The 71697-nt window shown below is 47.5% G+C and overlaps 1 protein-coding gene across 1 annotated transcript; it reads left to right on the forward strand.

Moving 5' to 3' along the window:
* The first annotated feature begins 5361 nt into the window (after window positions 1–5361).
* NALF2 (NALCN channel auxiliary factor 2) lies at window positions 5362–33566 on the forward strand. Its single transcript, XM_015127614.3, has 3 exons — window positions 5362–7205; window positions 30055–30226; window positions 30633–33566. Exons 1-3 carry the CDS (start codon window positions 6321–6323, stop codon window positions 31016–31018), a joined length of 1443 nt encoding a protein of 480 aa, XP_014983100.2. The 5' UTR covers window positions 5362–6320; the 3' UTR covers window positions 31019–33566.
* Window positions 33567–71697: the final 38131 nt, after the last annotated feature.

A 71697-nucleotide genomic window follows, 5' to 3' on the forward strand; every position in this document is an offset into this window, starting at 1 on the left:
TAGTCATGAACTCCGGAACCAGACTGCATGTACTCAAATTCTGCCTTCGCCACTTGCCAACTGCATGACCTCAGACAAGTGACTTAACCTGTCTGTACCTCAGTTTCTAGAAAATAGAGACAATGGTAGCTCTACCCCACATAATTGTTGTCATAGAGGGTTAAGTGGCTTAAAATATGTAAATACTTAGAACAGTACCTGGTGCATGTTCATTTTTATTGTTATTGACTCTCTCCCAATTCACTCAATCTCTCTCTCATTCACTCAATCACTTGATACTACCCTGCTTGTTGGAATCTCCCTGGCTCTGAACCCTAACCCGAATAACTACTTTTGATCCTTCCCCTATGCAGGTTCTTTCCCAGATCTGTTTATCTCTAGACCAAATAAGCTTGGGGCCTTCAAATGTTCCTCGTATGATGTGACCGCTAGTGCACTAGCCCAGTGACTCACCTTTGGGCATCTTGCATCTTGTCATTGTATCCTAGCTTAAATGGGTTGTCCAGAATGGAGCACAGTGCTCCAGGTAGGACATGACAAGTGTAGGGAAGGGCAGAACCATCTCTTCTCTTGTTCTGGTTCTCTACTTCCATTAATGCAGCCTAAAATCTAATTACCTCTGTTGGCAGCACCATCACTCTGTTGGCTCACATTGACTTCACAGTCAAATCAAGGACTTTTTCACATGTGCTGTTGTTAAACCAGGCAGGGCTCTTCTATCCTGTGCTAGAGGAATAAACCCAGCTGTAGTTGCTAGGAGAAAGTCAAGTCTAGTAGCCAAAAGCCCAGTGTCTTAGGGATTTAGTTCAGGCAAGCAATTGGTGGTTAGGGTTCGTGGCAGATGCTACTCATTGCCTGCCTAATAATGATTTTTCTCTTCTTCCTTACTTATAGAATCCCAATTTTGTTCAGGGCAGCAGTGTGCCCAGCTAAAAGTACTGGATTTCCCAGCTTCCTTTGCAGCTAGGAATGTCCATATGACATGGCTCTAGTCAGACATGTAGGTGGATGTCACTGGAGTGGATGTTGCATTTGGAATAAAAATGTAGAAGATCCTTTGTCCTTAGCCTTCTTGCCCTCTAGCTCTTTCCCTTCTTCTTGTCTAGAATGCAGACATGAGGCTTAGAGCTGCAGCAGCCATGTTGTGACCACGAGGCAAAAAGCAAGTGGATGAAAGCCTACCTTAAGATGGTGGAGATGAAAAACCAGGGTCTTGATGGCATCATTGAACTGCCACATCAGTCCTATCTGGGCCATCTGTCAAGGAAATTTTTTGTTGAATGAGACAAATAAACCTCTGTCTGTTTAAGCCACTATTGTAGAGTTGTCTGGTATTTGCAGCCAAAAAATATTCCTAATTAACATAGTAACCCTACATAACAGAAAAACTGGGGTTCCAAATGGAGGACAAACATGACTATAGGAATCCAGAAGGGGAAGATATGTAGAAATATAAGCGGGCAGTCAGGATTAGAGGAGTCTGTCAGTGGGCCACCAGACCTCTCAGCCACTGGGTTAGGGCTCAGGGTCAGGACTTCCTTCCTGGATGGTGGACTGAAAGAGCATGACTGGGTCTAGGCCTTGACAGGGCACTGGTAGAGGTAGGTAGGCAGGGTTTCTGACTGAGAGACTCAGATAAAGGACATGAGACAGGTTAGGGATCAGAAGTGGGGAATGAGGTAGAGACTCAATGGAAACTTGAGATCGGACTCAGATCAGTGGTGAAGGGACAACTTGACGCTGAGTTTCAGTGTGCATGCCCAGGTTACTTCAATCCTTCCTGTCTTAGGACAGGGATAGCCTGCAAATAGGAGAGAAATTACTCCAACTATGAAGGGAGGATCCAGGCAGAGCCTGACAAGCATCATCTCAAGCTGCGCTTTAGCCATCCTGACACTCTTCTTACAGATTCACCCTTAATTACATGCCCTTCTTTCCACCTTTTTTTCCCATGACCTTTTAAGATCTGAGCTTAACAGAAAGCTCCTGATGCAACCACATTGGTCGCTTTAAACAGCTCCCACTTTGTCTTCTTCCTAATTGTCAGCATTTCACTGCAAGAAACCTTCCCCTTCTCCCTCTCCTTCAAGTTGTCTTCCCCTCTGCCTGGTTTGAGGGCACTCTATTGCTCTTCTTGTGCAGTCTGGGCCCCCTCAGGAGTGACCCGCCTCCATCCCCTGGTTTTAGCCTCCACTAACCCGGAAGCAGGTGGAAAGAAAGAGCTGAGAAGAAGGACTGGCCAGGGCCCACCAGCTCTGGGGGAGCAGTAAGCCACTCCAGTCCCCCTCCCCACCTTGGCTATTCTGCTCCAGGGGACGATTAAGGCCAATGCCTTCCCTTCCCCCATCCCAATTTCTTGGGTCATCTGGAGTGAGAGAATGAGAGCCTCTTCTGACTGTTGGTGTGCTAGCACTTCTTCTTTGTGTGCAGCGGGTACTGTGTGGGTAAGTTATTGTTATATTGTGCTTCTGTGATAAATGGACCGTTGTGAGATACTTTTCGCCCTGTGTGTGCTTGGGGAGAGAGAGGGAGTCTTGCCTGAGTGATTTCTCACAGAAAGCTCCAGAGGTGCTCAGAGCTGATAGCCTAGACCTGGCAGGCTGCTCTTTCATTGGCATTCAAGGGTGTCAATCACTGTGGCCCTGCCAATCAGCTCCGAACTAGGTATCTGTAAGCGATTAGCTTTCTTTGTTAAACAGAACACTGAACCCTCCAAGGACTAAACAAAGAATGGCTTAGGAAAGACAGTTCCTAGGTGGGCAGGGGCAGTCCTGCCAGTGTCACTAACTGGAACTCTTCGATTTCATCCTCCTTTTGGCCCTGCCTCCTAGCTTCTTTCAATTCTACTTCTTTCATTTCCCTCCCATGTGTATTTCTTTTCTCTGTCTCCACTGCTGCTGTCTTTGTTCAGCCCTCAACACCTCTCACCTGACTACTAACCAGTCTCCCAACTAGTCTCCCCGCCTGCCGTCTCACTCCCTCCAATCCAGTCTCCATGCTGCAGTCAAATCCATCTTCTAAAAATACAAGTCTGATCGTGTCACCTCCTGCTGAAAACCTTTCAGCCTCTTCCATGGCTTCTAGTGCCCTTGGGATAAAGTCCAAACTACTTAGCATGGCACCCAGGGCCCTTCATGATTTGGCTCCTGCCAAATCCTCAGCCTCATTTTGGCAGTGCTCCCACTTCACACCTAGTCATGATAAACTACTTTGCAGGTTTCTGAACATACCATTCCTGGCGTTACTTCTGGTCCTTTACACATAACATTCCCACTGCCTGGGACATCCTTCACACACCACCTTCTTTGCTACCTGTCTAGCCAGTCCTTACTCATCCCTTAAGGTTTCACCTAACCTCCTTCAGCTCAAGACACATATTTTACTCATGTCTATACTGCTGATGCCTAATACAGCATCTAGGATGTAATAGAGCCTCAATAGATGTTTGACAGAGGAACGAATCAATGAATGAATGACTCAACTCCAGCGGCTGTGTGCAAAATCATCTCTGAGGGAATCTGGCAGAGTTGACTGGTCCCTCCCTCTATGGGAGGGACACCTACCATCCTTGTTGCACTAGGTTGCAATTTCTTCTTTAACATGCCTGCCTCTCTAATTCAACTGTGAGCACCTCAAGGGCAGGGCCATCTGATTCCCCTCAGTATCCCACTTAGCCCCCAGCACAGTGCTTGAAACATAGTGAAGAAATAGGCCTCCCAAATGCCTGAGAGTTTTGTCCCTTGTCTCATTTCCTGCCACTCCCTTCCCCACAAATTCTCACCATCAATGTAGCCAAACTGCCACACTTGTGGTTTCACAAACATACAAAGCTGCTCCCTACCCCTGAAACTTTTCATCTGCATTCCTTTTATTTGGAATGCCCTTCTCAACCACCCATCCAAATCCTGCTACTTAAGAAACTAGCTTCAATTGTCCCTCTTTCAGAAACCTTTTATGTACCCACCCCAGCCCACCTCTGAGTAGTGCTAACGATGCCCACCCATTTCATTTAACCCTTGGCATCCCTTCGTGTTACTCAGGGGAAAACCAAGACACAGAAAAGGAAAAGACTCTCAAGGGCACACGGCATTTCAGCAGTTGAGTTATTATCCAAGGCTCTAGTTCATGAATCCTCCCACTAGCCAATATACATGTCTTGCTTCCTTATATAGACTATAATTTCCTTTAAGGAAGGAATGCCTTAGCTCTTTTATCTTTCCAGGGCCTTACTGGAGTGTTAAGAGAATTCTAGAGTCAGACTGAGTTTCTTTCTTAGCTGCTCCGGTTACTTTAGGCAACAACCACAGTAAACCTCAGCTTCTTTGTATGCAAATGAAGATAACAGTAGTACCTATCTCACAACACTGTTGTGAAGACTGGATGACGAATGCATGCAAAATGTATAGAGCAGTACATAGCACATAGTACACGCTCAATTAAGGCTATTTTCTTTATTGTTATTATTCTTAATATTAACAAACGCTTGCCGGCAACGGTTGACAAAAAATTACAATGTGAGAGTTACTGGGAGTGAAAGGGAGGGAGGAAAGCAAGCCGACCACAGAGCCAATGGAGTCCAAACAAGGTTAGTGGCGCGGCAGGACGTTTGTACGTCTGAGTTCCTAGTGCCATGTGACTCTGTGAGGGCCCCAAGCACATGGTTCCATCCGGGCGGCGCAGCTTCCCTAACTCTCCGTCAGCTATTCTCAGCAGCCTGTAGGGGGAGCCAAAAAGCTAGGACGGGGGCTGATGCTGGCGTGGGGGGAGCGGGTAGGGGGTGGAGGCTGCTGGAAATATTCCTAAGGGCAAACACCGACACCCCACCACTACTATCTCAGCCCACTGCCTTGCCCCCTCCAGGACGCTCTCCAAACTCAGTCCTCCTCAGCAGCTAAGCTGGGAGCTGTCCTTCAGCACCAAGGGCCGCCTTGTCCCCGGGCAGGACAGTGAGGGCGACGGTGGAGTTAGGGACACTGGACTGGTCCGATCCGCAGCCGGCTCGAGCGTCTTCCAGTCACGGGGACGGCGGAGGCGACCCAGGGAGGCAGCAAGCAGCTACGAGATGCCTTCTGCCCCCTGCCTCCAAGAATCACCCTCAGAAGTCCCCTAGCCCTCGGGGGAGTGAGGGACGGCCTTGGGGAGGAAGGCGGGCGCCCGGGTTAGTGGGGGAGGGGAAGCGCCGGGGCCTGGGACTCAGCGTGTGGCGTGTGCACGCGGGCAGCGGGCGGATGAACGGAGGCGCTGAAGTGAATGGAGTTGGGGGTGGACTGGAAACATCCCCAAACAGCACCGGCTGAGGCCGGCGGGGGCTGGGGCGGGGTGGGGTGGGGGGAGTCCTGAGGCGCAGGCGCAGTCGGGGCACCAGTCCCGCTCCCTCCTCCTCTCAGTGCCTCTTTCTCCGCCCTGCTCCCCCCTAAACACACTTGCACACGGGCTCTCAAGGTGTTCTCCGCACAGCGGAAGATGGCGACAGACTGAGGGGGCATGGCCAGCGGGAGCCACGGGGCCGTGCCGCTCGGCTGCCGCCACAGCGGTGCGAACGAGAGGCGGAAGCGAGAGGCGCACTAAGTAAAACCCGGTGTCCGCGTCCGGCGCCTGTGGCGCTGCCGGGAGCCAGGTGGCCCGCCCGAGCCGGAACTCCAGGAGCAGCCGGTGCGGAGCCAGAGCGGAGCCGGCCCGGGACTGGCCCCGGCGAACACCCGGAGCGCGAACGAAGCCCGAAGGGCCCGGCAGCGGACCGGTCGGCTGGCCTAGGAAGGCGCGAGCGAGGCAGGGAGCGGCGCGGAGCGGGCAGCGGGCGGACGGGCGGGAGCGGAGCGGCGCGGGGCGAGGGGAGCGGAGCGGAGCGGAGCGCGGCGGGGCCCGCACGGCGGCGCTGAGGGGCGCAGAGCTGCGCCGAGCCGAGACGGCCGGTTTGGAGTGCGAGCCGGGCGGCCGCCGGCGCTGAGTGAAGTGGCGCGGAGCCGAGGGCAGCTGAGGGGCCCGACACTATGAGGAGTGCGGCGCCGCCGCCGCAGCCGCCACCGCCCCAGTGCCCCGCACCGCCCCCAACCGGGACGCCGGGCAGCGCCTAGCGGGCCGGGCGGCGGCGCCCGGGCTGAGAGCGACGGAGCGCGGGAGCGGCGCGGAGACGGCACCAGAGCGCCCCGCGACTCCGGCCTGAGCGGGGCACCGGGCCGGCCGGCCTGCCTCACCATGCAGCCCCCGAGGTAGAGCCTGGACGGCGCCGAGGAGCGCAGAGCGGCGCGCAGCCAGCCCGCCCGAGACGGCCGTCCGGCCTCGTGCCTGCCTACTCCCTCCAGCCCGGACCCCCCTGAAATATGTTCAGGGGCGCTTGGATGTGGCCCGGGAAAGACGCCGCCGCGCTGACAATCTGCTGCTGCTGCTGCTGCTGGGCTCCCAGGCCGAGCGACAAACCTTGCGCCGACTCCGAGCGGGCGCAGCGATGGCGACTGTCCCTGGCGTCCCTGCTCTTCTTCACCGTGCTGCTCGCTGACCATCTGTGGCTGTGCGCGGGGGCCCGGGCCCGGCCCCGGGCCAGGGAGCTGAGCAGCGCCATGCGGCCGCCCTGGGGGACCGGCCGGGAGCGGCCGCCGGTGCCTCCTCGCGCGGTGCTGCCGCTGCCGCTGCCGCTGCCGCTGCCGCCGCCGCAGCCCGGCGAGCCCAGCGCGCCCCCGGGCACCTGCGGCCCCAGATACAGCAACCTGACCAAAGCCGCCCCCGCCGCCGGCTCTCGGCCGGTCTGCGGCGGCGTCCCAGAGCCCACGGGGCTGGACGCAGCTTGCACCAAATTGCAATCTTTGCAGAGACTTTTCGAACCCACCACCCCGGCTCCCCCTCTGCGGCCCCCTGACTCCCCTTCCCGTGGCCCGGCCGAGTTCCCCTCCGCCAAAAAAAACTTGCTCAAAGGCCACTTTCGGAACTTCACTCTCTCCTTTTGCGATACCTACACGGTCTGGGACTTGCTGCTGGGCATGGACCGCCCCGACAGCCTGGACTGTAGCCTGGACACCCTGCTGGGGGACCTGCTAGCCGTGGTGGCCAGCCCGGGCTCCGGGGCCTGGGAGGCGTGTAGCAACTGTATCGAGGCATACCAGCGGCTGGACCGACACGCTCAGGAAAAATATGACGAGTTCGACCTCGTGCTGCATAAATACTTACAGGCGGAAGAGTACTCAATCCGGTCCTGCACGAAAGGCTGTAAGGTAAGGACTGGCTTCCGCAGCCACAACAGCCGCCCTGGGCAGCGGCAGCGGCAGCGGCAGCGGCAGCGGCAGCGGCAGCAGTGGGATGGGAAGAAAAAAGGAAGTCTCCCTTTCTACCCACCCCACCACTCCCACCGTGCCCAGTGAAGCACTAACCAGTGCCACCCTGGGACCCTCCCTAGTCAAGGGGCCTCAGGGATTCAGGTCAGGTAACCACCTGGCCAACTTCTATTAATTCCGGGTTTGGGCACCTTAGGCCTGGGGCTTCCTGGAGACCTGCCCCCTCATGAGTGGGGAGGGGCCACGGGGCCCTGGGCTGACAAGGAGGTGGCAAGAGGGATTGTGCTCCCCCCAGCCTCCATCCTCAGCCAGCCATGCCCCCCTCCTTTCCGAAGCTGGAATTGAACGTCCTGGGACTGGCTGGTACAGGGGGAAGGCCAAAGACGGGAGGAAGAATATTTGGCAACCAAACCCCCACCCTTTGGCTTCTGCCAGTGGCTGAGAGGAGGAGCACTCCTGGTGGTGGGACACACCAAACTCTTGACCTTACGTGACCTGAGGTGGCTGGCCAGAGCCGAGGCAGGTCAACCCCAGGGGGGTGCCTGTCTTCTCCCAAGGAAGTCACCTGCAGGCTCTACTCCCCTGACAAAGGAAGGAGCTGGGAACAGGGAACAGCGACTGGTGGGAAGGCCACTGAAGGTTGGTGCATTCTCATACAAAACTCCTAGTGCCTTCCCAGCACCCCAGGGTGACAGTGGAGGGAAAACTGGCTTTCTAGCTGCTGGGGATAGGTATCCAGAGGAGAGGCGAGGCAGCTGCAGAACAGGCCCGTCCAGGGAAGAGCCGAGTGTTAAACTTCTTGATCCTCGGCGGGGTTGCTCTGGACAGTTAGGTGGGTGAGGGCTGCAAACATTTGGGACTTGATGCTACTGCCCTGCTCACCCGGCCTGGCCAGGTGACCTGCCTTTGGGAGGAAAGAACAGCAAGGTCAAAGGGTCAAATGACAAGGAGACTGGGAGGGGTGGTGACCTCACACATCCTCGAGCTGGGGCCAAGAGCTGGAGAATGAGATAGTTGCTTTCTAGCCTAGCTCGTCTCCCTCCAAGACTTTGGGGAGGGGCAGAAAGTGCCCTTTTCCATCTAGCATGGCCCTTGTGGACTTCTGCAGGGCTTCCATGCTTTTGGCGGGTTCCCTAGGGATTGGGGGCAGAGGGTTGGGCAGGAAAGGGGTAGTTCCTCGCTCCTGACTTCACTTTCTCCTTCTCCTTTTTCCTGCTCTCGTAACCTAGCAGTCTCCCTCCCGCCTCCCTCAGCCTCAGCTGACTCACTGCCTCACTCACACTACCAAATGAGATATTCCACTTCTTAAAGGTGTACAAGCAGATAGACACACACACTGCCATACACCATCACCACCACCCTGGGCAAAGTCACATAGACATGCAGAGAGGTCATCACACCCACAAACAGTGTCACAGAAGCAGATGCCGTGTCACACACACGCACATCTCCCCATGGTGTCAGAGACACGCAGGCAGAAGTACTGTCACATGAAGAAGGACACATTTTGTCTTAATAGAGACACATACCCTTGATGTCAGCCACGGACACATACACTCAGTGGGAGCAGAGAGACAGGGTCCACAAGCAGATGGAATCGAGGATGTCTGTTTTTTGTGGCCCTCCCTTCAACCCCATGGCCCTGTTTTTTGTTTGTTTGTTTGTTTGTTTGTTTTGTTTTTTTCCTCAATCACCAGTATGGATGAGAGGCACACCACAACTTCCCCACGGGGTTTTCTCCATGTTGTAGTCGATTCCGATTTCTGTCTGGACCTGAACTAAATACAAATCTCTCATGTTGACTGTTTTACCAAGCAGTGTGACGTAGAAGAAATATATCTGATCTCTCTGATTCAGGAGGCCTTATCACCTCTACCTCTTGTAAGTGGTATGACCTTGGGCAAGTCACTTCACTTTTGTAAGCTTTCATTTCCTCATTTGTAAAACAGGGATCGTCATCCTTGCTCTGCCCACATCCTGGGTCTTTTGTGGGGAGAAGGTGCAGATGTATTTTGTAATAAGAATATAACATCTGACATTAATGTAATGCTTAGGGTTTTTCCGCCCCTCTCGTGTATGTTATGAGATCAAGGAGGCTGGTGATACTAACACCATTACTCCCGTTTTACAGATGAGGAAATTTAGGTGCAAGGGGATCAAACGGTTTGCCCTAAGGTCACTCAGATAATGAGCAGGAGTGCCAGGACTCCAGCCCACCTGTTTTGGTGCTAAGCTGGTGCTTTTGCCATGGCCTCACATCAAGTTCCTGATGGCCCTCCCTCCTCTCCTTTGTCTTCTTGTCTGTCTCTCTCCAGCAAACCCGCGAACTCCTCCTGCTCTCTTGCTGCCTGCTGTGCCGGCAGAAGGGCAGTGCCAGCTCCACAGCTCTCTTCCTGCCTTTCCCACCCCTTGTCCAATGCTCTCTCCCTCAACTGAGGCCAGACCCACCTAGCTCTCGAATCCAGCTGTATGATGGGTACTAAGGGAAAAGACAACCTTGCTACCCTTCTTGGACTGTAGGCTCCTCTCTCCTCAGCCCCTCACCCCACCTCCCTGGCAGGCCTTAGTTGCCATTCCCCAACCCTGTTCCTGGGCTCCAAGCCCTCCTGTCCAGTCCCCACTCCAAATGGGATCCCTGGGAGATGATGCCCCACCCTCAGAGCTTCTCCAGAGTGGAGAGCCCACAGCCCCAGGCCAGGATGAAGACGCTTTCTCTACTTCTGGAAACCAAGCTGGGAACCTCTGTTCCAGAGCCAGGTGACCCCCTGTCCCCAGGGCCCTGTCCTGAGTGCATCAGTTAGCTCTTCCCTGGGTGGCCCCCAAAACCCTGTTCTCTGCCTTTGCAATATCTGCCCCTGTTTCAGGCCACACAGGGCCCCACGAATCATACCTGTCCTCGCTGCTGCCAGTGACACCTCCCAATTTAGTACCAGCTGCAACATTTCCTTAATGTGTGACTGACTTCCTCTCACACAGCAGGGCAATGTTAACTTAAGCAGGCCGATGCCCTTCCCCGCCCTGGCCTCTCCCAGCTCCTAGGGTCATGCCTCATCTCTCTCTTATCTCCCTGTGCATCCCCCCAAGCCCTGTTTCCTCCAACCCCCACCCCACTCTCTTGGACCTAGCTAGGGTTACTGGACAACCACCTCACTCCCCCATGCCTCTCCAACCTCCCAGTTCTGCCACGCTTCTGCCTTTCTGATCGCCTCTTCCCCCACCTCTCTCTTTCCTCCTCTCTCTTCAGAACATTCAGACTAGGGGGAGTGATGGAGATGGGGGCGAAATCCTGACTTCTCTCAAAGCTATTGATCTGAGAGGGAATAGAGGCCCAAGGGAGGGACAGTTCTGAGCTCTCTCACCAGCCATAGGGTTGCATTAGTAAAGATGAGTACCGGGGAAAGATGTGATCGTTCTGCTCTACTCCAGACTGACCCAAGCACACCTGGCAGACAGTGTGTTTGATTTTGGGTCTCACACTGACTGGGCTGAGGAGGAGGCAGGAACCCATGTTCTTCTGGAGAGAGTAGAAGGAGGTGTCTCACTTGGAGAAGAGGCGACTCAGGCAGACATGCTGTCTGACGTCACACCTCAGAAGAGTTGACATGGTATACATGAAGAAGCATGACCTGCGTAGCCCCAAAGGGCTTTTGTAGTTAGAAAGTCCTAGGTTAAAACGTAGTTCTTTTATTTATTACCTGTGAAACCTTGAGCTAAGGACGTCAACTCTCTGAGCCTCACTTTTCTCACCTGTAAAATGGGGCTAATTCATTGTAACAGTCCTGCGAGGTCATTATTAATGAGAAGAGTCTTTACAGTACCTAGACCTGCCATAGCAGAGTTGCTCAGTTTCTTCCTTTCAAAAAAGGAACAGACTGCCTTAGGAGGAAGTGAGTTCCTCCTCCCAGGAAGTATCTGGCCCGGTACAGGTGGACCCCTGGGGAAAATGCCATGGAGGCAACTCTAACACCAGATTTTGAGCAGAGTTGGACCGGGTGACCTTTGAGGTCTATTTCTGCCTGGATTTTAGGCCTGTGAGCAAAGCTTGCTCCTTGAACAGCAGCACTGGATGGGGAGGGCTGGGGAAGGAGGTTGGTCCTAACACCCACACAAAGAGAGGGGGTGGGGGGCTGCCAGAGCCAGCGCCTTGCCTTCTGCCCGTACCCGCTGGGGCCCTGCTCTTCCTCCACTCCGGCTGGCAGCTGTTTCTGCCTCACTGCCTTCCTCTCTCCTCCCACCTGCCACAGCTTTCCTGCCAAGCAGGACTCCTTGCTAACACTGGGTATGAGGGGTGCTGAGAGCAGGGAGCTCAGGGCACTGGGTAAAGGGCAGGAGCCCCAAGTTGGCCAGTGGTCTCTGTTACCATCACACAGGCTTGCAGTCAGGGAGCAGTGCCCCACAGGCAGCCTCCCTGACCCAGGGCTCTTAGAGCCAGAGAGGTGCCCTGGTCCCTGTTTGGGGGTAGAGGAAGGGGCAGGCTGTCAATAAACAGCCTCTTGGGAGCCATGGCAAACCCTGCCCTGGGAGAGGGGCCTCCAGATCCACAGAAGCTCATCTCGTCACCAAGGAATGTGAGCATGGGGTTCTGGGAAGGAGCAGGAACCAGGAATCCTGGAGCAGGGACAGAGAGGAGGCAATGTTTATAGCTAGGACAAGGACACAGTGAATTAAGACTGGGAGTGGGAAAGTGGCCTTATGCTGCTCACACCTTTCCAGACCCTTCACGCCCACTCTGACCTGCCCCAACTCCAACCCCCATATTCTTCCCACATGTTAGCTCACACCCAACATGCCTATCCACTTTCCAATGACCCTACAACCTTCCCAATCTTCTACTTATCACCCTAGGCTTTTCCCAAGTCACACCCACGCCTTACTTCCTCTACCTATAGTCCTCCAACCCCTGCCCCTCCTGACAGTGACCTCTACCCCCTTTTACCCCAACTCTGGACCTCACTCCCCACCTCCTTCCTGTCAACAGTCAGCCCCTCACATTCCACCTTACTCCCCCTATTCCCATCTCCCACCTGACACCCCGCCCAAACCTTTACTCCAAGATCCCATACCCTCTTCTGGCCCGCATGCCCCTTGGGTGTTGCATCACTCACACTCCACTCACACTTTACCTCCCTTTTCCCCATCCCTTGTCTTGCTCCCTTTCATCTTCTGGTCCTGTCTTCTGCCCTCTTTCCTCCTGCCTCCCCCTCTCCCTGTCTACTCTCTTTCTCCCACTTCCCTTCTCTCCTTACCATTCAGGGTAGACATGTACATGTGTGCATGCACACACAGACACACATCCCCCAGTCTTCTTCATGGCTACTTCCCATCCTTCCCGCAGGCTGGTGCCTGACTACTACAGTCACCATAGCAACGGGAACCTCCAGGAAGGATACACTGGTATCTCCTGAAGGTGGGGGTTGGGGGAGTTAGGTGGAGAAAGGGAGCTAACAGCCTCCCACCCATTACCATGGTCTGGCAGGAAAAGTCTTCTGAACATGGTGAAGGTGGAAGTGAAGAGAGGGAAGACAGTGGGTGGGACCAAGATCAAAGGAGGGTCAAGAATCTCCCAACACATCGTAAGCATGAGAGGGTGCTTCGAAGCCATGCAGGTGCATGCTGGTCCCCTCTGGATATGTCAGTACCCTAAGGAAAGGGTATACCCACTTTTTTACATGTGGGGAGGGACATCGGCTAACACCTCAGACTCAGGGGTGGGAGTGTGTCCTAGAAAAACTTCTCCTTCGGGGCAGTTCTTCTGTGCCCCCACCCTCTGAGGCTGTTTACCTGCTGTGTGCCCGTGCAGACTGGGCATCAAACCTGCCCTTCCCAGCTCATTTCTCAACCACATGTGGATTCCAGCTGCTAGTGTTAGCTGAAAGCCAGGGGTGGCCCCTGCTTCTGGGGGTCTGGACAAATCTGGACCACTACAAGCACCATTCTCCAATGCTGCCCTGGTAGGTCTCTGGGGAATGGGTATGTTTGCATTTTGCGTGATTACAAGCACACAGACCAGAGTGTGTGCAAGAGGCCAGGGATGCTGGACCAGCCTTTTCTCCCTGGGCATAAAAGTGGGTTCAGTAAAGCCTGAATTTTTGATACTGTGAGCCAGATAGGTGCTTAGAGGGGAGAGCAAGGGCACCAGGCGAGCTGCAGCTGGCTCTGGAGAGGGAAGGAGTTACTACGGAGTGACAGGGACTGCCAGGGCCAAAGCTCCTGCTGGAACGCATTCTGGGGAAAGTAGCTGGAACCTGAGCCACAAGTCTATGGGCCAGAAGATGAGGCCAACTGGCTGCAAAGATGAAAGAGCTAAGAAAGGGGAAGGAAAGAAGAAAATTGTGAGCCTTTGAGTGCCTAGGAGATGCCAGGGGCTTTATATATGTTCATGAACTCATTTAATCCTGGCAGTCATCCTAGCAGGCAGGCACTATCATCATTCCCATTTTACACACGAGACAACTGAGGCTCTGAGGTGAAGTGACCTTCCCAGGCCACGTAGCAAAAGGACTGGCATACAAACCTAGGTCTGTCTGTTCTTTCTCCAGTGCACAGATGCATGAAGAAAATGCTAATAATCTCCTCCAGCTGTCAGAGGTAGTGCCCAGCTGGCTACTGAGAGGCTGGGCTGAGAAGCTGGACGGACTGAAAGGGAGGCCCAACAGAGCCTACTGGCAGCTTAGAGGTCCTCTGGAGTGGCCCAGATCCAAAATGAGGACCCACCAACATCCTCTTTGTTCAATATCCCAGTCTCTTGTCCTTGAATCCAGTGACAATCACTGTTACCTTCCTGGAATAGCAACAAGAGAATGGGCACAAGGAAGGAACTGTAAAGGAGACAGGAGGACCTGGGCTCCTCTCGCCTGGAGGGAAGGTATCTCTGTTATATTCTCAGCCGCAATCTGCTGGAGGGATCAAGCAGAGCAAGAGGGGAGAAGGTGCAGAATATTAACCTAAGTTAGTCCCTAAGCAGGTCTAATGCAGGCCTGAGACCCTGGCCTCCACATCCACTGCACCTCAACATGTGCAATTTCTCCATATCCTTGCCCATGCTGGTAGAGCTGGAAGGGAAAACGACTGCAGTAAGACTGTCGCCCCAGAGTCCGCTGAGGCCTGGCATGGGCTTTGGATGCCCAGTTCTCATGCAAGGGTTTTGGTGAGCCCCTAACCTTGAATACCTAGGCTTTTTTTGGGGATTGAAGGAAGTGCCAACCCACCAAATTCTGCCAGAAGAGGGGCATTTGGTGGCGGTGGGTGTTACCAATGTTCCCTGTCTTACTTGGTTTTAAGAAGATAGCATGGCTACCTGGCTGATCTGTGAAAGGTGAGCTTGTCTGTTTAGTGTTGAACTCATTAAAACTTCCAACCGAGTTAATCTCTTAGAATTATTATAGTCTCAGAATCTTACAATAATATCTTTTTTTTTTTTTCCAGTTAACCAAAAAGGTCTTGGAGAAATTTTGGAAAGTAGAATTATAAAAGGAAAAAAGTCCCAGAGCACTTAGTCTTTTTTTTTCCTGTGGTAAAATATACATAACATAAAAATGACCATTTCAACCATTTTTAAGTGTACAATTCAGTGGAATTAAGCACATTTGCAGTATTGTACAATCATCACCACTATCTGTTTCTGAAACGTTTCCATCCTCCCAAACAGAAACTCTGTGCCCATTAAACAGTAACTCCCAGCTGGGCACAGTAGCTCATGCCTGTAATCCCAGCACTTTTGGAGGTCGAGCTGAGCAGATCACCTGAGGTCAGGAGTTCGAGACCAGCCTGGCCAACATGGCAAAACCCCAGCTCTACTAAAAATACAAAACAGCCAGGCATGGTGGTGCACACCTGTAATCCCAGCTACTCAGGAGGCTGAGACAGGAGAGTCACTTGAACTCTGGAGGTGGAGGTTGCCATGAGCTGAGATTGCGTCGCTGCACTCCAGCCTGGGTGACGAAGTGAGACACTGTCTCAAAAAATAAAAAAAAATTAAAAAAAAATAACTCCCCATTCTTCCCCCCTTCCAACCCCTGGTAAGTGTTATTCTACTTTCTGTCTCTAGGAATTTGAGTAGGTACTTCATATAAGTGGAGTCATACACTATTTGTCCTTTTGTGTCCAGCTTACTTCATTTAGCATAATGTGTTCAAGGTTCATCCGTGTTGCAGTATGCACCAGTACTTCATTCCTTTTTATGGCTAATAGTCCATTGTATATCTATGACATATTTTGTTTATCCATTCATTTGTTGGTGGGCGTTTGGGTTATTTCCACTTTTTGGCTATTGTAAATAATGCTGCTATAAACATTGAACATTGGTGTACAGGTATCCTTTGCATCCCTGCTTTCATTTCTTTTGGGTTTATATTAATGCCTAGGAGTAGAATTGCCAGATCATATGGCAATTCTATGTTTAACTTTTTGAGGAACTGCCATCCTGTTTTCCACAATGGCTGTACCATTTTACATTATATTACATTTTATGTTATACATTCTGCACCATTTTATATACATAACAGCAATACACAAGAGTTCCAGTTTCTGCACATCCTTGTCAACACTTGTTATTTTTGAAGTGTTTTCGATAATAGCCATCTTGATACGTGTTACTGTATTTTTACATAGTTGAAATCATAGTGTTTTTTACCCTGCTCTTTTAAACTTGTTACACTATCTTTTTATATAATTAAATATTCATAAACATAATTCTTGATGAGTGTACAACATTCCATCATGTGAATGTAATGTATTTAACTAGTCCCCATTGACATCTATGTTACTTCCAACATTTTACTATTATAAATAATACTGTGATGATATTCTTTGTTCATAAATCTGTTTCAGAACTACGATTCTTTTTTACTAATAAATGCTATCTCAGTCATTTTTTCTTATTTCTCTACTTTGCTGAATTTTTAAAAATCACAAAATAGTGCATGCTCTTTGTACCAAATCTAACAGTACAGTGGTTTATAAAGAAAGCATTAATGATCCTCCTATTAGCTCCCCTCCCAATCCCACTGCCTGAGGTCCCTGATGTTAACAATATGGAGTGTGTTCTCCTACCCCTCTGTCCAGGCTTACATAAACGTCTACACACAAAATGACTTTTTCTTTCCTTTTGCATACAAATGGGAGCATAGACATTAATTCTGCAAGATGAAGTTTCAGAGCTAGACTTACAGAATCAAAGAGTATTAACCTTTTTGAGGCTCTTGACATACATTACCAACTTTCTTTCAAATTACTGGGTTATTCTAGTTTATACCCTCACCAAAAGTGTGAGACTAATGCAGCACACTTTTCCAGTATTGGCTATCACATCTTTAAAGCTTTACTAATTTGGTAGTTGAAAAATGGTACAGCATTGGCTTTTCATTTGCATTCCTTAGGTCAGATGTTTGTTTTTCTTGTTTATAGGCCATTTGTCTTGCCTGCTTTGTGAATTGTCTTTTTCATGTTTTCTGGTTCCCTTACTGATTTGTATGTGCTTTTTTGTATGTATTAATGATATTAACCTTTTTCTAATCACATTTGTGGCAGATTTTTTTCATTTGTTATTTGCACCATAGAGCTGAGAGGAGGCAATGGAAAGGAAGAGAACCATCCCACAAACTTTGTGTCCTTTATCTTACTTAATTCTTGCATCTGCCTTATGAAGTACATATATATTATTCCCATTTTACAGAGGAGAAGACAGGCTCAGAGAGGTTAAATGGCTAGCTTAAGGTCATCCAGCTAGTAAGAGTTGGAGCTGGGATTTGAACCCACGTCAAATCCAGGGATTTGAATGGCAGCAGACAATGGCACCACCCAGTCTTTGCTGGTGTAATTATACTATCGGTAAAGCTTTGTGTGGTAAAGCTTCGTGCTAGTTCCTTAACAGGCATCATTTACAGAAAAGTAAGGGTACGTAATTTTATTATCTCCATTTTACAGATGAGGAAAGTGTGGATCAGGGAAGTCCAGTAACTTGCCTGAGGTTTTATAAGCAGTATGAGCAGACCTAGGGTTTGGGTTTGGATGGCATGACTGAGTTTAAAGATGTTTGACCCTGTCTTCCCACTGTATTTGCTTACTCCCTAGGCATCAACTTCTTGGATCCAACTTGAGGCCCAGGAAGGAAAAATACCTTTCTCACAGTCACCAGAAAGTTAGTGGCTGAGTCCCTGTCTCCCTACAGGAGGTGACTTGTCCAAATTCACACAGTTGGTGGCAGAGCCAGAATCTGAAGCCAGCTCTAACTGCCTGTCTAACTGGAGCAGGGGCTTCTCAATGAAGAGAATTTGTGGAATATGCTGGGGAGAAGGAGTTGGGGAGAAAGTGGAGTGCATAGATACCCCGAGACTTTTCTGAAGGAATGGACCCTGGCATTGGAGTCTTCCAGGGTGAGGCTACTCTAGAAGCCCCCAGATGGTAGGACCTGGGACAGGAGAACTCACATTCTGAGGCAAGAAAATCTTTCTTCTGAAGACAGCTGCCTTCCCTTCACCAATTGTTAAGATTAAAACAGGAAAAGTGAGCCTTCGGCTCTGGGTAGGAAGCTGATGGGTGCAGAAGAAGCAAAGCAGTGTTTGCCTCTTTTTAACACCTCCATCTCCCAGGGTGTGTGCGTGTGTACGTGTATGTGTGCATATGTGTGTGTGTGTGTGTGTGTGTGTTGAGGAAAGAGAGAAAGGAATACTTTGATTGTGGAATGGAAATGATCATTCGTGGCACCTAATATCCAAATGCTATTCCACCCACATCTACTTACAAAGAAAACTTTACTCATATGGAGAATGGACTACACAGACTGATTTTTACAGAGTCGCCCCTCCCATCCAGACCTACAAATCTCTCCCTAATTTGATGTGAAATTATGTCAAAACAAGATTTGTTTGAGTCCACAGGCTTCAGCGGTTGTAATGAATTGAAGGGGACCATCCCAAGGGCAATATGAGTATAAAAGTTTGGACACCGAAGTCCAGATTAACCTGACTTCAACTTCCAGTTCAAAATCTGTCTTCTCTGTAGAATAGCTGTTGAGAACTTGAACATATTCTTTAATCTCTATTGGAATCTCACTTTCCTCACCTTTGGAACTAAAAAATAGGGTTATTATGAGGCTTAAATGCCATGAAGCATGCTAATCTCTTAAGAGCACAGTGCCTGTGAGATGGAAAGTGCTCAAGACAGGCTAGCCACATTGTTATTATTATTATTGACAGTGGACCTTGGACAAATTATTTAAACTCTTTGGTCCTCCCTGTCCTCATCTGTCAAGATGTGTCTCTACCTCAAGGGATGGTTGTGAGGTTTCAGTGAGTTAAGAAATGTCAGGGTCAGGTGATTAGAACAGAGCCTGGCATATAGTAAGCACTTAATAAATGGTAGCTATTATTATTCTCTCCTTAATTAGGTGTGTTTAATCCAAATGACTGCTTAATATCTAATTGAGATTGGCAACACTGGGGCGGGCTACTTAGGAGTAGGGAAAGGTAATTTGTGAGCAGGAGGTGAAGTATCTGGGGTGGGAGATGACGAGCCAGAGGATTCTAGTGAGGGAAAGCACAAGGATATGCTTAGATGGGGGAGTAAAGAGGCAGAGAGGGAGATGGAAAGACTCCAAAGCCCTTGATTTACCTCATCACTAAAGACCAAGCACAGCTCACAGTCATCTTTGATCACATCTCTGTTCTCTCCAGCCTCTCATCTTTCTGGCAAGGCACAGCATTTGGAGGAGGAGGTAAAGATCTGTCTTTAGTGATCCCTGGAGAAGGCTGGAGATTGCTGCCTGGGCCTGGGCCCGGGCCCAGGTATAGCTGTATGTGGCAAACAAGTGTGCCTGGGAAGGGGAAGTGTGTGCAGCTCAAGGGAACCTATGGCTGTCACTGTCACACTGGCACCATTCCCATGGTAATCTGCACAACCATTGTGCACAGAAGCTCCCAAAGATCCCCTCCTCTCATCTTAGTCCTCTGTGTGGCTGTGGGACCCCTCATTAGCTCCGTTGTCCTGATAAATTTACCGTGGTCCAGACAGTGATGATGGAGTAGATGATCCAGGGCAGGGCAGTGCAGGGCCTGGAGCTCTGCAGCAGGTTCAGTGTGGGCTGAGTCTGGCGAGGTTGGTCAGATCAGGTCTTGGAGATTTTGTTTTTTGTTTTTGAGGTTTGTGGCTGCAAAGCAGTTTGTTTTTATTTAAAATTCAGTTTATCAAAGTACTGTATCTTCATAATTTTAAATGGCATGTACAAGCTATATACATATACACACATATATATGTGTACACACACACACACCTCAAGCCTCACTCTTCAGAGTCAAACACTTGAGACACTCTTGACTGTTTCTTCTGATATTTACCTCAATATTTCTAAATGGTATGCTAATATTGCTATTTCTTGTTTTTTCTGTTTTAAATATTTGTGTATACACACACATATAGATAGATATTCACACATACACATATCTACACCTGTGTGTATATATCTCATTTATATGTATCCTTGTAGCTTATAAAGCTTTTAAATTCTATATATAAAATGTCTGTTAAATGACATATATAGATCTCAATGTTTATCATTAAAACAGTAGCCCTCTACTCCACCCCGAGCCTAAATCTTAAGAATTAAATACTTCCAACTCTCTTAGCTGTTTTCTTCTGATATTTACCTCCACATTTCTAAATGCCATGTCAATATTCTATTTCCCAATTTTTCTCTTTTAAATATCTGTTGACTTTTAAAATGTGATTAGAGGAAGATTTAGTTCTTTTACTCCCAGCAGCACTTAACATACACACATGCTTCCCCTCCCCTCATACATTCAGTATTGGCAAATCAAAATTTCTGGTTTTAACAATATTCCAGTTTATATTACTAGAATTACAAATATTGTTCACAGATGAGTTATGTAGAATACTGTGATTATGTTTCCTTCCTTGGTCATCTTGTTTGCATGGAGTTAATAATTGCCTCTTGTTTTTCGTTTGCTTAGTTTTCTCATTTTTTGCTGATACATTCCCAGTTTCTTTATCAGAACTATAAAATCTCACACAAACACTTTCATAACCCATTATTTTCACTTTTTTTCTTGGAGCTCTCCACCTTGCTCTAGTTGCTAGAGGTTTGGTTTTCAAGTACTTGTCAAGTACCTCCATGTGTATACCTCCTCCACTTATATACCCACCTCCATGTGAGGCCCTGAGGACAGGGGACAGATGAGTAAGATACAGTCTGTCCTTGGTGAATCTACAGTCTCATGAGTGTATAATTTATAGAAATGTCTTACCAGAAGGCTCTGTGTTAAGACTGATCTAGGCTGTCCCTTTGGTCCCACACTCAGGCAGCCCTCCTCTTCTTTGTTTCCCATGAGTTACCAGAATGTGATACAGTCCCCCAAAGAGCAAATGTGACCCTAGACGGCATTAACAAAAAGTTTCTAGGACAGGAGGGCTGATACCTCTACTTCACGTTGTGTTGATAAATCCTATCCGGGGATTGTGTGTAGTTGCAAAGGACATGGAAATACAGGGACTCATCTGAATGTGAACAACCAGGCTAAGAGAGGACTGGAAACCACATCTTTTGAAATAGTTGAAAAAAATATTGGGGATGTTTGGCTTCTTGAAAGAGTAGTCTACACATAGCTATCTTCGATTTTATTTCCTCACATTTCCTTTTCAATTTTCTACAGGCTGGTTTCTGCCCCCACTGCTCCACTGAAACTGCTCTCACCATAATGAGACTGCCTCTTAATTCCCCAAACCACTGTGTTCCCATCTAAATCCTTATCTGCTGGCCACTCCCTATTCTTTGAAATTCTCTCCTCCCTTAATTGGCAGAATGCCTCTCTTCTGTTTCTCCTCCGGTCTCTTGAGCCACTCCTCCATCTTCATCTGATTCTTTTCCTCCATCTGCCCCTTAAATGTTAGTTTTTCTAGGGATCTGTTGATCCCTTTCTCTATCTACTCTCCCTAGGCAACGCCATCCACTTTCTAGGCTTCCACAATTGCTTACGCAGCCAGGGTGATCTAGGTTATGCTCTGGTAACAAACAACCGCCAAATATCTGAGGTTTAGCACAACAAATGGTTACTTCTTTCTCATGATACATGTCTGAAACAGGTCATCAGGGAACATCGGCTCATGATAGTCACCAAAGACCCAGCATGGTAGAGAATCCAACATAACACTGCTTCCACAGTCAGCATCAGAGGGAGGAGAATGTGGCACATCATACATTTGCTCTTAAAACTTCTCCCCAGAAGTGACTCATGTCACCTCAACTCACACTTCATTGACCAAAGCAAGTCATATGGCCATGCCTAACTTCAGAGGATGTGGGAAAGTGTAGTCCTACTATGTTCCTGATGACTAAGTCCCTAGCCCCTGATAACTTCCAAGCCTTTATGCAGACCCTCCTTCTGAGCTGACTACTGTGTCCAGCTGCCTCCTCAGCATTTCCACCTGGCTGACTCACATATACCTCAAAGTCAACATGACCCCAAACTGAATTTATCGTCTTCACCCCCAACTCTGTGCCTCCTGTTTTCCCTGCCTTAATAAATGAAACTATTCATCCAGCTACCCAAGCCAGAAGCTTGGTCGTCATCCTGGATCTCTCCCTCTCTCTCATTCCCCACATCCTCAAGTAATCCTGGTGATTCTACCTCTTTAACATCTCTTCCCACATCCACCCCCTCCTCCCTATTTCTCAATTCTGCCGCTGTTGCCTTAGTCGGGGTCCTCATAACCTCTCACTCAGACTGTTGGAATTGTCTCGTAACTGGTCTCCATGCCTCCAGTCTTGATGCCTATACTCCATCATCCACACTTTCAGACAGAAGTCTGAAAAGTTAGTCATGTGAGGGGCAAGCGATCTTTAAGTAGGCAATTATTTGAAACCTATTAAAGGCTCTCCATTGCCTGTAGGATGAAGCCCAGCTCCTTGTCAGCTTCCAGAGCATATCATAACCATGGCCATGGCCTTCCTCTGCAACCTCATCTCCCATTGTGTCCCACTTTGCGCCCTCTAACTATGCTGAACTACCTACAGTCTCTAAACTCAACACTTCCAGGCCTTTATGCCTGCTCATTTCTTTGCTTGAAGTGTACTTACTCTTTCCATATTCCACCTAGTTACCTTCTACTCATTTTTTTTTTCAATTCCTAACTCAACCCTCTCCCACATGGAGATGTTTTCCTGTCCTTCAGCCCTCAAAACACAGTTGATCACTCCACCCTTAATGCTACTACTGTACCAAGGAGATACAATGCTTCTTGACTTACAGTGGGGTTACACCCTGGGAAACCCATTGTAAGTTGAGAATATCGTAAGTTGAAAATGCATTTAATACACTCAACCTACCAAACATCATAGCTTAGCCTAGCCTACCTCAGATGTGCTCAGAGCACTTACACTAGCCTACAATTAGGCAAAATAATCCAACACAAAGTGTATTTTATAATAAAGTGTTGAATGTATCATGTAATTTATTGAATACTGTACTGAAAGTGAAAAACAGAATGGTTGTATGGGTACTTGAAGTATCATTTCCACTGAATATATATTGCTTTCTCACTATGGTTAAAATTGAAAAAGTGTAAGTTTCCCCATCATAAGTTGGGAACTGTCTGTGCTACCTATCACAGTGACTTCAAATGATTGATTCATATAATTGTCTCCCCTGCTCCTTGAAGACAGGAATCTTGTCTTACTCATCTCTATTATCTGTAGTTCCCAGTACAGTGCCAGGCACTCAGAAGATGTTCATGAAATGTTCGCATGGACAAATAATGAGAAAACCAGACTCGGAGAAGTCTAAAAATACCTGCAGGGTTGGCACGGGGGACAGGAAGGTAGCTGTTCCATATGGCACCAGAAGAGTTAGTAAGAGCCGCGAGTGAAGCCACAAGGAGGAATTAGTTCAAAAGAAGGAAGAACTTCTGTAACTGCTAGAGTTATCTGAAGATATGGGCTGCCCTAGGACAGCATGACCCCCTGTGACAAGGCTTACAATCAGAAACTGGATAAGCACTTGGCAGTGATGTTGGAGTGGAAATTCCAACAGCAGATAGGGCAGTGTTGTGATGGTTCTCATGGTCCCTTCTATTCTGGAACAGTCATGAACCTGACTCCTCTACTCACCTGATTGACATGGATTATCTAGGCCCCTTCAGAGCTGCTCCTACATTAGGGACACTGTTTCTCCACTGGACCAACCGTGTCCAGGCTGGGCCCATCCAGCCGCTGGCCTTTGAGCAGATGGCCCAAGAGGCTTGATGGTGGGAGAGCTTTCTGGAAATGTGCTGGCTCTAGGTTCTCACCCTCTTCTCCAGCCATCTCCCCTGCCTTTCCTTCAGGCCAGGCCACTTTGACTCATGATTGCTTAGTCTGAGAAGCAGGACAGCTGTTGCTTATTTTTTAGAGCCACTTAAGTAGAGCCCTATCATCCACCTGGATTTGCCCTTTAATGCCTCTAATCCCAGTTTGATTCTACCAATCCCAACGAACTACTTTCCCCAGAGTTACGTCTATGATCTCCTTCCTCTGGTTGAGGAGACTGACTCTGACCTAACCCTGTTCTGATCCAATACTTTGAAAGCCCCGAGTCAGGACTTAGGAGCACTTGGCTCTTTTCAGACCCTGCCCGAGGGGGTCCCTCACACACTTCTCTGTGTGCTCATGGATGCGGTACAAAGAGGCATCGGGTTAGCAATCAGGTTGCCTCCCTTCGAATCATGGCTTATAGTTGATTGCTTCCATGCCTCTGACTTGGCTAAGTCGACCCTCTTCTTTGGGCCTCAGTTTCCCTATGGGTAAAATCTGGGAGCGGAGTTTACTGTGGTGTCTGTGCACAGTGGATATCATCCCCATATGTAGCTCACATTGCTGCTTTGCCTCCACAGGCTGTGCGGCTGCAGCTCCAGCTGCTGGTCAAGGGCCCCAGGGGTACATTAGGAAGACAAGCAGCCCTGGAGAGAAGGCCTATAGGGAGGATTTGGATGGGGAAACAGGCCCCAGGGAGGGAAGCAAGTTAGAATCCAAGAAGGAAACTGCTTAACTTCCTGGTTGGCAAGAACTAAAGCTCTCCTCCCCGGAGGGCTTTTCAGCCCCAGAACCAAGGAGCTTGGGATGGCCTCCACTTTCTAAACTTTCTGGTCCTGAGTCCTGGCTTTGGGATGTAAAAGTCTTCTTTCTAGAGGAGAGTAGGGATGAGGATGCCACGGCCAGGGCTGCAAGCCTCAGAGCCGGAGGGTAAGGCTCTCTGGATCCTCCTTAGACTGGCAACTGCAGAGCCCAGGACGGGTGGTGACCCCTCTCATCTTGGCCCTCCCATTTCAGGAGTGCTCTGCAGCCCAGCTGGGAGGAGGGATGGGACAGCCTTCGCAGCTTCCTTTTTGGGTTAATTGGTGTTCCCTCTAGTTATTCCCTGTTTCCTTCCCCTCCCAGTTCCCATAGCAACTGGGCTGTAGCAGCCAGAACTTGATTGAGCCCAGCAGTGGCCCAACTGAGGTGGGGAAAGGAGGGCACCGCCAGGTCAATGCTTCCCACCCCCCCCACCCCCCACCACTGCCATCTCAAGGGTTCAGGATGGTTAAGCTCAGAGGACGGGACATAATTGGAAAGCCTTTTATGCCAGGGCTAGAGTTTGAAGAGCCTAACACGCCAGAGCAGGTCTGGTTCTCCTCAGCTCTCCTCCCCTCCCCACGCCCTGTGTCCTGCCTCTCAAATTTTGGATTCACTGTTGCTGGTAGGATTGTTCAGTAGGAAGAACCCTGGAGTGGAGGTGGGAAGCCAGGTTTCCAGTTCCTCCCAAACCGATGGTTCTCAACTGTGGCTGCATACTAAAATTGCCTGAGGTATTTTGAAAAACTACAGATGTGTAGGCTCCACCCACAAGGATTCTGACTTAGTTGGTCTGGGTGTGATGTGAGCCAGACAGGAGTATTTGTGTGTGTGTGTGGTTTTTTAGACAGGGTCTCACTCTGTTGCCCAGGTTGGAGTGCAATGGTGTCATCTCGGCTCACTGCAATCTCCGCCTCCCGGGCAAAGGTGACCCTCCCACGTCAGCATCCTAAGTAGGTGGGATCCAAGGTGTGCACCACCACACCCAGCTATGTTTTTTTGCAGAGATAGGGTTTCACCATGTTGTCCAGGCTGGTCTAGAACTTCTGGACTCAAGCGATCCGCCAGCTTCAGCCTCCCAAATTGCTGGTATTACCAGCATAAGCCACCACACCCAGCCCAAGACAGGAGTATTTTTTTGGCAACTCTCTGAGTGATTGTGATATGCAGCCAGAGTTGAGATCCTGGAGAACAAAAGAGCTCCGTGGTTCACCCAAAACTGACTGTTGTCTTGTTCTGAAACATTTCTTTCCCTGCATCCCTTGCCTCCAGCAAGCCCCACAACTCTCCTAAGCCGTGCCCTCCTGGCTTTCCTCCATCCTTGTAGACAAGTGCCCAGGAAGCTGTGACTGCCCAAACAACCTCCCCCTGTCAACCCCTGGCTCAGTCCTAACACTAATGAGACAGGGCAAGCTACCTAGGTCCATCTAAGAAACAGAGCTGCAGAGTCTAAGGCAGGCTTGTTGCCCAAGCTGTAACAAACACTGAGAGCCAGATCTTTCACCTGAGAAGGACCCCAGCCTACCTCTGAGGCATGAGGGATAGCGATGGCCTCCGCTGGCCAGCTGTGGGGCTGAGGAATTGGATTACCTCTGAGCCCCGTGTCACTCTTCTTCCTCCATTCCCCTCATTAGCTCCTTGCCTGTTCCTGCTTCGCCACCCACAGGCCTGGTGTCCTCCCCAAGCAATCTGCTCACCCACTTGTTGTCATGGTGACTCTGGCTGGGGGTGTGGGGACTGAGTGGGGAGGTCGTCTAATTAAGGAGAAAGGCCACACTCCCAATGTCAGGCCACCCCTCCCCCTTCCCCAACCTACCCTTGGCTGGCTCCCTCCCTTCCTCCCTCCAGGAGCAGATGAGGGGAGCGCCCAGCCACCATAGCCTGTTACTGGGCTAATTGCAGTTGCCTGGGAGGAGGGCAGGAACTCCACTGGGGCCTTCTCACCTAGGAGCTGGAGCATTGAACTAGAAGAGCCCAGAAAGAATTCCACAGGGACCTCTGAGTTGCACTGATGGATGCAGGGTTGGGAGGGGGCCGATTGCACACATTTTGGGGTGAGGGTCAGGCAGGCTCTGGGTCCAGGCTACAGATATTGGGGCAGAGCCTGTGGACAGAGACTCATCTTGGCACTCAGGGGCTCAAAAGATGGAGGGAAGTCTCTAAGGTACTGGGACCCTTGGTTCTTGTAATTTCATGTTCTTTCCTGCCTTACTTCTGTTTCTTTCTCCTCCCCTTCTTGCACTCTCTTATCCCTCTTTCTTACCTTTGCTTTCTTACGCTCCCATCTTCCTTAGCCACTCTTATTCCATCTTATTCACCCCCTGCTTGTTCTTACCCGTCTTTCTTACTCCCTCTTTCTTACCGCTTCCTCTTAACAGCCCCGCTTACCCCTATCTCACCCTCTCTTTCAACTTATTTCACCCTCACCTCACTCTTAACTCTTCACCTCCCTTACACCCTCCACCTCTAATTCCCTGGCTGTTTCTCCCAACCCTGTTGTTTCCTACCCCCACTATTCCTACCATTCCTTACCCTCTCTTTCCCATACACCTCATGTCTTCCACCCCTTACCCCATCTGCCACTCTCTCAATCCCCTCAGGCCCCTCTCTTCCTGCCCTCTTTTAACCCTCCAGCTCTCTTACCCTGCCTCCTATTTCCACCTGTTTTTCTACCGCCCTTTCACTCCTTTCCCATTCCTTTTCATATACTCTTTTAGCCCAATAATTTCATATTTAGGAATTTATATAAATAAAATTTAACACAAGTGTGTGAGAGATGTGTGTATAAAGATAATCACTGGAGCGTTGTTCATAATAGTGAAAACGTGGAAATAAATGTCCATGAACAAGAGATCCCCAGTGCCCTTTTCATTCCATTCATATAAAACCATTCTCTGTTCTCTTAACACACCATGAATTTGTTTGCCGACATATCTTTGCTTAAGCTATTGTCTCAGCCTGGAATGCTTGTTTATGTCATCTCTACCCACCCCATCTAAAATCCTGATTTGAGTCCAAGCTCAACTGTTTTCCCATCACTGAAATCTTCCCCTGCTTCTCTACTTGCTTCCCTCCATTGGTCCGTGGTTTGAACTCTCTTGTGGTATAGATCATATGCCATAGATTCAAGTTAGATGTGTCTACCCATGAAACTGGAATTTTCATGAGCATAGGGACATGTCCTCATTTAGTTGTCCTGTTCATTCATTCAACAGATTTTTGAAAGTGTATATTGTGCCGAGTACACAATGGTTAATAAAGCAAACCCATGTCTGCTTACGTGCAACTCACATTTTAGTGGAGCTGACAGGAACCAAACAAGAGTGCAGAGAAAGTAATACTTGTGGTGAAGAAGCAAGGAAAAGAGAATAATGAGGGTAGCATCCTTTGGTGAGAGGGGTAAGGGAGACCCTCTCTGAGGAGAGGACATTTAAACTGAAAAATGAAAATGACCCAGACATGTCAAGAGTAGGGGGAAGAGCATTCCAGGCCAAAAGAACAGCATGTGCCAAGGCCCTGAGGTGGGAACAAGTAGGGCATGTTCAAGGAAAAGAAAGAAAATGAAGTTGGAGAGAAAGACAGGAGCAAAGTTATACAAGGGCTAGAAATCTGTGGTCAGAAGTTTAATTCTAAATGCATTGAAGGGTTTGGAGCAAAGGAGTAACACGAGTCAATTGCGTTTTGAGACCCCTGTTCCTCCTGTGTAGACAGTGGATTGGAAAGAGCAAGGGTGCAGGTGGAGAGGCCAGATGGGAGACTGTCATCCAGGTGAGGGATGATGATGATCTGCCCAAAGGCGTGGATGTGGAGCTACAGTTGGCATGCCTTGCTGATGGACTAGATGTGGGGAAACAGAAAGAGAAATGAAGGCTGACATCTAGGTTTCATGGCACTCACTGAAACGGTCAAGACTTGAGGAGGACAGTGGATTTGGGATTAAAAAAATAAGATCTACATTTTAAAATTTATAACATGTTAAATTTGAGATGACTGTGAAATACCAAAGTCCCAAGCAATGCTTTGCTCTTTGGGGGATTGGTTAGCAACACAACCTACCCTATCACCCACTAGTACCCCCCTGCTTTGGAAAAGGCCAGTGTGGGATTGCATTGCCAAAGTCCATGTTCACAGCAGTTATTTGTAGTTTAGTGAAAATGTTTAAAGTAAGTATAAGAAACTGACAGTGCTTCTGAAACCATGTTGCTCAGGATATGATAGAAGAGCCTCCTGCAGCACAGTGACCCGGACCTGGCTCAGAAATGCAGATTCTGAGCCCACCTTCATCCTCTTGAAGCTGAAACAGAGGGAGACGTCTGCATATTTAACAAATGCTTCAGGGGGTTCTGAGGCACACTGAAGTCTGAGAACCATTGCTGTGAGGAACAACAATGAACCTAGAAAGCGCCCCTAAAGATACAGGACTGGATGTGGGTGGCGAGACAGAAACAGGCCAGGTGCATGAGAGCCATCTGGGCATCTGTTAAAATGCACATGCTGACTTGGCAGATCGGGGGTGGAGTCTGAGATCCTGCATCTCTCACAAGCTCCTAGGTGATGGTGATGGTGATGCTGCTGGTCCAGGTCCACACTTTGAGGAGCAAGGACCTAGATCAGTGGTTCACAACTGGAGACAATGCCCCCACCCCAGGGGAACATTTGACAATGGCTGGAGACATTTTTTTTTTCTTTTTTGGTTTTCACAATAGGTGAGGGGAGAGAATGCTACTACTGTGTAATGGGTAGAGGACAGAGATGCTGTGCAATATCCTGCAGTGTACAGGACAGCCACCACAACAAATAATTATCTGACCCATAATGTCAGTAGTATCACTGTTAAGAAACCCTGGGCTTGATGATAACCAAAGAGTATGGAGCAGGGAACCTTTGTTAGCTAGGACCCAGTGCCTGGTAGGGGTGGACTAGATGAGGGACAGGAAGCATACCCGCGAAGTGAAACTGCAAAGCAGAGGTTCCAAATGAAACATAGCAGTGTGTGTGATGTCTGCTCCATGCCAGAGCAGAAGCCAATAGGGCAGAGCATGGATCAAGTAGAGCTCAAAGGCACATGTGGTGCCTGGTAAGGCAGGTTCCTGGTTTTTTGTTTGTTTGTTTTTTGTTTTTTGTTTTCATTAAAAATAACCCCTCACATTTGCGTTACACTTTACAGTTTACAAAACATTTTCATATGTGCCATATTATTTCATCCATACAACACTCTAATGAGGTAGAGCAAGGATTATTCTTTCTTGAATTTAGAAACTCAATACCATCAGCCAAAGAAATGTTTGCTGAATTGAACAGAACTGACATTTGCCTCATTATATATAGGTAGTCTCAGACAAGTCAGAGACTTCCTTGGATCAAGTGTAAAATGACAGGGTTGCACGGAATGATTGGTAAGGCTCCTTCCAGTGCTGACCTTCCAGTACTTTTGTGATCTTCGCCAACACACAAATGCTGAGTCTTGGATGACTGCAGACTGGGGTGCTTGGGAGCACTGGCTATGAGATGGGAGATCTTAGGTAAGATGTAGTGGCCTTGATCCAAGCCCTTCTTCCTCTCTACCCACTGGAATCTTGGGGTTAGGTTGGTGAGGCCCCCTTGAGAGACCACAAGTAAGTCTCCCCATCCCTCTCCTCTGAGGTGAGAAGGGGCTGGCACATGGGCTGATGCTCTTTCCTCTCCCCACAGGCTGTCTACAAGGCCTGGCTGTGCTCAGAATACTTCAGCGTGACCCAGCAGGAATGCCAGCGCTGGGTGCCCTGCAAGCAATACTGCCTGGAGGTGCAGACCCGGTGCCCCTTTATACTCCCCGACAATGAGGAAATGGTGTACGGAGGGCTCCCTGGCTTTATCTGTACAGGTAAAGGCAGGGCACTGGGGAAGAGGGAGGAGGCTGGGGGCCCAGGACAGGCATCAGGTCAGAGGAGCTGGGAGCAGGGAGAACAACCGGGGAGTCAGGTGAGAAGAAGGCCAGTGGCTGGACGAATGGGCAGTGAGGTCCCCAGGTGGGGATAGGGCCAACTGGAATAGGGAAAAAGACCAGAGTGTCTTTCTCTGCCCAGGACACTCCCAGGTAGTCATCCCGAAGAAACTGGCTGGGGTCCCCAGGAAAGAAGGACTCAGAAAGGGCAAGTGCCGAGGGCTGGGGGGAAGGAGCCTTAGATGAGGCTACTTGAGCAGCCCCAGCTCTGGAAACTTGCTCCCTAGGTAAGGCATAGCTATCAGCTCTCCGAGCACCCCACCACACTTTCCTTATCCATTGGCAGGGTTGCTGGATACTTCACCAAAGCGTCCGGAAACCAAGTGCTGTGACGTGCAGTGGGTCTCCTGTGAGGCGAAGAAGAAGAAGTTCAAGGAGTCTGAGGCCCCCAAAACCCACCACCAGCAATTCCACCACTCCTATTTCCACCACTACCACCAACAGTACCATCACTACCACCCCCATCATGAACACCCCCACCGCGTCAGCAACAAGCCCGCCCTGCTGCCGGTGTCTGGGGGCTCCCGCCTCAGCCCTAGCAGGATCCGGCTCTGCGTCCTTGTTCTCATGCTCCTCCATACCGTGGTGTCCTTCTCCAGCAACCAGGGTGGTGGGGGATTGGGGCTGGAGACACTGCCTGCCCTAGAGGAGGGCCTGACACGGGAAGAGTGACAGTAGGGAGGGAGGACAGACCTCCACCACACACTGACATCAGCTCCAGCTCCCCCAGGTGGGGGGGAGGGGTTCCTCCCATGGGAGGTATAGGATAAGGTGGGGGCGGGGGGAAATGGGGGAACGACACATCCCCCCCAACCTACCCCCACCCCAAAATCAGCTCCAACAGAATGGCCAGAGGGCCCCAGGGAGCTGCAAAATTCATCCGGGAGAAAAAGGCAGGAGCAGCAAGTGACCCCTCCCAAGCCCCCATCTATGGGGCTTAGCGAAAAAAGGGAGGAAGTGGGGACTGGATATGCCCACCCCTGCCAAAAGCCCTGACCCCAGGGAAGGATGCTGCTCACCCAGCCTTGGCCCTGCAGGGAATGTTGGGGGGCACAGAGGGGAGAAGCTCTTTCCCCCACTCCACATTCCTTTTGTTGCCAAGATCCTTAATTCCCTCCTGCCCACATCCCTACAGGCGACGGCAGACAGTGCAATGGCCCTCCTGCCACTTCAGCACACCTTGCCCCACCTGGGACCATCACACGTGAAGCACCAGGCTGGGAGATGAGGTGCACACAGTTGCAGCTAGGTCGGGGCCCCAGTTAAGCTATGCCCCACCACCCTAGGCAATGAGGGGCAGGAAAGGGGTACAGAATGAATGGTGAAAGAGAGTGAAGATAGAGAACGGGGAGAGGAGAGGAGAAATGTGGACAGAGGGCTTGAAGAGATGGCCGAATAGGCTACTGCCACCCGGCTTTGGGAAGACAGTTGATAAGTGTTGAGGTAGGCTCGAGAACTGCTCCCCAAATCAGTGAGTTGCATGAGGAGCCCTCTGGGGAAAGAGCACAGGAACTGAGTTGCTAGGCCTCAAAACAAAAGGCTGCAGGCACATGGTTAGACTGCCGCTGTCTGAAGGACCATATCTTACAGAAGGTGCACATACTCCCAAGGGCCACTCTTGCCCTGGAGATCTTGGCCTTGGGGTCAAAGATATTTCCATTTCCGATCTCCATGGGGAGGAGGGACTTAAGCCCAAGTGGGTCAGGCCTGGCCCGGGTCCTCATACTCCCCCATCTTGTCCCAGCCCAGGCCTCCATGAAGGAGAACCTGGTGGCATTGCCCCAGAGCTCTCCAGAGATGAGCCTCCCCTATCCCCACCCTGTCCCCGTCCCCAGCCTACCAAAGAGTATTCACACCTTTCCATCCCTGACTCCATGGGTTACTGTCCCAATTGTGAAACACCCAGACTCCTCTTCACCCTGTAGCAGGGTCTTCTGCTCCAGTCACCCCGGCCCCTTGCAAGAGAAAGTCCAGGGACTGCCAAGAAGACCCTTTGACTAAAGATAATGTGCTGTCATCTCTTGGCTGAGAAACTGTTGAGTCAGGCTAGAGGGCTGGACAACAGAAGAGGCATTGAGAGCCCCCTTGGGGGCCATTAGCCTTGCTCTGGTCTGCTGTGTGGGGGTGGGGAGTAGGGGGCATCCCACATTGCCTGGGACATCTGAATGCTGATAAGAATGGACAGGAAAGGGAGCCAGAGCTGTATTCCTGGGACAGGCCAGGGAGCCTTTAGTGCCAGCAGGGCCTGTGTCCTGGGATGCGATGCTAATGAGTGAATGGAAGGGTGGGCCTGGAGCTTCGTGAGAGTGAAACCAAGAAGCGGATGGGGAAGGGAGAGCTGACCTTGGTCAGCTTAGGGATGAGTGGAGAAGGAATCATTCATGGGCCTCAGCTGGGTCCCAGGCTGATTACATGAGACTGGGGAGTCCTTCCCTGCCAGTTTTCTCATTTCTTACAGCCTATCCCCCAGCCCTACCCCTGTGCCCTGCCCACACACTCCCCTGTTTGGCCCTCAGCACTTCGGGCCTGGTCACATACCCCATCCCTAGTGCTCTTTTCAGCTGGGGAGGGGAAGAGGTGCTGGCTCCTTTCCAGACATGCTTATGTATAAGTAAAGGGGCAGGTGCTTGGGCTCCAGAGAGACCCTAGGTACTGCCTTCTAACTCCTGCATCCTCAGCAGGGGAAAAGGAACTGGGAAGTAAAGGGGAACCATATGGCCCCAGGGAATGGACCCTTGGAGACTCCCATCCTCTCTTCCCCTTCACCAAGTGCCCAGGAGACCCCTGGCTCAGACCAGCCCAAGGCCTTGCCCAGTGGCAGGGGAAAGGGGCACCTCACTCCACCTCAAAGTCATTTGACTGCCCCCATCCACCCCACCACCCTAATCTTCCACCACCTCTCCGGCTGCCCCTGCCCTCCATCACAGGCAGCAGAGCCGGGCAGCTTTCTTATGCCATTTTCTACACTGTGCTTCATGAGTAGGACTTTCTTGCACTAGTTCTTATGACTGAGTCTCCAAACTGGTTTCCTAGTAGTCCCCCATCCCTTCCTCCCTTACCCAGCTATGATTCAGTTGTCTCTGCCCTCCCTCTTACCCTGCCTCTGTGTTTCGGTGAGAGTCTCTGTATGTGTACTGCTTTCTGTTTTGTTGCATTGTGGAGCAGAGGCCTCTCTGCTCTTGTTTAACCCCATAAAGAAATAAATGGTAAGACTTGATGATAACCCTCCCTTCATGGATTTGTTCTGTGGAGTTGAGCTTGTTGCATTAGGAAAGGCTGTGGCTTGGGGAGGGGGTGGGACCGGAGATGTTGACCCTGTGCCCAGCTCTCTGTCAGCTCAAATCTCAGGAAGAAAGGGTAAACTGTAGTAGACCATTCTAGACAAGGACTCACAAAGCCAGCCACCTGCAGGGATCAGGCAGATCACTGTATAGAGTGAAGTAGGCCAGGTTGGGGAAAAGTGCCGACTCCAATTTGAGTGCTGAGAACTGCAGGACATGTGCAAAGGAGGCAGCTGAAGCCCAGGGTTGTCTTGGGGAATGTAGGTCCAGTGTTGCCAATCTTCTCATTCTTCAAGGGAAGTTAGGACTTGGGATTCTAACATGAAGCCCCCTAATTCATAAATGTTGGCTCAAGTATAAAAACCAACAAACCTATCTCCATGAGGGCTAAACAAGTCTGCAGGCTGTATGTGGCCTGGGGATTGCCAGTTCTTGCTTTTGTTGCAGCCTTTGGTTCTAGTCTGCCAGCCTCATCTCTCCTACACCTCTTCACCAGACCCATCTTCCCATCACAGGAGGAAGGTCACTTGGGGACAACTGCTTGAGGGGTGGCAGACAGGGCTCTCCATCACTAATACTGCTTTTCACATAAATGAGGAAAGGCGAGCATGGTCAGGAGAGAGGCTGGTGTCCTGACTGAGCTGCCAAATTACTTTGCCAAGAAAACATGAGCCCACTCCACTTCCCCAAAAGCAGCATAACATGGAGGTCACAGCATGGTCTCTGGAGCCAGACCATATGAGTTCCAAGTCTAGCCAGTGCCATTGTTATGGGATCTTTGGGGTGTCACTTTTCTGGCCAAAAACCTCTGTGGTCAGTGACGCCTTTGCCCAAGTTCTTGTCCTGCATCCAGGAAGAATGAAGTATGCAGACAAGTGGAGGGTGAGCAAGACAAAGAGGAGCTTTACTGAGTGTTAGAACAGCTCAGAGGGGACCCACAGTGGGTAGCTCCTCTGCAGGCAGGTCATCCTGTCATCTCTGCAGCTCTCAGCAGAGAGGAGGCCCTGGAGAGGGTAGCTCCTCTCTGCAGCTGGTAGTCCTGACATCTCTGCAGGTCTCTGAAGCTCTCAGCAGAGCGGGTAGCTCCTCACTGCATCTGATCATCCTGTCATCTGCTCAGCTCTGGCTGAGCCCAGGGCTTTTATGGGCCTCAGAGGGGAGGAAGTGTGCACCGATTGGCCCACGGGCAGCCATGGGCAGGCCCAGAAAAGGCACCACAAGTTCCCACTCCAGTCTGTGGGACTGGCAGCCTGGCCCCCAGCCTTCAGACCCTCCCTGGCCTGAAGGTGGGGCCTCACCAGGGACCCACCCCCTTTCACTGATGAACCTATTTGCCTTCTACTGCTGCTCATGGTGTCCGGGCTTGGCCCGACTTTGCTCCAAGATCAGAGGGGGCACCGGCAGCAGGGAGAAGTCAGGCAGTGGTAGCAGGCACTTCTGAGCCTGCGAGGGCAGGGGAGCCTTCCTGGGCCCCTAAAAGTGCCGAGATGCCCGAGTCTGCAGCCATGGTTGGGCAGCTGTGCTGTGCCTGGGGGAGCAGGGCTCCTGCCTGCTCCATGGAGCAGGAGGTCCAGGTCTGCAGCCATGGTTTGGGCAGCTGTAGCTGTGCCCAGGAGGGCAGGGCTCCTGCCTGCTCTCAGCCCCTCAAGAGCACAGGGATGCTCAGATCTGCAGGCATGACTTGGGCAGCTGCAGCCCCACCTGGAAGGGTGGGTCTCCTGCCTGCTTTGTAAAGTGGGATGCCCAGGCCTAGGGGATAGGGCTCCTGCCTGCTCTGTGGAGTGGGAGGCCTGGACCACACCTTCCTGCTGCAGCCGACATCTTGGCAGTGGCCACTCTAGATGGGCCACTGCTGTCATCATCATCTCCTACTTGTATGAGTTCAGACAAGAGTTCCTTTACTTCCTTGAACCTTGGTGTCCTCATCTATCACAAGGGTTACTGTGAGAATTAGATGGTGTAGTACATGAAGCACTTGGCAAAACAGCTGGCACAAAGGAGCCACTCACATGCTGATTGTTATTATCATTAGTCACTCAGTCTTTCTTCTCTTTCTTTCACCCCCACCTAAGACAGTCACCAAGTTCCATCATTCTTCTTTTGTAAGATGTTCAAATCCTCCCCATACTTTTCGCCCTGACTCCTACTAAGCTGTTTCAGGCCTTCAGTAGCTTTTGCCTGGACTACTGCAATAGCCTATCAACCAATCTCTTGTCCAGTCACTCCATCTCTGATCCATCCTCTACCTAGCACAGTCCCACATGCTTCAGAGGCACTTGCTAGAGATTTTGTGAAACAATTGCTGCCATAGTTGAGTTACCTAGAGGACACAGCTAATCTTCCTAAAGCAAACATTACACCCCTGGAAAACATCAAAAACATCAGATGGCTCCACATTGTCTGTAGAATCAAGTGTAAACTTCTAAGTATCCCATTCAAGGATCTTTGTTTTTTGATCATATCCTACTAGTCTGATCTTCCCCCATAGGTGCTCATATACTCACATCCACTCCCCACTGCCCTACTGGTTAGCCTCTGAATGAGCTCTGCACAGTCTCATCTCCCACCCTTGGCTCGCATTGTCTCTTCTGCCTGGAATGCCCTCTTTCCATCTCTGCCTATCACTGACTTTCCTAGTTTTCAAAGTCCAGCTCAAATGCCACCTCTGCTATGAAGACTTACACATTTCCCCCCTCTCTCAAGCTGGAAAAAATCTCTCCCTCCTCTGTACTTCAATAACACTTTGTCCCTTAATCGTGGTACTGATTACATCCTGCCTGTGTTCAACTTATTCATTCAAAATGTACCTACTGAGCAATTACTATATATCAAACACTGCACTGGGTTCTGGCAAAACAGCAGGAAACAGACACATTATAAATCCACACAATAACATGACTTTATGCATTGGACAACCATAATACCACCCACCACAACATTAGAGTTTTTGTCTCACTGCATACCCAAGAGGAGGGAGCCAGGTTCTCTTGGCCTTGTGCATAGGAAAGAGAGATGAGGGATTGCAGGTCCCACACTAACCTACTACATACAAAAGCAGAGGAAGCAATACACCCACAGTACTCAGGGACTAAAGGGCGCAATAGCTGTGTCAAGGAAGTAGCTCTACAAGCCATATGTCACAACTTCACTCCTGGACTAAGCTACCATCACCCTGCAGCTGCCTCTCTAAGCGCTCCCTCCCTCGCCCAGGCCCAGGCCCTGGCACTCTCTTCAGGTCAGTCCAACTGCAGACAGTCTGTCTCTTGTAGCCTCAGCATGGGCGAGGAGGAAACATGGCAGTGGCTCACAGCCCTGGCAGCACATCAGAATCACCTGGAGAGTTTTAGTTCCGGCCTTACCAGCAGAGAGTCTGATTTAATTAGTCCGGGGTGGGAGTCCCAGCTTCAGCATTGTTTAGAAAACTTCACAAGTGATTCTAATGTGCAGCCAGGCTTTACAATCACTGGGTGAAGAGAAGGCTTTGGCTACATGAAGTCCTTGTTATTTGAGGATAAGTGGTGCTAGAAAAAGGCCACTTACAATGAATCCACTTGAAATGGGGACCAACATTTCACAGTAGAACAGAAGAAAAGGGAAAAAGGATTTGGATAGGACTTCATCTTGAGAAATAAAATTGGAAACATGGAAAATATTTTAGTTTCCATTTAAAATGTACAAAATGTATAAATGTATAAATAATTGCAAATACGCACTAATTCTTACAATGAACAAAGAATGAGTCAAGCACTGGGGGATAATGTAATTTTCCTGACCAAAGTACATGAGAGGGTAATATTGACTTTTGCAGCACAGTCATAAGCAGAGATTTTGTTTTGTTTTTCCAAAATTAGAGAGCTTCTTCAATTATCCCAAGGACCTCTTGTAATCCTTTGAGAGTTGAATCATTCTCTTTGAAGCCTTGATCCTGTCATTAGCCAGGTCAATTTTCTCTTCTGCCAGGGGTAACTGGTCTATCTCTGCCAAATTCCCATTTATCAAAGACTTTACATGACATTAGAGAGGGTCTCCAACATCACTTTCATTGACTTCATGAAACCTTGAATCCTTTTCAAGACCTGCAGTTTCACCCAGAGATTTATTGGCATTATGTAATGCTAACAATTAACAAGAGACTGAAAAAGACCTTAGCAAAATGGGTGTAGACAAACAGTATTTGGGTGTTAAATGGGAAGAGGGGTCTATGAGGGACTCAAAATAGTGACTGCTTTATGCTATGACAACCTCACCTTTCTACCCAACTTCATAAAGTCCCTTTTCCTTTTGGGGTTCTTAATCTGCCTATCTCTAAAATGAAGGGATAGGATTAGATGTTTTTATAAATATGAAATAAGTTAACCCAAATGAAGTAATCTACATGAAGACATGGAGCCCAGTTGCTAGCACAGAGGAGCAACTCCATAACTCCTGTGTTTTCTTCCCTCCAAAACATACTTAAATTCTTTTAGGTGACACTAAAGGGTGAAGAAGGAAAAAAGGAGATGGAGAAGCCCATTAGAGCAACTAGAAGGAAGTCTCAGAACTTCTGCGCCATGCCCAAGTTTCTATCCAACTGCCATTACCTCCTGTCACATTCACTGTGGCAGATCGCAGAGAAACTAACTGCCTAGGGGTGTAGGATGGGAATCCAAAGCTCACTCAGACATGAAGAAGCTCAAGAAGCTCCTGGGTTGGTTGGGGAGAAAATACATGAACAGAAATTGGTCAAAATACCTCTAGAATCTGACCATTTCTCTCACCTCCATTGTCACCACCTAGTCACCAACTCTCTCATAGACCACTGCAATGGCCTCCTAACTGGTCTCCCTGCTTCCAGTCTTGCACCCCATGCACAGTTCACTCAGAGTATCTCTTAAAAATGCAAACCAGATCATGTCTTTCCCCGGCTAACACCCTCTCCTAGTTTCCCATCTAAATCAAAATAAATTCCAGACTCCTTACTATGGCCCACAGTGCCCTACACTACCTGCCAATTGTCTATCTCTCCAACCTCACCTAGAATATTCCCTTCACTCTCCTACAGCCACCCTGCCTTATTTATTTTCCACTGATATGCTAAGCTTGTTCCTGTCTCAGGTCCTTTGAACATGCCATTTCTCAGCCTGAAATGTTATTCTCCCAGATTTTTGCAACGCTCCTCATGATCAGGTCTGAGCTCAGATATTACTTTCTCAGAAAGGTTTTTCCTGGCTACTCTAGGTATAGTAGTGCCCTTCTCACCGCAGACACTCTATCATACCACCCTGCTTTGTATATGATCTAGCACTTGTAACTATTTGGAACGATCTTGTTTATACTTTGGCTTTCTTGTTTATTGCCTCTTTCTCCATTTGAATGTAAGCTCTGAGCAGACAAGGACCTTGTCTGTCTTATTTATTATCTTCCCAGTGCCTTAGTCAATGCTCACTGAGTGAATGGATGTAGATGCAGAAGTGGTGGGTGGTTCATCTGAGCAGGAATGAGTGGCACAGGATGTGTGGAGTGGGTGGTAAGAGATGAGCTTGAAAGATAGCCTGAGGTAAAAACACAGAAGGCCGTGAAGGTCAGGCCAGGGAATGTGTGGGCTTTATATGGTGACCCATTGGGAGCCATGGAAGATTGTTGAGCTTGAGAGGAATAGCATCAGCTGACCTGGAGTAAGATTTAACTGGTGCCATGTGCCGGATGGACTGGTAGGTGAAGTAAACGGAGGGCGTATCAACCACTCTGTGCCCGCGCTGGTACCCGCTGTCCTCTAGGCCCTCCACTGTCCTGTTCCACCCAGCTTCCCCCTTCCCCACTCTTCTGGGGCCACGGAAGAGCCCTGACTGCTGTTCCCCGACACCGGCCGCTGGGTGGCGCTGTGGCTCCTCCTACCCAGGCTGGAGGCGCCAGGGAGGCGGAGGCGCAGCCGCCGAACCCGGCCTGGCTCTAGGGTCTGTCCGCGATGCAGAGCGGGCTCTTCCTCGTCTGTTCCTTTCTCCCACTTCGCGGGCTTCTCCCGTGTTCAGGCCCGTTCCCACCCCCAACCTGGTCCCCGGTAGCCCGCTCTCCTTCGCTTCTGACCCTCCTTCGCTTTCCGACCAGCCGGGCCAGAGGCAGGGGCCTGGGCGGGACGCGGGAGTGTCGCCCTTCTTTTTCAGCCCGTTCAGGCCTCAAGTCTCCCTGGACCCCAACGATAAAACAGAGCTCGCGACCGCAGCCCCGAGCCGGCCCGTCCAGTCCAGCCAGGCCCGGGACTAAAGGAAGCTCAGGGCTGCAAGGGCAGCATTTTCCTGCGGAGGGACCAGAGCAGTTAAGGGGCCAATTCACCGTTTATGTTAATAGTCCTGCCTTTCCTCCCGACCCCTGGAGCAAGAAGCTGATCTGGGACTCCTCCAGTGGCCCTTTCCACCCTCCTGCCGTGTGTCCCAGATTACATCGCCACCACCCCATATATATATTCTATATCCTAAACTGATCCCTCCTTCGTCACTGCTGTTGTCTGCCCAGATCTTCATTACCTCCTAACTGGCATCCCTGCCTCTAGCCTCCTGCCCTTGCAGCCCAGACACCTTCGCACAGAGCCAGGAGCCTCCTGGAGCACTGGCCTGGCATCCTGCCCCTCTAATGGTTCCCATTGTTTGGGAAAATATCGAAAGCTGTTGTTCAGGGCCTTCCACGTTCTGACCTCACCCTTTTGGCCAATTCACTTCAACTCACATCCAGACTCAAAGGCATACCCCTGGTGGGCTGCCCTGAGTAGAAGAGGAATTAGAACAGGAACTGAACAGAGTGGGAGGCTCTGTAAGACTCTGTACAGGGCTCCATAGCATCTATTTGAACAACCTTAATTCATGATCACATTGTCACAAGACTGGAGAGGTGCAGAGAACACAATTCTTGCCTACCCTGGAACACTAGAGCACATCCGTATTTATTCCTCTGGCCCCTCTCTTTTTCCCCTGTTCCCAGGATGTATCCTCTCCTGCCATCTCCTTGTTCCCTCTTCTCCTCTATCTTGTCCCCTCATGACCCGCCTGCTGGTACAGGAGGCAGGAGGCTTTATTCTCAACAAGCACACAGCATCCTGCCACAAAGTGCTTGATGACATGCATGACCAGGCTTCTCTGTAACATCGAGTTTCACTTTCAGCACTTGGGTTGGTTTTTTGTTTTTGTTTTTCTCGAGGAACCTGCTATTCACAGATACTAAGACTGTAGGTAGCTGTTCTTGAGGAAAGGTCAGAGACTCCTGTATTGATCTTAGCCTTGTTGAACCCAGGACACAAACCTGAAAATTCACATGGAAAAGCATACAGGTGAAGAGGAAAATTGCAAAGGTAGATTTATTGGCAAACACTGATGGTTCATTTCAAGATTCCCTGGGCCCTTGGACTCCTGGAATCAGTGCCCAGGGTCAGATATGGCTCATTTGTGGCCTAGTGGACAAAAGGGCTTGGAATGAAAGACATAGCCCCGAGAAGGCTGGGATGAGAGGAGGAGGCAGTTCCTCTTCCCTGGCTCCATCTTGGGGTAACTTTCTCTGGGAAATGACAGCTTCCTGCCCCCCAAATTAGCTCTACTGCTAAGAATATCCTTTTCCACTTCTACTGCATGTATACACACAGTGTCTTGCCAATCCTCACAATAACCATGTGCAGTAGAAATTAGTTTAGGTTTACAGATGAAAAAACTGAGGCTTGAAGAGGCCAAAAGATCCACTCACCCAAAATAAACAAGAGAAATGCAAAGCAGAAGGCCAGGACCAGAAGCCAAGAACTCCAGCTCTAAGACCAGTGCCAGCACTTTTCCATCCATGGTTTCATGACCTATTGAAGACCCAAAGCTACGTTAACTGGCCCCAGTCCTGTACCCTCACCCTGTTCTCAAGAGTGATTGAAAAAGCAGGCAGTGTGACTGAAGCCAAGTGAAGGGCTTTCACCTGGCTCCTGGGCCATGCTGACACCTGGCCTGGGTCTGAATGATGGCAGGGGAATTCAGTCAATGTTGAGGTTTGCAGGACCATCAGAGCAACAGCCAGCCTCATGCCAAACCCCTTCTAATGTAGAAGTCTCCACCTGGAGCTTCTACAGCTATTTTGTTTAACTTGGCAGTGTTGATCTATTCAGTATTTAAATTTGAGTTGGGTTTCCTCTATAAGAGGTTGTATAGTGTAGTCATTAACAACATAGCCTAGGTTTGCATCCTGACTCTGCCACTTGTTCTCTGTGACTCTGGGAAGGTTACTGAAACTCTCTGTGCTTCATCTTGCTCATCTGTAAAATGGAGATTTAAACAATAGTACTCTACCTCATAGGGTTACAATGAGTATTGAGTTATATCTAAAGCTCTTAGAATAGTATCTGACACATAGTAAATGCTATGTGTTTGTTATTACTATTATTATTATATACAAATTGGGGAGAGTTCACATAAAACCCAAATTTCTTACTTCCCCTTAAATATTCAGAAGATCTGACAGCCCTGGACCTCCATTGCCACCTAGAACGGAATCTGCCCTCTTCAGGTGGGATGTGCTCTTTCCTGGGTAGCCTCAGTCCTGCAAATTCCTGTTTGGTCCCTGACACTGAAGCCAGGTGTCACTTGCCATTTGTCATCTTACATGCAGCTAGCTTCATGAGTTTTCATTATCTTCCTGGCCTCTAAAGTCAGTCTGTCATCTTTCACCACTGCTTAAATGGTTCAAGGGGCAAGGAACATCATGAAGCAGAAATTGTCAGCCAATGGGGACATCTCAAGAGATCCCTACCAAGCCAGTCAGAAGCCTTTGCCTGCCTTTTCTTTAATGTCCCAGAATGGCACTTAGTCACACCAACTTGAAGGTCAAGAGAAGCAGCAAAGATGGTAAAGGGAGTCAAAATGAGGCCATGGCATTCCAGAGAATCCTCTCCTGCAGCCCCAAAGTTGGGTTTAAAATTTGGCTCAAGGACTCAATAGTAATAACAATTCTAGTAAGATACACTCATGTCGCTGCCAAGTGATGTATGTACAGCATCATGAATAATAGAAACTATTAGAAAGAACTGAAATGTCATCAATTTGACACATACCTACAGTGGAATACTATGTGATCATTAAAAAGAACATGAAGAGTGGTGCATACGATATGCTTCCATTTCTGTGGGAAGGGGAAAAGGGAAATATAAACACCCACACTTATACTTGCTTGTATTTGTATTGGTATAGAATATCTCCGGAAGGATGTCTGAATATAGTGTAGATGTAAAATATCTATGGAAGGATAAGTCAAGAAATTGGTAACCAGTGCCGCCTCTGGGGAAAAGAATTGTGTAGCTGGGAGAGAAAGAAGACAGGCTTTTTTTTTTTTTTTTTTCAATATATACCTTTGTATTTCTTTTAAATTTTGAACCATGAATCTAAGCCAAAAAAATCTTGTTTTTAATAAATCCTGCAGTAGATACAAAAGGAACAAAAAAACTAATTCCAGTATTCCTCCTAAGAGAACCTGAAGTCACCGACAAGGTGAATCACCATCAAGGCTACACAGGGAACAACCTGGAGTCTGCAGTACCCCAGCCTTTCATTTGCAGTCATTTACACAGTCATCATTCTATGTCCAAGTGTACATAAGTCACGTTTACTCTGCTGCTTCTTGCCTGGGCCATCTCCTCTATTCTGCTCAGGTTGGCTACATTCAAGCTCTAAAAATTCCTCGTTTGGGCTGCCTCCTTGGCACCCAGAAGTTCAGCCTTCTGGGGATTGTGGCTAAAGTGAAAAGTAGTTTGGCAACAGCAGTGCACCCAAAGACCAGGCCTTAAACCCTCCTTCTCTGAAAGTGCTTCTCCCAGTTATCTGGGGAGGGATCTCTGAAGTGGGCAGAGCCCTTGCATCTGTGTATATACCCTGTCAACCAAGGCCTTCCTCCATTACCTGACCAAAGACCCCTGATTCAATTCAACAGCTTTAAAAAATAAACCCTACTGTGCGCAAAGGTCCAGGCCAGGTGTAAAGATCCTGAGGTGCTGGGGACACCAGGAAAAGGAGACAGAGTGCCTGTCCTCTAGAGAGACATAGTCTAGATTCGGAAAAAGTCTGAGTTGGGAGAAATGTGGGGGATAACTGAGGTGATGGTTTTCACCCAGAATTCTGTGGTGCCCCTGGGCTTTACAGAAGAGCTTCGGGAGTTCTGCAAAGGTCAGATGTGTTGGCAGATTCAGACAGCAACCGAGAGCTGCAACCTTTCATTTCAAACCATGGATTTCATCAAAATAGCCCCATAATTCTGATTGATTCACTTTATAATAAGGTAAATGGCATAAATTTGATCCCAATGAATGCATTTCTATCAATAAAGCACTGCTTTTATCTGTTTTACATGGTAGGATTCTGTGTAAGTTTTCATTAAAAGGGGAAGTGTTCAGCTAGTTTAAAAGGTCCCCCTTGGTTTGTCTGTTTTTTTAAAAAAATAACCATCCCATACTTCATTTTAAACTCCCATTGTTCAGTAGAGGAGAAAACAGACCCAGAGAAAAGAAAGGACTTGCCCGAGGTCACACGGCCTGGCAGGAGAACCTGGTCCAGAAGCAGGACTTCTCAACTAGTATACCTCTAGATTTAAGATAGAGTCTGAGTTAAGAATTGAATTGGGTTAGGGATTTCTTTTTCTGTGGGATCTTTGCAGGGCTGGAACGGATATTTCAGGATATTTTGGAGCTCAACCAGCCCAGCAAACCACCATTTTCTTCATCTCATGGCCTTCTTATGGGGCCTGTGCTTTCCACGGGCCCCAGGTCTAGGCTTCTTTCTGTCAGAGACACTACCCTGCTGCTTGCTTTGCTCTCTGGGGCTTCCTGGGATTCCCTCAAGCCAGGGCCTGGGCCGGGAAAGCCAAAATTTACTACTTGCTCAACATGGCTTGACTCCCAGAGGCTGGGTCTGAGCTCTAAGCCTCTTGCCCGCCCTACCTGGGGGCTCATATCCCTTGCCTTGTTCCCGCTCGTTCTGCCCCCTCCCTCACAGGTGTCTGCCCCCTTTAACACTCCCTCGCTGGCAGACATCCATGCCGGCCCTCCCCCTTAGTCACCACTCCCCCTGAAACCACTACTGCTGCCTCAGACCTCCTGCCTTTTATCTTGCCCCAGAAGCCGAGCCCTCTGGTCCCTTAATTGTTCAGGTTGCTCCTTTCTGAACTCACTCCAATTGAGCTCCATAAATTGTAGATAATTGGACTGTCTCGTTCAGATTACGAGCCCCTGGGGCAGTGTCTTCTTGGTCTGGTACAGCCCTGCCCAGAAAGGGAGGGGGGCAAAGGGTGGGGCACAGAGGAGGCCAGCCCTGGGGTCTGGCTCAGACCCCTGGGGAGAAAGCACAGAGTCACAGCACAGACATTTCTCCACTGCTAAGCTTTGCAGCCTTGATCCCTGTTGCCTGCCCTAGTCCTCATAGGTCGGCAACTGTGTGAGGCACCAATGCTTCTCCGCCAACAATGCTGGCAGAAATTGTCTGGTATAAAAAGTGGTTTTAAAAATATTGTCAAAGAAGTTCTAGGATTCTGGGTAAAAGACTTTCCTTTGGGGGGCACCTGAGTGAGTCACCAGTAAAGAGCTAAGGGCTTATGGGTAAAAACTCAGGCTGAAGACAGTCCTGGGCAACTTGCCCCTCAGTGGGCATGCTCAATTCCACATAATAACATCTTCTCAGGGAAGTTTATGCTGCCAGCCATCTTGGGCACTGCCAGGAAGGTTGACTTGGCCACATCCTAGGTATCCAGGGAGTGGGATAATTATTGCTTCAAGGGGTAGTTAGAGCAAAAAGTGAGGGGCTAAGGCAATAACGTTTTGCTCCAGACCCAGAACTCCCTCTCTGCCCACTGTCCCATGACTTCCCATTGCCCTGGCACTGCAGGGACCCAGGACACACCCTGGAGCAGTTCTTTGGCTATTTTTTGGCTATTTTTTTTTTAAACCATCCCAGACTTTGCTTAACACTCTCCTTGTTCAGTAGAGGAGAAAACAGACCCAGAGAAAAGAAAGGACATGCCCAAGGGCCCACAGCCTGGCAGAAGTAGATCCTGGTCCAGAGGATATGGGAGATGCTCTTCTCCCCTTGGCCGCCACACCACCAAGGTCATGCTGCACAGATTCATCCCCTTCTGTTTCCCAATGTATCAAAAGTTCCCATCACTGTCCATCAAATCTCCTGAAGGTAGTGGAGCCCACCATCATACTCAGGGCCTGCCATGGAGCTGGGCACAAAGTAAATGTCTGTTGAGTAAACGAATGAATTAGTGAATGCAGTAATTATGGTCTGAATTTTTCCACGCTCTTGACCTCTATAGAATCTATCTCCTTCCTTCTCTGGTGGGTCTAACATCATAGAATTCAGTAGTGGGAAGTGAAGGGGGAAGTCATATTGTCTATCCTTTTGCCTCCAGTTGGGACTGTATGCAAATACTCCCAAGCAGAAGGTTTTTAAGACTTCCATAAAATGAGGCTGAAATGGAAGCAGCTGGGCTGTAGTCAAAAGAACACTCAAACTTGGAATCAGAAGGCCTGTTATGAGATCTGCTCTTGCACTCATTAGCCAGCATCCAAATTGCAATGGAGGAAATGAGGCCAGAACTAGGAACAGGATATATATGTTCCTCCATAGAACATTTGGACATCCATTCAGCCAACAAAACTCCACTGAATACCTGATACGTACCAGGTAGTATTCTAGGGGCTTTCTATCACTGTGGCTGCTGGGTGGAAGCATCATTGAGGAGGAAAACTGCAGACAGGGAGACAAGTTAGGAGGTGTTATCACTAAACATTATAACTAAACCCAGGTTTCTGTTGTGATACACTGAGTAGATAATGGCATCACAAATAAAGATAAGAAACACAGGTATCTGGTTTTATATTTGATGGAAGAAGATTCTAGAAGGTTATGAGCTTGGTCTGAGACATGTAAAAGTTGAGGAAATGGAGGAGGAGGAGGAGAGATCCAATAGACAGTGAATGTATAGGTCTAGAACTTAGACAAAAGGCTTGGACTTGACTGAGAGTATTGGAAGTCCTCAATATAAGGCTATCTAGGGAGACGGTATATAGAGAGAAAAGATGAGGGCAAGGGAAAGTACTTTTGAATATACCAACTTTTAAAATGCACATAAAAGATAATGCATAATGCAGCAATGAAGATTTAAAAGAAGCATTCAGTCAGAAAGGGAGAAGGTGATCCATAGTAGGGAAATATCAGGAGAGCCAAGGTAGGTTTCAAAAAGGCAGAAGTGGTTAGCACAGATGGTGTAGAGAATAATTTCAATAAAAGAAAAATCTGGAATGTCTGTGTGAATTCTGCCCTAACTATTTGCCATGCAGTTAGTGGAATGATGGGAGCCTAGTAGCTGTGGATTGAGGAGTAATTGCGAGGCAAGGAAAGGGAGACAATAAATTAGACCACTCTTTCAAGAAGCTTGGCTGAGGTCAAACAGATGATGGTAGTGGAAGGAAAATATAAGCTCAAGAGAGAATTTTTAGAAGATGGGAGAGACTTTGTGTGTGTGTGTGTGTGTGTGTGTTTGTGTGTGTGTGTATCCTCAGGGGAAGAAGCTGGCAGAGGTTGAAGATTCAATAAAGGAGACATGATGATAGGATTTAGAATACGGAAAGAATAACATGCCTTGTACAGGAAAAGGAACACTCTTCTCAGAGAAAAAGGAAAAGAGAAAAGGACAATAGGAGATGCAAACAAACTTATGGTTGTGGAAGAGGGGCCTCATAAACTATGGCCTCTTTCTAAGTGGGGGAAAAGTTTTAGAATTGTGGCTAAGGGAAATGGGAGGGAGAGCTGAATAGAAGTAAAAAAAAAATAGTATTGGAAATTAACTAAAATTAGAAATCATATATTTGTAGTGGTGATGGCTGCCATACATTTCAGCAGTGGCCCATCTGGAGTGGTTGCTGCCATGACACCAGCTGCCGTGGAGGAGGCGCCGTCAGGGCTGCATGCTCTGTGAAGCTGGCAGGAGCTGGGAACAGGCAGAAGCCCCGCCCAATTCCAAGTTGGAGGGGTGGGAGCCCCATCCTCCCTGGAGCAGCTGCAGCCACTGTGGACCTGGGCATGTCTTCCCCATGACAGGCTAGGAAGTGCCTGCTCCCACTGGATGGCCTTTCTTCACTCCCAACACCTGCTCTGATTTCAGAGCAAAGTTGTGGCCAAGCCGCCCAGGCACTGTTGCAACCTGGCCAGGTGTCCATGCACTCAGGAAAGTGCTGACATGCCAACCCCCTGCCACCTCGGCCCCCTCTGAACTTTGGGCATCAATGATCACAGGAGGGAGGCTGAGGGGGGACTAAGGGTGGCTTGGTGCAGGCCTGCAGGCACCCCTCAGCAAAAACAGCCTGGGTACCATGGGTACTGTGGATGGCAGGTTAATGGTGGCAGGAGGCAGGCAGGCTCCTGGGTGAAAAGGGGTGGATCCCTGGTGAAACCCCACCTTCAGGCCAGGGACAGCCTGAAGCCCAGGAACTGGGATGCCAGTTGTATGGACCAGAGTGAGAACTTATGGTGCTTTATCCAGGCCCACCCATGGCCACCCATGGGCAAATCAGCATGTACTTCCTCCCATCTGGAGCCCATAAAAACCCCAAACTCAGCCAGACTCAAGCAGGCAACAGGATGACCTGCCTGCAGAGAGGAGCTACCCACTTCGTGTCTCCTGAGAGCTGTACTGTTACTCAATAAAGCACCTCTTCACCTTACTCACTCTCCAGTTGTCAGTATACCTCATTCTTCCTGGATGCAGGAGAAGAACTTGGGACCTGTCTAATGGTGGGACTGAAAGAGCTGAAAGAGCTGTAACACAAACAGGGCTGAAACATGTCCCTGACTGGCTACATTGCAGGCAACAAGAAGGAGAGAAGAGAAGAGGGAGCTGTGGCCCTTCAGAGATACCAGACGTAGCAGTTCCCCAGGCCAGAGCTATGACACCCTCTTTGGGGCTCTGAGGTTCCTGGCATCTCCAAGCCTCTGGACACCACCATGTTTCTCATTGCCAGAGTGGAAGCTGCCTGGTCCAGCCTCAGCCTCACAGGGAGCCGGCACCCATGCCAGCACCTGGAGCTGCCCACCCCACCACAGCTGGCATGCTTGGTTGTGCACAATGGCCAGACCCCATGCTCACTCACTCACACACCCCTTGCCACTCTGCACCTGGCTCACCCTTGGCAGGTGTGGGATCCAGGCCAGTAGCAGGAGCCAAGAGTAGCCTGACAGGCCAAGTGGGCAGAACAAGCCCAGCAGGCCCAAGCAAAACTTGGGCCAAAGCACCACTGGCCACAGAGGTTTCTGGCCAGAAAAGTGACAACCCGAAGATCCTGTGACAGTGGCACCCATCTGGATGGCATATCCAATTTTTCTCCAGAAGTTCTGACAGAAGACCAGGGGAGGTAGATTTCCCTGTTGGTTCAGGGTTTGGGATTTGTAAAGGCAAGTGCAACAGATAGGCAAGAGAGCTTGGCTGGTGAAGTTACTAGTGAGAATATCAATCATGGGAGCCAGGATGGGTGGGAAAACAAAATGATGGGCTACTGCTAATACGTCTTAACAGTGGTAGGGTTAAAAATCTGGAGTTGTAATGAAATGGAAGAGGCACTAGAGTAGGGAAGTATGAGAGCTGGAAGATTCTAGTTGTACTGTAGTGTTCAGGCCACATTCCCAGAGATTCAGATTCAATTCATCTGAGTTGGTCCCAAGCATCAGTACTTTAAAAAACTTTTTCAAGTGATTGCACATCAAAAACCACGGGGCCAGAGATGTAAGTGGAATCATCCATATGAATGTTGAAATCAGCCAATGTGGCAAGACAAATCGGAATGGAGAAGGAATATATAAACTAAGCAAGGGGTGGCAAAAATCCTCTGACAATGAAGAGAAAATGGACAGTGATAGTGGACGGAAGCGGATAGAAGGGGATGATACCAGATGGACTGAGTATTGAAGGAGGAAGGGATTTTACATAATGATGGAGAACAATGGCCTGGAAACAGCCACAGGGATTTAGGTGATGCCAATCCTACTTTGAGGCAATGTACTGGTGGGATATCAGAGAAGGAGCTAGTTTGTAGAGGAAGTGTGTCCACAGAGAGCCTGATTTTAGCAGCCAGTGCAGGAGGTGGAGGGTGCACTCTGAGAAGAGATTGAAAGTGTATGGGAGCTTGCTGACCTTAGAGTGCTATTTCCATAGTGCACATTAGAATCAGGGCTGCTGTACTGCTCAGCCCCAGGGATGATATTCACATTGGAATTATAAAGAAGAAGAAAGTCCAGAGGAGCTGGGAGTTGAGATAATAAGAGAATGTTTGTGACCAGATAAGACTTTGTACTTCTCCTTACTCTTCTTGCTTTAGGTTTTTCTTTGGCTTTATGAAGGACTGATTAACAAGCAGGTTTGGGATCCCACTCATTTAAATAGGCATCTGCTAATAGCCTTCCCATTATATCTCTCAATTCACCTTTTCTCTTGAATGTTTCTCAACGTCCTCAGCCACTTACTGCTTACAATCTCCTGTTGGGCCCCAGCTTGAAAGGCCATCATTGTGACTTGATTTCACCATGCCACCTTTCATTCAAGAGTCATAGAATCAGCCAAGTGGCTGGTCTGCTGAGACTTTTGGGATATTTGTCTACAAGGATCTGGGTGGGCCTTCTTTTCTACAAGCCTGATTCTTTCAGGCAGAAGACGTGTTGTAGAAGTTTCAGAGATAAGTACAGAGGGACAGGAAGGATCCAATGGCTAAAAGAAGTCACAGATAAAGGAAGTCTCACTCTTGGGCCCCCAACATTGCTTCTTGGCTGAATGTCAGTGAAAGAACAGTGATTTAGGTGAAGATTAGAAAATCTTTTGCAAGAGAATGGGCATTTCCTGCATTAATTGGGCCTATGACAATCTTCTGCTTTGAGTTCGCTAATCCAAGCTCTATTTTAAAAGAAAAGGCTCATGTGGTAGTGTCCTCCCATCCCACTTGTGTTTCACGTCACCATCAGAGCTATTCAGTCCGGAGTGAGAGTACCCAGCCCTAACCCTGGGAAGGAACAATCATGTTTTGCTTGGGTCATGGCATATATACGTGTACCCATACCCACCCTCAGATCCCTGCAGGGCTTTCCAAATAAGCTAGTCCCCACTTGTTCAAGGCCCTACAGCTGAGCAGGCTTTCCCACCCCAGAGGAGGAAAAAGTGAGTGTGAATGGGCTGGGCACGGTGGTTCACGCTTGTAATCCCAGGACTTTGGGAGGCCGAGGTGGGTGGATCACCTGAGGTCAGGAGTTCGAGAGCAGCCTGGCCAACATGGTGAAACCCTGTCTCTACTAAAAATACAAAAAATTAGCTGGGTGTGGTGGTGGATGCCTGTCATCCCAGCTACTGAGGCGGCTGAGACAGGAGAATCGCTTGAACCTGGGAGGCAGAGGTTGCAGTGAGCCGAGATTGTGCCACTGCACTCCAGCCTGGGCAACAAGAGTGAAACTCCTTCCAAAAAAAAAAAGTGAGTGTGAATGAGTCATGAGTCATGGCCTGTGATCCACAGAATTCTAGAGATGACCCTGTCTCCCACAATGATCCACACTCTTGTATAATTGCTTCCACTTGAGTGTGGGTGGAACTGGTAAACATGAAGGGCTATCACTCCCATGATTATGCTACTATTTAACAAAGTGATGTTTCAGATATAATTAAGGTCCATAATCAGTTCTGTTTGAGTTAATCAAAATGAGGATTTTCCTGAGTGGGGCCTGACTGATTGAGGTGAGTCTTTAAAAGACACAAAAAGTCTTTTCAACAAATGATGCTGCTGCATGTGGACATCCATCAACAAAAAGAGAAAAGAACCTGAATTTCATGCCTTATACAAAATGTAACTCCAAGTGGATTGTAGATTTAAATATAAAATACAAAACTTTAAAACTTTTAGGAGAAAACATAGGAGAAAACCTTTGTGACCTAGGAATTGGTGAAGAGTTCTTAGACTTGACATGAAAAGTCTGATCTATAAAAGAAAAATAATAATAAATTTGACTTCATTAAAAGTAGAAACTTTTACTCTAAAAGATCCATTAAGAGGAAGAAAAGACAAACTACAGACTTGGATAAAATATCTGCAAGCCACATGTCTGACAAAGGGCATGTATCTAGAATGTGTAAAGAGCTCTGAAAACTCAACAATAGAAAGCAAACAATCCAATTAGAAAATAAGCAAGAGACATGAAGAGACATTTCACTGAAGAGAATATGCAAATGGGAAGGAAGCACATGAAAAGATGTTCATCATCATTAGCTATTAGGGAATTGCTAATTAAAACCACCTATCCAAAAGACTAAAAAAAATAATGACAACACCAAATGCTGGTGAGGATGTGAGAAACTGGATGGCTCCTGCCTCGCTGGTGGGAATGTAAAATAGTACAGCCACTCTGGAGAAGAGTATGGCAGTTTCTTTAAAACTATACATCATTTACCATATAACCCAGCTCTTGGACAAGTATCCCAGAAAAGTGAAAATCTATGTTGACACAAAAATCTGCGCACAATTGTTCCTATCAGTTTTATTTGCACTGGCCAGGCCCAGAAACAACCAAAAGTTTGTCACGTGGTGAATGGTTAAACAAATTATGGTACATCCATACCATGGAATACTACTCAGCAATAAAAGGGGAATGCACTATTATTGATACATAAAAAAGGTTGGATGGATCTCAAGGGCATTATGCCGAGTGGAGACAAAAAGCCAATCTCAAAAGGTCACATGCTGAATGTTATGTAACATTCTCAAAATGACAAAATTATAGAGTCAGGAACAGATAAGTAGTTGCAAGTTAGGGATGGTGGGAGGGAAGGAGGTAGTGTGACTACAAAGGGGTAGCACAAAGGAAACCTTTAACGTATGAACCAGTTCTGAATCTTGACTGCAGTTGTGGTTTCAGGAATCTACATACATGATAAAATAGCAAAAAAGTATACACATACATTGCACCAATGTCAGTTTCCTGGATTTGACATAGTACTATACTGATATAAGACATAACTGTCAGGGAACACTACATTGGACCTCCTTGTGTTATCTTTTCAACTTCCTGTGACTCTATAATTATTTCAAAATAAATTAAAGAGAGAAAGAGAGAGGGAAAGAGCGAGGGAGAGTGAAAGGGAGTGAGCAAGAGGGCAGACGCACTCTTTCTGACCTTGCAGAAGCAAACAGTCCTGTTAGGAACTGCTTGTGGAAGGGGCCATGTGGCAATGACCTCAGAGTGCAGCCTCTAGGAGCTGAGACTACCCCCTGGCCAAGAGCCAGCAAGAAAATGGGGCCTTAAGGTCTATAATTGCAAGGAACTGAATTCTGCCAACAACCAGTGAGCTTAGAAGAGGACCCCAAGTTTCAGATGCCATTGCAGTCCTGTGAATACCTTGATTTCAACCTAGTAAGACCCTGAGCAGAGGGCCAGCTAAAATGTGCCCAGACTTCTGATGCATGGAAACCATGAGATAATAACTTTGTGTTGTTTTAAGTCATTAAATGTATGGTAATTTGTTATGCAGCAATAGATAACTAATGCACAGCCCCAAGGGTAAGATGCCATTGAACAACTGGGAGCTTTGCTTCCAGGAGCCACAGTTGGGACCTACCCATTCTGACAAAAGAAACCAGCAACAACAGGAGGGAGGAGCCAGTCTCGGAGTTGAAACAGATGCTCGTGGTCTTTCCCCCCTCCAAAAAAAAAAATATATATATATACACACACACACACACACACACACACACACATATGATTTTTCAGTTCAGAGTCTTGAACTGCCTCCAAACCAACCCAGCTCTGCTGGCTTCTTGACCTTGCAGTCGGCTGTCACATCCCAAATATGCTGTTCACAGTCACAAATGAATTGCAGATTGATGGTACTGTACACTTGCCCTGCTTCTCGCTGCAGATTTTCAGCTGTAGCTAATTCCCCTTGCAACCTTTCTTAACCCCACCTGGGGAGGTGGCCTTGCACCCAGGGCCCCAGCTGCTCCAGCAGCCCTACTCAGTTCACAGGTAGCTGCATTAAGACAGCCTGAGCCTCAGAAACTGTCCGTTTCTCCTTTTCTTCTAGGCGCCAGAACTGGGGCCAGCAGGACACCCAGGATGGCTCTCAGTAAATGCCAGAAAGGTCAAGGACATAGAGTAGGATTGCACAATTGGGCTGGGAGCTTTCTTTCTATTTTGGTTTCTGCTGCTGTGTATCATGGTCACTGTATTAGTCTGCTTGGACTGCCATAATAAAATACCAAAGACTGTGTGGCTTAAACAACAGAAATTTATTTTTTTTTCATGGTTCTGGAGGTGGAGACATCCAAGATCAAGGTGCTAGACAATTTGGTTCCTAGTGAGGGCTCTCTTTCTGCCTTATAGACTGCCATCTTCTCATTACGTCCTCACATAGCAAAGGGAGAGACAGCTCTGGTTTCTCTTCTTCTTCCATAAGGGCACCAGTCCTATCACATCAGGGCCCCATCCTTATGACCTCATTTAACCTTTATTACCTCCTCACAGCCCCTATCTCCAAATACAGTCACACTGGGAGTTAGAGCCTTAACATATGAATTTGGCAGGGGCGGGGGGAATGAAACATTGAGTTCATAACAGTCACCCTATGCTGTGCCCAGCATTCATAAATTCTGTTCCGGTACAGGTGGGTAGAGTTAGTGAGAGGTGGGAGCAAAAGCCACCTAGTCATGCCCTCATAAGCTTGACCAGTCTCAAGTCCAGTCTTGAAAGGTGGCACTATATAGTGAAAAGAGCACGGACTGTGGAGTCAGGCACATGTTTCCTCTTACTGGTTGTGAGACTTTGAGTAAGTTACTCAAATTCTCTGAGCTTCAGTTTCCTCATATGTCAGATGGAAATGATAATCCATATTTCTCAGGAGTGTTCTCAGGATTTGACGAATTATGCATGTAAAAGCACCTATTAGCACCCTGTGTATAGTGCTCATGCAATAAAGATTAGTGCCTTTCTCCATTGACCCTCTTGGTCCACTCCCCATACCAGTCACCCTCACCAGGCCCATGGCATGCTCTGGCTACTACCCACGCTGCTCTTTTTTGCTCTGGCTGGAGGATAGCAATAGTCTACATCCTTGAATTGGAGACTGCAGTAGGCAGAATTTCTAAGAATGGCCCCAGGATTTTATGTTCTAATTCCCAAAACCTGTAAATGTGATAAGCTATCTCTCTCAGGGTTATATTGAGTTCTATGGCCCAGTTGACCTTACAAAAGGGAGATTTAATGGGATATCACTTAACCTTTAAAAGGAAGGAAATTCTGACACATGCCACAACATGGCTAAAACTTCAAAATATGATGCTAAGTTAACCAAGCAAGTCATAAAACAATTGTATGATTCCACTTATATGAGATACCTAGAGTAGTCAAGTTCACAGAAATAGAAAATGGAATAGTGGTTGCTAGGGGCTGGGGGTATGAAGGAATGTGGAGGTATTGTTTAATGGGTACAGAGTTTCAGTTTGGGAGGATGAAAAACTTCTGGAGATGGACGTTGGGGATGGCTGCACAGCAATATGAGTGTACTTAATCTCAATGGATTGTACATTTAATGGTTCAGTGGCCCATTTTCTGTATTTTACCACAATAAAAAAGGGAGAATATCTGGATGTACCTGGTCTAATCACGAGTCCTTAAAAGCAGTGAACTTTCTCCAGCTGGTGGCGGAAGAGGAAGGCAGAAAAGAAAGGCAAAGTGATTTGAAAAGTTGAGTCGCTGTTGCTGCTTTGAAAAATGGAGGAAGGGGCCTGTGAGAAGAAATGCAGGCAACCTCTCAGGACAGTGAGCAGCCCCCAGCTGATAGCCAGCGAGGAAACAGGACCTTAGACCTACAGTCACAAGGAAGTGAATTCTGCCAGCAACCTAAATGAACTTGGAAATGGATATTTACTCAGCCTCCAGATAAGAGCCTAGGCCAGCAGAAATCTTGATCTTACTTTTATGAGACCCTGAGTGGGGAACCCAATTGAGTCCACCCAGACTTCTGATCTACAGAACTGTGAGCTAATAAATAGGTGGTGTTTTAAAGCTGCTAAGTTTGTGCTAATATGTTACAACAGTCATGGAAAGCTAATACAGAAGCCTTCCAGTTTTAGTCATGTGAGGAAGCACCATCGCTCTAGAAGTTTGTTGCTGTCAGCTTTATTCATTTAGATACTTCCGCATGCACATATTCAACATATTTGCTGCATGCCTCCTGTGTGCCAGACACTGTGCTAGGCCTTGAGGATGCAGTAACAGAGCTTAAACAGACTTGTGGAACTTCCAGCCTGGCCCAGGGACAGTATTCTCTCCCTCTGGCCAAGGCTGGAGGCTGTGACCTGCATGGGCAACCTGACCTCCAGCAGAGCATTCTGGCCTGTTACCAGGTTCCCCTTGGGCCCTCTCAGCATCTGAATGCTTGGAACCATTCCCTAATGGTTATGATGGGAGTGATAGAAAGGGCAACCACAGGAAGGAACAAACTGGGAAAATCTTGCTGAGGCCCAGAGCCCGGGCACCACAGTTCTGCTCCATAACATACAGATACTTCTCAGGGGTGCCTGTGGGTGTGGGCAAGGCTCTCAGCATTTTGGGACAAGCTGAGACCCAGACAACTTAAATAGAAGGGTCTGCCTGGCCTTCTGAAAGAGTAAAAGTGAGGAGGGGGATGAAGTGAGTGTTATCTGTGGCCATTTTCAAGGCTCCTAATGAGCACTTGAGAGGGAGGCACACGGTGGCAAATGTGCTTGGGGATATAGAGAATGTGGCTGGGGATGGTGAAAAACTGGCAAGAGATGGCAGAGGTGCACAGAAGAGATGGGCAGGAGCGCAGCCTTCTGAAGCAAAAGAGTTGGAGTGGGATTCTGGGTGGAGAGGCCAGGGAGAAAGGGGCAACAGTGAACGAAGAGGCCCCAGCCTGGCCAAGCTCAGCAACTGAGAGGTTGGGTGGGGCCTAGGCTTTGGAGACTCAATCCCTCTTCCTTGGGGGAAGTGCCAGGGGTGGGGCCATGGACAGCTTAGCTCTCCAGTCCCTTAGCAGCCCTTCCTAACTCACTGGTAATCTGTTTATATGTTTATTTGCAAGATTGGTTTCTGTTTCAGTGAGAGGGGGGCTTGGATCTCTGCCCTAAGGCCCCCAGTTCTGAGTTAAACTTCCCTAAGGGGTGGACTGCAGGCTCTCTGCCCCATTTGGCTGACTTTCCTCTGTCCTCTCTGTTCCTTGGGCCCCTGACTGGTGGACAAGGAAGTTCAGGGTGGGAAGGGGGTCTGGTCTTCCAGGACTGGCCAAAGAAGCAAAGGGCTCTGGTTCCCTACAGGCCCAAACATCTGGGGCGGGGGTGGGGTGGGTCTGGGCAGGAACTCCGGCTCCATAGGAACCCTGAGAAAATCAAACTGAAATCCTGCCCAGGGAAATCTGCAGTTGTCCAACAAGAGCTTCGCTTTAATACATGTGGTAATTTTTTTGTTGTGCTTATTCAGACTGCAGCAGCTGCAGAGGGAGAGGCCCGTGAAGGGGGCAATGAGGCTGGAGTGGGGTGGCAGGGTGGGGAAAAGGTAAAGGCCCCGTTGCCACGGAAGACCAGAGCCTAATGAGGGGAAAGGGGTGAGGTGCAGGCACTTGGGCCTTAGGAGAGGAAATCCGGCGGAATGCAGGACTGAGTCTGAAGGCAGACAGGAAAGAGGGCCAGTGAGAGCCTGACTGGAGAGGCGCATGGTTTGGATGATAGTGGTGGAGGCAGAGGAAGGAGGGCGTGAGAAAGCAACCCTTTTACTGCTGATGGATATTGTCTCTTACCATAAGTCAGCATGTGAAGTATTTGTCTACTGCAAAACTGGAGAGATAAAATTCTGGAAGGTCATTCCCAAGGATAGGAGAGGGGCACCTGAATGAATCATCAGAGAAACCCAGGGGAAGTGGGTGGAGTTCGTAACCTGAACTAGGAAAGGCCTGATGATTCATTGGGCTCCAGGCCTGTCAATCCACTGTACTCTGCCAATGGTCTGAGAACTGAAGGTGTCCCTCAAACATGACACTGGAATTCAGTGAGTGCTGTAAAGGGGGAGGGGAGGGAGTTTTGAAACAGGAAGAGACAGGGAGTCTGCTACTGCCCTTTGAAGGGGGCTGACCTGAGTCATAGAGCTAGAAAGGACCCCGAGATCATCTGACCCAGCCTCTTTGTTTCATACTCAAGGAACCAGCACTCAGAGAAGGGAAGAAGTTTGTCCAAGGTCACAGAGTTAGTGAACTAGGTAGACAAACAGGCTTCAGAAAGAGGCCACATAGGTTACTAGAGAGAATAGTCTCAGATATTAGCCCAGATAGGGTCTGCAAATACTTGGCAAACATAATGCCACTTCTCACTCCTCTGCCCCTGGTGGACCTTGCACCCCGATTTCAGTGCTGACACTACTTTGAAGTCCTTCTTAACTGAGTACACTAGTCATTGACATGGAAAATGAAAGCAATTTGTAATTTCAGGCCTACAATAACAGCTGTGTGTGTCACAGAATGGTAGAACTAGTCCTAATGTCTAATTTGTTAGACGCCCTTATCTAAGGCTCTTTGGGTTGCAAGCAACTGAGGGAAGAGTTAACCTAAGGAAAGGCAGGAACCAGGACTGCTTTGTAGACCTAAACAGTGGGAATTGGTGTCCCCTCCTCATTAAATCGCTGCTACTCATGAGACCCAGCTTCAATGACTGGCTGCCACACTTTGTGTCTCCCGCTGCCAGTTTAAAATTCCCTGGAGAGTGAAGTTGTTTGGACTGAGTTGTAAGAGATTTTTAAACCCCGGAACAGTAAGTGATGGAGCGGGGACAGGTCTACTGGATAGACAATCAGCAGTGACTGCCGTAGGGGTGCTGTTGTGAGCCATACCACCACCGCAGGAGGTGTCTACCAGATATGCTCCAGGAAAATCTAAGGAGACCAAGAGAAACAAGCTGGAGTGAAGATGGGCTATTCAGAGACCAGAGCCTAGAGGCATCTAAGAGGAGTTACAGAGACATTTGCTAGGCTACCTGAAGTGCAAGAAAGGCCACTTTTGGGCTAGATAAGGAAGTATATTCCTTACTCTGGGACTAGGAACCAGGGTAGTTCTCTCAGGGGACAGAAAAGCTACTCAGGACAAGTATAGAGTTTCCCAGGGCAAGGAGGTAATCTGGCAATGTCCCCCATCTCCCTTCACCCCTCCCTACTGCAAAGCCAAATTAATAAAGCAGATTCTGGAAAAGACAGAGAATCCCACCAGCTCTAATGGTGGCACAAACCCAAACTTTCCAGGCAATGAGTCTGAATATCATGGTCAAGCATCCAATTCAGACAGGGCTGAGGCCAAGAATAGGAATGGGGATTGAATGCCCTATAATCTGCCGGCCAAATCCATCAGTGGAAAGATCTGAGATCCATTAGGAAAATAAATGTCTTCTGTAAACTCATTTATTTCTAGGGTTTTGTAATTTTAAAAAAATTGTTGTGTTCCCCTCAACTTCTGAGAAAAGTTCTTTTCAAAAACTCCCATTTTGTTGTAGATCAATTCAAGCAAAAGGCTTGGGCCATAGAAAGGTCAAGACAGCTGGGAGGGTTTCAAGCTCCCAACAGGGAGGAATGGAGATGGCTGCAATGGGCCCAGTTGAAGTCTTAGGTAGAGAAGATGGAGGCAAGTTACATAGAAAGGTGGCATTTCTGAGACATAAAGTTTCTTCCTTAGAAACTTTTCTTTCTTAGAGGGAGGATGTAGATGACTATGGTCTGTAGATAAGACACTGTTTGGAGGCTTTGGGTCTGAAGGCAAGATGGAGTTGGTGAAAATTCAGGTTGGGGCCCTTTTAAGGAAAGACTACTCCTAGAGGAGTTCAATTCTTTTTCTCTCTGTCACCTTTGCCTCTGTCTTTGACTATATACGTGACATTGTGTAAATTACCTAACCTCATAGAGCCCAAGTTTTCTCATTTTTAAGGTAGAAATATCAAGTAGAGGGTTAAATAAGGATTAAATGAGATAATATGCAAACTGTTTAACATTCTTGGCCCAGAGCAGCAGAAGATCAAAGAGTCTATAAAGCTTACTTTTTTTCCTTGCTTCTCTCTCTGTGTGTATCTTTATACCACATACTGTAGTAGAGGCTGGATGTTCAGAGATGAAATGATAAAATCTCTGCCCTCAAGTGTCTTGCAATCTGGAAAAGAAGATAGTTAAATAAACATAATTTATAATAATGTGTCTAGTGAAGTATATGTATAAACTCAGTGGAAATGTGGAGGAAGTAAGACAAGTCTACCCAAGGAAGTCAGGGAAGGCTGCACAGAGGAGGTAGCATTTGATCTAGGCTTTACAGGATGAATAGAAACTTTCTCAGTGAACAAACATGGGGAGAGTCCTTAGGCCGAGGAAACAGCATGTGCAAGGCACTGAAGTATAAGAAAGCATACCTAATTCGATATTGCTGAAGCATTATGTGTTACCATATCAGGTAAAGAAGATAAATTTCATCCCATTGTCTGGTGCATGTTACTGAAGAATTTTGAGCAGGAAAGTGACTTATCACAGTAGCAATAATATTTAGAAAGATTTGGAGGGATAGTAAGATTAGAGGTTAGATGGAACACTACTATTTTGAGCAAAACGGGACCTTAATTGGAGCAGTGGCAAATGGGCATGAAGAGGAGTAGATTGGAGAATTATTTTTTATTTTTATTTTTATATTTTTGAGATGGAGTTTCGCTCTGGTTGCCCAAGCTGCAGTGCAATGGCGTGATCTCGGCTCACCACAACCTCTGCCTCCTGGGTTCAAGCGATTCTCCTGCCTCAGCCTCCCAAGTAGCTAGGATTACAGGCTTGCGCCACCATGTCTGGCTAATTTTGTATTTTTAGTAGAGATGGGGTTTCTCCATGTTGATCAGGCTGGTCTCGAACTTCCGACCTCAGGTGATCTGCCCTCCTCAGTCTCCCAAAGTGCTGGGATTACAGGCGTGAGCCACCATCCCCCACCCTGGAGAATTATTGAGAAGATGGAACCTTTAGAATTTAGTAATGAATTGGATGTGGAGAATGAGGAAGGGGCAAGAATCTAGTATCTGTCTGGCATTTGGGCAACTGGCTAGACTACTGTAACATATGCTGGGATAGACAACACGGGAGAAGGAGGGAAGAGAGTATGGGGTAGGGAGGATATGATACATTCCATTTTGCACTGTTAGGTTGAAGAGTCTGTGGGACGCCCAGGTGGAGATGTTCATAGGCAGCTCAGAGGGGAATCTGAGCTGGAAGTGGAAATTTGGAAAATATCAATGGTAGTTAAAAAGAAAAGAGAAACAGCAACATTTAAAAAGGTGGACAGAGGCACTTTGGAAGACAGTCTGGCAGTTCTTCTGAAGGTTAAACGTAGAGTTACGATTTGACCCAGCAATTCTGCTCCCTAATATATATATACTCAAGAGAAATGAAAACACACATGCACACAAAAATTTGTACAAAAGTGCTCCTAGCAGCACTATTTACAATTGCCAAAAGGTGGAAACAACTCACATGTCCATCAATGGATGAATGCATAAACAAATGCTGGCATATCCATACAATGGAGTATTATTCAACCTTAAGAAGAAATGAAGTACTGGCACATGCTACAGTATGGATAAACTTTGAAACATTATGCTAAGCGAAAGAAGTCAGACGCAAAAGACATACACTGTATAACCTTATTTTTATGAAACATTCAGAATAGGCATATTCGGAGAGACAGAAAGTAGATTAGTGGGTTGTTTAGGACTGGTTTGGGGGTGATGGCTAAGGAGTATGGGGCTTCTTTTAAGGGTAATGAAAATGTTCTGGAATGAGTGGTAAAGGTTGCATAACTCTGAATATACACTAAAAACCACCTAATTGTGCACTTTACAGATGTGAGTTGTGTGGCATGTGAATTGTATCTCAATAAAGCTGTTACTAAAATTCAGGAAAAAAAGATGGATGAAAAAGACCTTTAGGGGAAATGTCCTCAAGATAGGATAGTCAACAGCAAGTACTGGGGCAGATACACAGGAATAAGAGCAGGTCAAGAGAGTGTTCCAAAACAAGGGTCAGATGCCAGGGACAAGCCATGTAAGATCAGGACTTCATTTCTTCTTTCCACCTCTTTTTTCTCCTGTCTGGATAAAAAGACATCTCAGCTGTGGTCCTGAGAAGACAGGAGAGGCTAGACCTTCTCATACTGAGGCCCGAGGACCTGTACTTACACAAAAGCTTGGGAACAGATGAACAAAACAGAAGCTAGAGGCAGAAGATAGAGGCAAAGACCAAATGAGAGGAAAGGACAAAATTCTTCCTACTGAGAAATCTTAGGATAATCATCTAGTCTTTTCCAAGTGACCAGTTTTATCCTGGAAGAAATATAAATTTTGTCAACTTCTGGTCCCACAAAACTAGACACCAGTGGAGCTTCACATGATGAAGTAGAATGGCCCTCGAATGAATAGCCATTATTTTGGCAAAGTTGTCACCAAAGAGCACTAAGTATATTGTTTTATATGCAGGACCCTAAATAAAGTGTTTTAACCATGCCCCCGCAAAAGGCAAAGGGGCTTACAATCTAAATTCATACAGCACATATGGATATTAGACCATGAGTTCCATCTGTGTAAAGACTTCATATCATTTACATCTGTATGTCCAGCATTCAGCACAATACAGCTGCACAGTGAGGGTTCCTTACCTTACCAGTCACTGAATTAATAAATGAATGAAGCAAATGGACATGTAATAAAAAACCAGCAGCACACATCAAGGTTGGAATATAGGATAAATTAAATTCCTATGTAGAGGGGTAAGGAATTGAGGGAAAATATTAAAAGTTCCCAGGTTACTTGAGTGGAGCCTAGTTTGAGTTGCCAGTTCAGACCAGCCAGGACAAATACCAGAGTAGAACTGACCTAGTCTGAGATGGTAGGTTGTGATGGACCTGGGGGAAAAAAGAAGCATGCCTAGTCCACAAGCTTCCAGTTTCAACGTTTGAAAACACTGTGCTCAACCAATGAACCCGTAGGCCCAATTTGGCCTAAAGGCCATACTTCGTAACCTGTGGGAAGGCTTATTAAGAGCAGGTAGCAGTCAGAGATATTTGAATTAAGGAAGAAAGAAAGCTTATGAGTTGTGGGGGGTGTGCATTCCAGGGTCAAGTTTGGACAGATTGCTCAGAAGAAGGGGACTTTGAGTGAGGGAGACTGAGAGGCCAGTCAAGGGAGAAAGAAGAGACTGGAGAAATGAAGTTAACCAGAGCTGTCAGGCAAGAGACAAAGTCCTGGCAAGAGAACAATAATAAGCTACCCTAGGGGAAAGAGACAGAACGTGTTACTCCCTCCACTGGACTCCCATAGCACTTAGAGCATAATATCATAATCATTCGCTGAGGTGCTTGTTTTACCACTAGACTGAACACAGGGCCCATGTCTCATTCTTCTGTGCGTGTGCCCCAATGTCCTGACAATGTTTTTAGACTGAATGAATAGTTGGATGAATGGATGACTGAATGAGAAGAAAAAAGCTCTATGTGTAAGGATGCTTATTGCAGCATTATCTATAATAGTGAAAAATTGGAAATACTTAAGTCAATGATGGTGCTTCCACTCAATGGAATATTATGTGGCCATTAAAATGGTAATTATGAGGACACTGTAGCAATACAGCAAATGATTACTATGTAATGCTAAGCGACACAAGCAGAATATGAAATTACAGCTATGCAATGATTACAAGTATGTAAAAATGATCTATGCACATGGCCAAGCTTTGGAGAGGGGAGCATAAAAAATGAAAATGACTCATTGTGGTGGCAGGATTGTCAGTGAATTATTTTTTTCTTTTCTTTGTATTTATGTTGATGTTGTTTATGCCATTACAAAGGAAAAAATAATGTTGATAGTTGGGAGACAAACTGAACCATGACCTTGAAAATTGGACAGAGAGGGCTCATACTAGACATGGCAATCCCACATAAAAGGAGGCTGGGGCTGGGGCTGCTGGCACGGGAAAGAAAAGGTGAATTTGGGAGATATATGTAGCTATTTCCTGCCTGCTCCCTCTTCTGCCAAACTGTGACCTTGGAAGATTGTACTTGTGCTGTAATTGAGAGACTAAGGAATTTGAAATCCAAAGACCCAAAGTTCTGCAGCTTACCAACTCTGGGACACATTGAGCAAGTTTATTAACCTCTCTGAGCCTCAGTGTGATAATCTGTAAAGTGGAGATAGTGATTGTTTCCTCACAGGATGGTTGTGAGGATTAAGTGGCAGATAATGCATTTGAAAGCCATTTGTAAATGATGACGCCTATAAAGCTATAAAGAGTTATTAGTATCATTATCATCTTCATTATAGTTACTATTATGTCTCCCAACTTGACTTGAAATTCCACCCATAAGAGATTTATTTCAATAACATGCAAACACCTCTGGAAGAATTCAAAGGAGGAGCTATCAGTCATTCAAGAGTTGGTACAGCCTAGTCTAGGGCTTCTCAACTCTGGCTGCTGTAAGGATCACCTGTGAGATTAAAAAATAAATCATGACCAGTTCCCACCCCTAACAAATTAAGTCAGAATATCCAGAGGTGGAGACCAGGCAGGGTTATTTTTTAAAGCTCCCAATTTGCAACTGCAGTTGAAATTTACTGGCAAAATGGGCCCTGAAGCCAGCCAGACAGCCCTGGCATTGAATTTCAGATTGAATTTTGTCTCCTTCACTTACTAAGTGTGTGACCTTGGAGCAGTTACGCAATCTCTGCAAGCCTCACTTCCCTCATCTTTGAAATGGAAAGAACAGTGGTACCTACCTCATATGGTTGTGCTGAGGATTAAATGTGTTAATATGTGTAAACCACTCTAGCACAATGCCTGGCACACAGTAAGTGCATGAATTGTTAGCTATTTTTGTTATTTGTAGGCCCTGCACCAACCCCACCCTCAGAAACACCTCCTGACCTTAGTAGTGGGGGAGAGAAGGGGCAGCATGGAGTCCGCCTTATCACCGCTCTTGCTTGGACTCTAATGCCAGGCTCCCAGTGGTTGTCCTCTTTGCCCAGATGTTCTGACACCCTGGGCTTGGGTTGCTGACATGTGACTTTCACAGCAGGCTCTCCTTAATGAAAATTGGCTTCTCCTTGAGATCTCATATGTCTAAATCCACATCCAGGCCTACTGTGTGCTGTGTACTGGTCTTGATTGATACTTGAACTTTGGCTCTCAGGTCCTGGCAATTGGCCCAGATCCAGCCTGCCCACTTTCACTTCAGCCTTGCCCTCTTGAGTCCCACCCGACCCAAGTCTTGCTTTTGAAGCGTTTCTGACAAGAAAAACTGTCAGATTTGTACATTCTGTCTTTCTGAAAAAGGACAGAGATAAGACAAATGACCCCAGATTTTTACCTAATGGGGAAATAAGAAGATAAAAGGCTTCTGTGTTCACTGTGTATAATCTACATTGGCAACAGAGTCAGCCAAAACCCAAAATGCCTTAACAGGCTTTGTACTCTGTATTAGTTTCCTATGGCAACTATAACAAATTACCACAAACTTGGTGGCTTAAAGCAACACACATTTATTTTCTCACAGTTTTGAATGCCCGAAGTCCACAATCAGTTTCACTGGGCCAAAATCAAGGTGTTGTCAGAGCCCTGCTCCCTCTGGAGGCTCTCGGAGAGAACCTATTACTTGCCTCTTCCAGCTTTGGGTGGCTGCAGGCATTCCCCGGCTTGGGTCTGCAACACTCTAATCCACATCGTTACATTGTCTGCTCCTATTTTCTGTGTGTCAAAGTTCCCTGTGCCTTTCTTATATGGAAATATGTGATTGCATTTAGAATCCACCCAGAAAATTCAGGATAATTTCCCCCATCTCAAGACCTTTAACTTAAATCATATCTGCAAGGTGTTTTTGTTTTTTTTTCTGGCATATAACATTTGGTGGATATATTTTGAGGCACCATTTTTCAACCCACCACGTGCTCTAAGGTATTTTCTCCTTTAATTCCCCTCAGGCCTTCTGCCATATCCCCTCCTGCTTGAGAAATGAGGCCATTCAAGCTTCATGACATTTGTTTGTGGCTCTTCTGTCTATGTTTATGGTCTGTTTGCTTTTATTAGTTTGAATGACTGCTCCAGGGATCTGAGTGCCCAGTCGCCTGGGAATTCTAGCATTCTTACTGGAGATTCCTTCTCTTTGACTGTATTGATCTGGCCCTAGCTGGGGCAGACTTTGAATGGGCTGAGTGGTTTGTTTCTCTGGAGAGACTGAACAATTACTCGCCTGGAGCTTCCTGCCTCTGCCTGAGTCCAATGCCCTACCTTTGCATTCAGCTGCTTCCTGCTAGTACCCACTCCTTAGGCATAGGAGTGTTGTGGCTGGAGTAGGGGGCAGGGGCTATTGCAGGGGAGAGAGCAAAGTGAGCATGGTTCCCATGCAGCATGCTGAGTGTGATGCTAGGAATCCTAAGGTGTTAGGAGCATGCAGAGAGGGGGCCTGACCCAGATGGGAGGTGTGCGCAGGTGGTCAGGAATGCCTGGGCTGCCTCAGATAGAATGGCTATCTCACCTGCCCTAGTTATCCCTGCTCCAAGATGCTCTAGGGCATAGTACAGGTATAGCAGTTAGTGCACTTGGATTGGAGTCCTGGCTTTCTCATTAGATTGCTGTATGCCTTTGCCAGGTTACTTTAGCTTCTGAATCTCAGTTTCCTCTTGTGCTAACATCGAAAGGGGAGGGGTTAACAATAGCTGTATTAGTGGGTTGTTGTGAGGATTCGATGAACAGTGTAGGTGAAGGGCATTATGATATATAAAGTATCATAACCTGTTCTAGTTGTTATTCTTAGCTCACCACTCACTCAATCTTTTCCTTACTTGCCCACTTTTCAGCTTCCTGCAGGCTATTTCATGCTAATCTTTCATTTTAGCTAATTCAATTCTGATTCTTTCATTGTTTCCTGACTCATTCCTTGCTCTCCACACACCAGGGAACAATTTGTTTCTCACCTATTGTTCGGCTTCCAGTCAATCTCTTGCCAGTCATACATTAACATTTGCAAACAACTACGTTTATAGAGAAGTATTATTTCAAAGGGGGTTGTTTATCAACTTCCCGAATTTATGCCCAGTCTAGACAAAACTTCTCTGTGGAGTAGCAACCACTCATGTGGTCAACAGATATTTATTGAGCACCTACTATGTACCAGGTACTGTGCTAAGCACTAGGTATATGAATGAGAATAAGACAGTTCTGGTCTCTGCCTCAGGGAGCTCACAGGCTAGTGCAGAAGTCAGACAAGTAAACAAGTCATTTGGGTTTAATGTGAAGGTACCATTAGAAGAAAGCACAAAGTTTTGTGGGAGTAAGTGAAGGGGTAGCAAAACTCAGACTCGATGAGTGGGTGTAGTCGAGAGGCCTTCCAGAAGCAGCAATACCCCGGAGAGGGTGATATTTAAGCTCAGGCCTAAGGAATTAGTAGAAAGTGGGGAAGAGTTCCCCCAAGTGAAGAGAATGGTATCTCTTCTGGAGGAACTGACGGAAGTTTAATATGGCAGGAACATGGAGTGTGAGGAGGGGACTAGCGAGTGTTGAGGAATGCAAGATGAGGCTGTTGAGAGAGGTAGCAGCTTGATTGTACCAGTCCATATTTCAGGCCTGGTTTTGACTTTACTCCTTTGAGAAAAAATGTGAAGCCATTGAAGAGTTTTCAAGAGTTACATATCATATCTGTGTTTTAAAAAAATCCTTCTCACTGTTTTATAGGGAACAGATTAAAAGGGAGCAAGAATTAGACACAAAGAGACCAGTTGGGATGCCCATGCAGGGATCCAAATGAGAGAAAATGGTGGCCCAGGTAGGGTGATGGCAGTGGGGATAGAGCAAGGTGGAACAATGCAAGAGATGTAGGTGGTAGAATCAATAGGAATTGGTTGGTGATTGATCAGATGTAGGGGCTAAGGAAGAGGAAGGAGTCAATTTCCAAAGTTCTGCTTAGCCACTTAGGTGGTTGTTAAATGCTGTGCACTGGGATAGGGAGTACTGGAGAAGGCGCAGGTGTAGGGTGGAAGAAAAATAGTTTATTGGCTGGGTGCGGTGGCTCACGCCTGTAATCCCAGCACTTTGGGAGGCTGAGGCAGGTGGATCATTTGAGGTTGGGAGTTCGAGACCAGCCTGGCCACAATGGTAAAACCCCATCTGTACTAAAAATACAAAAATTAGCTGGATGTGGTAGTGGGCGCCTGTAATCCCAGCTACCTGGGAGGCTGAAGCAGGAGAATTGCTTGAACCCAGGAGGCAGAGTTTGCAGTGAGCCGAGATCGCACCATTGCACTCCAGCCTAGGTGACAGAGTGAGGCTCCATCTCAAAAAAAAAAAAAAAAAAAAAAAAAGAAAGAGAGAGAAAGAAAATAGTGTATTAAGTTTTGAATATGTTGATTGTAAAGTGTCTGCAAAACATCCAAATAGATATATGAATATTCAGAACTGAAGATCAAGTAAGAGAGAGATGGCAACAACTGAACAGAGCTGGTCATTGAAGCCATGAGGGTGGATGGGATGGCCCAACGACAGTGTATAGAGAGAAAATGAGGAAAGGGGCTGAAGAAAGAGGCTTGTGGGACCCCAGACTTTAAGGGATGAGATGAGGAATAAGAGCATAGAATCTGTGTCATAGTAAATGCACAATAAACATTGCTGAATGAATGAAAGAAGACTGAGAAAAATAGTCTAGAGGTAATCAACTCTCTTTGGGATGGGGAGAAAGGAGAGACAAGGCTTCAAAGAGGAGGTCAGGCTTGACCTAAATCATGAAGAATGACTAGGAGTCTACCAGGACAACAAGGGAGAAAAATTTCATGTCAAGAAGAAGAAAGAGCATGTTCAAAGGCTCAAAAACATAAAAAGTTATGACCTATGCATATGAATTCTTCCAGACTCCACCTGTGTGTTTCTTCCTTAGGATCTGGCTATGTATCCTTAATGCATCTTAATATCCTTAATAAATCACTGTAATAAATCTTAGCTATGAGTATCAAAAAACCCCACAAAAGTCATGGTGTACTCAAAGATTTTCTGATTTACTATACAGGCGTCTTACTCTTATTTTAGATCCACGTTCATGCTTTCTTCATAACCGAGGGAACCTGAGTTCAGAATGATAAACACATTTCATGCTGCACTCCAACTGAATAGTAGGGATTGTTTGGAGTGTGCTGTCAAGGAGTCTGTGGCTGCAAATGAACTTAGTGGTAGACATGAGTGCCGTTGGTTAGCAATATCTGCTGTAGGTGAAGGAGAAAGAAGTTGTAGCATATGTGCCATATGTTTGTCATACTGGCCTAGACTTTTCCCTTTTTATTTATTCTCTTCCTCATCATGTGAATCCTGGGTGTGAGGATGGGATCTCCTCCACTAATCACGAATTGGCAACTCTGCACTTCCAAACGATATGGTCTTCATGAGAGAACAAATATTTGCTGAGAACTTACCCACTGATCAAGCATTGACTGAGTATGTACTTTACGCCAGAAACTGAAATTAGTCCCTGGGGATTCCATATAGACTACATGATTGTCTGCTCAACCACAGATATCGTTGTATTGAACCAAATGGAATGAAGCCCAAATTTTGGGCTCCATGTTGAAATAAAGCATGGCTATCTTTATTTCCAGAACATGGGCAATGGCCAGTTTTAACTCCAAGGCACTAGCATGCAGTAAAGTTCTGTTTATTGTGATGTAGTTCTACTTTTTTTACCTTAGCTTCTGCTGTGTTTACTGGCCCAGTGAACACAGAAAAAAAGAGCTGTTTGCTTTTTTACAAAGACTTGTAAATCATACAAGCATAGTTAGCACAGTCTAGCACACTTTTTCTCACATTGTAGTGGCTTAAAGCTTGTTCTGTCTCTCCTCTTATTTATACTGTACCTCTCATCTTTCTGTTTCTGCAGAAACCTCTGTATAGGTTCTAATTCTCACTGCAGGATTGTTCTGGGTATTGTGTGGTGAAGATTTTGTCATATCGCAGAGCAGTGAGTGATAAAGAGGGCTCACTTAAATCCTTATAGAAGGCTCCAGGGCCAGTTCTGGAGACTCAAGAGTGGCAATGTTCCTCTCCAGCAAACTGGCTATGAGCTAGGTTATTGCTGTAGGCCAAACACTAGAATTGAAAGTGTGAACCCTTGCAAGGCCTCTGAAATTTGAAGCAGAGTGAGGTTTTTTAGTAGCTGCTAGTTGGAAATGGGGAGGCAAGGTAAGAGAACTTGGGGGCTGAGACATTCAGAGGGCCTCATGACCAAGCAACAGGAGGAGTGCAAGGCAGGGCAGAGGGAAAGGAAGACCACGTGAAGCTGCCAAGTCATATCAGCTCATCAGTGCATCTCAGTTACCTGGGTGCAAAGAGACCTGCTATTGATTGTAGTGTGTTCTGCATGTGAAAGGTGTGGAAGCAGGGGGAAATCCTTGAGGACCACTGGCCTAAATGTATCTATTTCAAGGGAGAAGGTTTGGGGACTCAGTAAAGAAAGGTTTTCATTGCTTTTACTGGGGTTGTGGAATTCAAAATCTATAGTGTAGAAACCTGACGCCATGCTGTTACTATTTTCTGTAATTATTTTCTGTTTTCCCTCGGGGTTTAGTAAAATTCCTTTAGAGAATGTAAACCACACTATGGAAAACCAGAAAATGGGACTTTTTTTCAGTGTGTGCCTGAGTTTTAAAGGAGAGCAGGAAAGCCTAGAGAGTGAGGCATCATTCATTCATTCATTCATTAATCAAAGAGTTACATATTTTCATATGTTGGGCACTGTGCTAGGTGCTGAAGATGGAAAGAAGAATAAGACACATCAAGGAACTTAGATTCTAATAGAAGGAGACATTCATGTAAACAAGTAGGTGCACTAAATAATCAAAATGGTTCTGAGATATAAATATAACCTGAATAGAGGCTGATACAATAGGGTAAGTAATGCCAGTTGCTGTAATAGATGCGGTCCCAAATCTAAGTGACTTGATATAACAAAATGTATTTCTTGCTCACATCAAAGTTTATTGTGGGTCAGCTTGGGAAGGGAAGCTCCACTCCACAAAGTCATTTAGAGATACAGACCTGTTTTGTCTTCCACTAAAGATCACTAATAATCACCTATCCGGTGCGTGGAGAGAGAGCCAGAGTGGAGAAGATGGACTCTCCAATACCATTTTGGCCCAGAAGTGACTCAGCATGTGGTCGTGTGGCCCCATGTAGATACAAGGGGGTTGAGAGATATAGTGTAATGACATGCAGAGGAGGATATTTGAAACGGGGTTTGATGAACATGTAGCCAGACTCTGCCACGGATGGAATGGACAGTTCTGCTTGGAAGGGGCAGGAGAGGCTTCATAGAGGAGATAACAACTGAGTGGAGTATCTAAAGAGAAAGAAGAGTTGGGTATTAGTGTGGAATAATGCCATAAGGAAAATGAAGCCCCAGAGGATGATTTTGGGATTGCTACTACAGCCATTTCTTCCCGACTGAAGAGTCTCTTTCCAGAATTCATTTGACTTAAATCATTTAACTCTTCTCCACTCCATGCCCATCTTCTTCTTTCCTACTCATCCTGAAAGTCTCACCTTAAATGTCACTTAATCCAGGGGAGTCTTACCTGATGAGTAGACTAGGCGAGGTTCTCCTGCTGTGTGATTCCATGATGTCCATTGTCCTTGTTGAGATGATTTAAATGTCTGTCTTTCTTATGATACTGTAAGTCCCTTAAGGGCAGGGAACATGCCTGGTTTTATTCATCATTGTATCTCTTGTGATTAGCACTGTGTCTGCCACACAGTAGGTCTTTGATAAGTATTCATTGAATGACTAAATTTGCCTTCCGAAAGCATCCTTTCTTACAGCACTTTTCTCAGTTATTCATGTGGTTGGTCAGTCAACAGATATTTCATCCTCATTAAATGCTAGGTATTCTTTTGTATACTGGAGTTAGTGATGAATAAACATTGTCTTTTTTTTTGTTTGATCATAAGTGCCTTCAGAGAAGGATAGAGTGGC

The sequence above is a fragment of the Macaca mulatta genome, chromosome X (genome assembly GCF_049350105.2).
Source record: "Macaca mulatta isolate MMU2019108-1 chromosome X, T2T-MMU8v2.0, whole genome shotgun sequence".
In the NCBI taxonomy this organism is placed as follows: domain Eukaryota; kingdom Metazoa; phylum Chordata; class Mammalia; order Primates; family Cercopithecidae; genus Macaca; species Macaca mulatta.

Excerpts from the sequence above, each read along its gene's own strand:
- NALF2 (XM_015127614.3), top strand. The coding sequence starts at position 6,321 with ATGTTCAGGGGCGCTTGGATGTGGCCCGGGAAAGACGCCGCCGCGCTG. Across the intron at positions 7,206-30,054 it reads CCTGCACGAAAGGCTGTAAG|GCTGTCTACAAGGCCTGGCT; the intron begins GTAAGGACTGGC and ends CTCTCCCCACAG. Across the intron at positions 30,227-30,632 it reads CCCTGGCTTTATCTGTACAG|GGTTGCTGGATACTTCACCA; the intron begins GTAAAGGCAGGG and ends ATCCATTGGCAG.